Source organism: Oncorhynchus nerka, linkage group LG20, assembly GCF_034236695.1.
Source record: "Oncorhynchus nerka isolate Pitt River linkage group LG20, Oner_Uvic_2.0, whole genome shotgun sequence".
Lineage (NCBI taxonomy): Eukaryota > Metazoa > Chordata > Actinopteri > Salmoniformes > Salmonidae > Oncorhynchus > Oncorhynchus nerka.
In genome coordinates, this window is record NC_088415.1 from 96,472,680 (window position 1) to 96,535,335 (window position 62,656).

The 62,656-nt window shown below is 45.4% G+C and overlaps 2 protein-coding genes across 2 annotated transcripts in view; both read right to left on the bottom strand.

Moving 5' to 3' along the window:
* LOC115121991 (dual specificity calcium/calmodulin-dependent 3',5'-cyclic nucleotide phosphodiesterase 1A-like) overlaps positions 1 to 9,274 on the bottom strand; it is a 115,535-nt gene extending 106,261 nt beyond the window's left edge. The window contains exons 1-2 of the mRNA XM_065006018.1: positions 9,119 to 9,274; positions 1 to 71 (exon numbers count right to left, since the gene is read on the bottom strand). The exon at positions 1 to 71 is cut by the window's left edge and continues 43 nt beyond it. Of these exons, the coding sequence (XP_064862090.1) occupies positions 1 to 71; positions 9,119 to 9,261 (214 nt within the window). The 5' untranslated portion in view covers positions 9,262 to 9,274. The remainder of the gene's footprint in view (positions 72 to 9,118) is intronic.
* Positions 9,275 to 41,062: 31,788 nt separating this feature from the next.
* Positions 41,063 to 59,705, bottom strand: LOC135563082 (vimentin A2-like). Its single transcript, XM_065006019.1, has 7 exons — positions 59,538 to 59,705; positions 53,667 to 53,831; positions 46,313 to 46,438; positions 44,985 to 45,205; positions 43,254 to 43,297; positions 43,039 to 43,124; positions 41,063 to 42,146 (listed from the first exon to the last, which is right to left on the bottom strand). Exons 1-7 carry the CDS (start codon positions 59,688 to 59,690, stop codon positions 42,096 to 42,098), a joined length of 846 nt encoding a protein of 281 aa, XP_064862091.1. The 5' UTR covers positions 59,691 to 59,705; the 3' UTR covers positions 41,063 to 42,095.
* Positions 59,706 to 62,656: the final 2,951 nt, after the last annotated feature.

Genomic DNA, 62,656 nt, shown 5'->3' on the forward strand with positions numbered 1-62,656 from the left:
ACTCCAGGTTCTTCTTGAGGTCCACCAGAGACACCTCTCCTCTCTCCAGCTGTTTCAGCAGACATCTCAACCTACAGGAGGACAGGATCGACATTACCATTACAACATTATCCTCTCCTCTCTCCAGCTGTTTCAGCAGACATCTCAACCTACAGGAGGACAGGATCGACATTACCATTACAACACAGAGACAACATTATCCTCTCCTCCCTCTCCAGCAGCTTCAGCAGACATCTTAAATTACCAGAAGACAGAGAAACAACATAAATATTGGGATAGGGGCTGGGGGATTGGGGGATAGGGGGCTGGGAGGATTGGGGGCTGGGAGGGATAAAGGGGGCTGGGAGGGCTGGGGGGTAAAGGGATGGGAGGTCTGGGGGATAGGGGCTGGGGGATAGGGGCTGGGGGGGATAGGCGGCTGGGGGGCAGGGGGGGGATAGGGGGCTGGGGGATAGGGGCTGGGAGGGCTGGGGGATTGGGGGCGTCACAGAGACTGACATTCTATGAACAAAGACTCAAACAGATCCACTGATAAACACTAGTTGTGTTTGAGCCAATCAGAATCAATCCACAAGTTGTGTTTGAGCCAATCAGAATCAATCCACTGATAAACATTAGTTGTGTTTGAGCCAATCAGAATCAATCCACTGATAAATACTAGTTGCTATGGACATCGTAAAACAGCAAGGGGAAGGGGTTCTGTAAGTCAAAATACAGCCCTGTAGCAGATTAATGTGTGTGTTTCTATGTGTGTGTTTCTATGTGTGTGTTTCTGTGTGTGTGTTTCTATGTGTGTGTTTCTATGTGTGTGTTTCTGTGTGTGTTTCTATGTGTGTGTTTCTGTGTGTGTGTTTCTATGTGTGTGTTATTATGTGTGTGTATCTGTGTGTGTGTTTCTATGTGTGTGTATCTGTGGGTGTTTCTATGTGTGTGTATCTGTGGGTGTATCTGTGGGTGTTTCTGTGTGTGTTTCTATGTGTGTGTTATTATGTGGGTGTATCTGTGGGTGTATCTGTGGGTGTATCTGTGGGTGTATCTGTGGGTGTATCTGTGTGTGTATCTGTGGGTGTTATTATGTGTGTGTATCTGTGTGTGTATCTGTGTGTGTTTCTATGTGTGTGTTATTATGTGTGTGTATCTGTGGGTGTTATTATGTGTATGTGTGTGTGCGTGTTGAGAAGAGTCAGACAGACAAGAGAATGTCCTGCCATCCAGACGAGAGAATGTCCTGCCATCCAGACGAGAGAATGTCCTGCCATCCAGACGAGAGAATGTCCTGCCATCCAGACGAGAGAATGTCCTGCCATCCAGACGAGAGAATGTCCTGCCATCCAGACGAGAGAATGTCCTGACATCCAGACGAGAGAATGTCCTGCCATCCAGACGAGAGAATGTCCTGACATCCAGACAAGAGAATGTCCTGCCATCCAGACAAGAGAATGTCCTGCCATCCAGACAAGAGAATGTCCTGACATCCAGACAAGAGAATGTCCTGACATCCAGACTGAATATACCTCTCATACCTCTAAACAGACAGTTTAAAGCTGCATCACAATAACTTTCAGTTAACATGGTCCTCTAGATTAGAGGTCGACTGATTATGATTTTTCAATGCCGATACCACGACCGATTATTGGAGGACCAAAAAACCCCGATACCGATTATTGGAGGACCCCCCCAAAAAAAACGATACCGATTATTGGAGGACCCCAAAAAAAACCGATACCGATTATTGGAGGGCCCCAAAAAACCCGATACCGATTATTGGAGGCCCCCCAAAAAAAAACGATACCGATTATTGGAGGACCCCAAAAAAAAACGATACCGATTATTGGAGGGCCCCAAAAAAAAAACGATACCGATTATTGGAGGACCCCAAAAAAAAAAACGATACCGATTATTGGAGGGCCCCAAAAAAAAACGATACCGATTAATCGGCCGATTTAAAAAAATAAATTAAAAAATCTATTTGTAATAATGACAATTACAACAATACTGAATGAACACTTATTTTAACTTAATATAATACATCAATAAAATCTATTTAGCCTCAAATAGTGCCTAGTTAAATAAAGATTAAATAAAGGTGTAAAAAAATAATTATAATGTAAATCGGTAAACCGGTGTCCAAAAATACAGATTTGCAAATTGTTATGAAAACTTGAAATCGGCCATTCCAATTAATCGGTCGACCTCTACTCTAGATATGCAGAGATAAATGGATAGACTTATAACATTGAAAGGATTTTTCTGTAGAAGGCTTTACAATACATACTATACACAAGGACAGATGGTAGTTGTAGTTTTGGAGTGTTATAGTGTCTAGAGATATGACAGATGGTAGTTGTAGTTTTGGAGTGTTATAGTGTCTAGAGATATGACAGATGGTAGTTGTAGTTTTGGAGTGTTATAGTGTCTAGAGATATGACAGATGGTAGTTGTAGTTTTGGAGTGTTATAGTGTCTAGAGATATGACAGATGGTAGTTGTAGTTTTGGAGTGTTATAGTGTCTAGAGATATGACAGATGGTAGTTGTAGTTTTGGAGTGTTATAGTGTCTAGAGATATGACAGATGGTAGTTGTAGTTTTGTAGTGTTATAGTGTCTAGAGACATGACAGATGGTAGTTGTAGTGTTATAGTGTCTAGAGACATGACAGATGGTAGTTGTAGTTTTGCAGTGTTATAGTGTCTAGAGATATGACAGATGGTAGTTGTAGTTTTGTAGTGTTATAGTGTCTAGAGACATGACAGATGGTAGTTGTAGTGTTATAGTGTCTAGAGATATGACAGATGGTAGTTGTAGTGTTATAGTATCTAGAGACATGACAGGTGGTAGCTGTAGTGTTATAGTATCTAGAGACATGACAGATGGTAGTTGTAGTGTTATAGTGTCTAGAGACATGACAGATGGTAGTTGTAGTGTTATAGTGTCTAGAGACATGACAGATGGTAGTTGTAGTGTTATAGTGTTATAGTGTCTAGAGACATGACAGATGGTAGTTGTAGTTTTGCAGTGTTATAGTGTCTAGAGACATGACAGATGGTAGTTGTAGTTTTGCAGTGTTATAGTGTCTAGAGACATGACAGATGGTAGTTGTAGTTTTGCAGTGTTATAGTGTCTAGAGACATGACAGATGGTAGTTGTAGTTTTGCAGTGTTATAGTGTCTAGAGACATGACAGATGGTAGTTGTAGTGTTATAGTGTCTAGAGATATGACAGATGGTAGTTGTAGTGTTATAGTGTCTAGAGACATGACAGATGGTAGTTGTAGTTTTGTAGTGTTATAGTGTCTAGAGACATGACAGATGGTAGTTGTAGTGTTATAGTGTCTAGAGACATGACAGATGGTAGTTGTAGTGTTATAGTGTCTAAAGACATGACAGATGGTAGTTGTAGTGTTATAGTGTCTAGAGACATGACAGATGGTAGTTGTAGTGTTATAGTATCTAGAGACATGACAGATGGTAGTTGTAGTGTTATAGTATCTAGAGACATGACAGATGGTAGTTGTAGTGTTATAGTGTCTAGAGACATGACAGATGGTAGTTGTAGTTTTGTAGTGTTATAGTGTCTAGAGACATGACAGATGGTAGTTGTAGTGTTATAGTGTCTAGAGACATGACAGATGGTAGTTGTAGTGTTATAGTGTCTAGAGACATGACAGATGGTAGTTGTAGTGTTATAGTATCTAGAGACATGACAGATGGTAGTTGTAGTTTTGCAGTGTTATAGTGTCTAGAGACATGACAGATGGTAGTTGTAGTTTTGCAGTGTTATAGTGTCTAGAGACATGACAGATGGTAGTTGTAGTTTTGCAGTGTTATAGTGTCTAGAGACATGACAGATGGTAGTTGTAGTGTTATAGTGTCTAGAGATATGACAGATGGTAGTTGTAGTGTTATAGTATCTAGAGACATGACAGATGGTAGTTGTAGTGTTATAGTATCTAGAGACATGACAGATGGTAGTTGTAGTGTTATAGTGTCTAGAGACATGACAGATGGTAGTTGTAGTTTTGTAGTGTTATAGTGTCTAGAGACATGACAGATGGTAGTTGTAGTGTTATAGTGTCTAGAGACATGACAGATGGTAGTTGTAGTGTTATAGTGTCTAAAGACATGACAGATGGTAGTTGTAGTGTTATAGTGTCTAGAGACATGACAGATGGTAGTTGTAGTGTTATAGTATCTAGAGACATGACAGATGGTAGTTGTAGTGTTATAGTATCTAGAGACATGACAGATGGTAGTTGTAGTGTTATAGTGTCTAGAGACATGACAGATGGTAGTTGTAGTTTTGTAGTGTTATAGTGTCTAGAGACATGACAGATGGTAGTTGTAGTGTTATAGTGTCTAGAGACATGACAGATGGTAGTTGTAGTGTTATAGTGTCTAAAGACATGACAGATGGTAGTTGTAGTGTTATAGTGTCTAGAGACATGACAGATGGTAGTTGTAGTGTTATAGTATCTAGAGACATGACAGATGGTAGTTGTAGTGTTATAGTATCTAGAGACATGACAGATGGTAGTTGTAGTGTTATAGTGTCTAGAGACATGACAGATGGTAGTTGTAGTGTTATAGTGTCTAGAGACATGACAGATGGTAGTTGTAGTGTTATAGTATCTAGAGACATGACAGATGGTAGTTGTAGTGTTATAGTATCTAGAGACATGACAGATGGTAGTTGTAGTTTTAAAGTGTTATAGTGTTTAGAGACATGACAGATGGTAGTTGTAGTGTTATAGTGTCTAGAGACATGACAGATGGTAGTTGTAGTGTTATAGTGTCTAAAGACATGACAGATGGTAGTTGTAGTGTTATAGTGTCTAAAGACATGACAGATGGTAGTTGTAGTGTTATAGTGTCTAGAGACATGACAGATGGTAGTTGTAGTGTTATAGTGTCTAGAGACATGACAGATGGTAGTTGTAGTGTTATAGTATCTAGAGACATGACAGATGGTAGTTGTAGTTTTAAAGTGTTATAGTGTCTAAAGACATGACAGATGGTAGTTGTAGTGTTATAGTGTCTAAAGACATGACAGATGGTAGTTGTAGTTTTGTAGTGTTATAGTGTCTAGAGACATGACAGATGGTAGTTGTAGTGTTATAGTGTCTAGAGACATGACATATGGTAGTTGTAGTGTTATAGTGTCTAGAGACATGACAGATGGTAGTTGTAGTTTTAAAGTGTTATAGTGTCTAAAGACATGACAGATGGTAGTTGTAGTGTTATAGTGTCTAAAGACATGACAGATGGTAGTTGTAGTTTTGTAGTGTTATAGTGTTTAGAGACATGACAGATGGTAGTTGTAGTTGACCTTCTAATGGCGTCAGACCGAGGCTCTGCATCTGTCCTCGTGCTCCTAGACCATAGTGCTGCTTTTGATACCGTCAATCACCACATTCATTTGGAGAGATTGGAAACCCAAATTGGTCTACACGGACAAGTTCTGGCCTGGTTTAGATCTTATCTGTCGGAAAGATATCAGTTTGTCTCTGTGAATGGTTTGGAATGGAATGGAATCAACTGTAAATTTCGGTGTTCCTCAAGGTTCTGTTTTAGGACCACTATTGTTTTCACTATATATTTTACCTCTTGGGGATGTTATTCAAAAACATAATGTTAACTTTCACTGCTATGCGGATGACACACAGCTGTACATTTCAATGAAACATGGTGAAGCACCAAATTTGCACTTGCTAGAAGCCTGTGTTTCAGACATAAGGACATGGATGGCTGCAAACGTTCTACTTTTAAACTCGGACAAAACAGAGATGCTTGTTCTAGGTCCCAAGAAAAAAAGAGATCTTCTGTTGAATCTGACAATGAATCTTGATGTTTGTACAGTCGTCTCAAATAAAACTGTGAAGGACCTCGGCGTTACTCTGGACCCTGATCTCTCTTTTGACGAACATATCAAGACTGTTTCAAGGACAGCTTTTTTCCATCTACATAACATTGCAAAAATCAGAAACTTTCTGTCCAAAAATGATGCAGAAAAATTAATCCATGCTTTTGTTACTTCTAGGTTAGACTACTGCAATGCTCTACTTTCCGGCTACCCGGATAAAGCACTAAATAAACTTCAGTTAGTGCTAAATACGGCTGCTAGAATCCTGACTAGAACCCCAAAAATGTGATCATATTACTCCAGTGCTAGTCTCTCTACACTGGCTTCCTGTCAAGGCAAGGGCTGATTTCAAGGTTTTACTGCTAACCTACAAAGCATTACATGGGCTTGCTCCTACCTATCTCTCTGATTTGGTCCTGCCGTACATACCTACACGTACGCTACGGTCACAAGACGCAGGCCTCCTAATTGTCCCTAGAATTTCTAAGCAAACAGCTGGAGGCAGGGCTTTCTCTTATAGAGCTCCATTTTTATGGAATGGTCTGCCTACCCATGTGAGAGACGCAGACTCGGTCTCAACCTTTAGGTCTTTACTGAAGACTCATCTCTTCAGTAGGTCATATGATTGAGTGTAGTCTGGCCCAGGAGTGTGAAGGTGAACGGAAGGGCTCTGGAGCAGTCTTCTCTGTAACCTATATAACACCAGACCTGACAGCAGTCTTCTCTGTAGTCTATAGAGTCTATATAACACCAGACCTGACAGCAGTCTTCTCTGTAGTCTATATAACAACAGACCTGACAGCAGTCTTCTCTGTAGTCTATATAACACCAGACCCGATAGCAGTCTTCTCTGTAGTCTATATAGTCTATATAACACCAGACCTGATAGCAGTCTTCTCTGTAGTCTATATAACACCAGACCTGACAGCAGTCTTCTCTGTAGTCTATATAACACCAGACCTGACAGCAGTTCTCTGTAGTCTATATAACACCAGACCTGATAGCAGTCTTCTCTGTAGTCTATATAACACCAGACCTGACAGCAGTCTTCTCTGTAGTCTATATATTCCCTATAACACCAGACCTGACAGCAGTCTTCTCTGTAGTCTATATAGTCCATATAACACCAGACCCGATAGCAGTCTTCTCTGTAGTCTATATAACACCAGACCTGACAGCAGTCTTCTCTGTAGTCTATATAACAACAGACCTGATAGCAGTCTTCTCTGTAGTCTATATAGCACCAGACCTGACAGCAGTCTTCTCTGTAGTCTATATAACACCATACCTGATAGTAGTCTTCTCTGTAGTCTATGTAACACCAGACCTGATAGCAGTCTTCTCTGTAGTCTATAGAGTCTATATAACACCAGACCTGACAGCAGTCTTCTCTGTAGTCTATATAACACCAGACCTGATAGCAGTCTTCTCTGTAGTCCATAGAGTCTATATAACACCAGACCTGACAGCAGTCTTCTCTGTAGTCTATATAACACCAGACCTGATAGCAGTCTTCTCTGTAGTCTATATAGTCTATATAACACCAGACCTGACAGCAGTCTTCTCTGTAGTCTATATAACACCAGACCTGACAGCAGTCTTCTCTGTAGTCTATATAACACCAGACCTGATAGCAGTCTTCTCTGTAGTCCATAGAGTCTATATAACACCAGACCTGATAGCAGTCTTCTCTGTAGTCCATAGAGTCTATATAACACCAGACCTGACAGCAGTATTCTCTGTAGTCTATATAACACCAGACCTGATAGCAGTCTTCTCTGTAGTCTATATAGTCTATATAACACCAGACCTGACAGCAGTCTTCTCTGTAGTCTATATAACACCAGACCTGATAGCAGTCTTCGCTGTAGTCTATATAACACCAGACCTGACAGCAGTCTTCTCTGTAGTCTATATAACACCAGACCTGACAGCAGTCTTCTCTGTAGTCTATATAACACCAGACCCGATAGCAGTCTTCTCTGTAGTCTATATAACACCAGACCTGATAGCAGTCTTCTCTGTAGTCTATATAACACCAGACCTGACAGCAGTCTTCTCTGTAGTCTATATAGTCTATATAACACCAGACCCGATAGCAGTCTTCTCTGTAGTCTATATAACACCAGACCTGTTAGCAGTCTTCTCTGTAGTCTATATAACACCAGACCTGACAGCAGTCTTCTCTGTAGTCTATATAACACCAGACCTGATAGCAGTCTTCTCTGTAGTCTATATAACTCCAGACCTGACAGCAGTCTTTTCTGTCGTCTATATAACACCAGACCTGATAGCAGTCTTCTCTGTAGTCTATAGAGTCTATATAACAACAGACCTGACAGCAATCTTCTCTGTAGTCTATATAACACCAGACCTGACAGCAGTCTTCTCTGTAGTCTATATAACTCCATACCTGATAGCAGTCTTCTCTGTAGTCTATATAACACCAGACCTGATAGCAGTCTTCTCTGTAGTCTATATAACACCAGACCTGAAAGCTGATAGGCTGACCTGATAGCAGTCTTCTCTGTAGTCTATATAACAACAGACCTGACAGCAGTCTTCTCTGTAGTCTATATAACTCCAGACCTGATAGCAGTCTTCTCTGTAGTCCATAAAACACCAGACCCGATAGCAATCTTCTCTGTAGGCTATATAACACCAGACCCGATAGCAATCTTACCTGTAGTCTATATAACACCAGACCTGACAGCAGTCTTCTCTGTAGTCTATATAACACCAGACCTGATAGCAGTCTTCTCTGTAGTCTATATAACACCAGACCTGATAGCAGTCTTCTCTGTAGTCTATATAACACCAGACCTGATAGCAGTCTTCTCTGTAGTCCATAGAGTCTATATAACACCAGACCTGACAGCAGTCTTCTCTGTAGTCTATATAATACCAGACCTGACAGCAGTCTTCTCTGTAGTCTATATAATACCAGACCTGACAGCAGTCTTCTCTGTAGTCTATATAACACCAGACCTGATAGCAGTCTTCTCTGTAGTCTATATAGTCCATATAACACCAGACCTGACAGCAGTCTTCTCTGTAGTCTATATAACACCAGACCTGACAGCAGTCTTCTATGTAGTCTATATAGTCTATATAACACCAGACCCGATAGCAGTCTTCTCTGTAGTCTATATAACACCAGACCTGATAGCAGTCTTCTCTGTAGTCTATATAACACCAGACCTGATAGCAGTCTTCTCTGTAGTCTATATAACACCAGACCTGATGGCTGATAGGCTGACCTGATAGCAGTCTTCTCTGTGGCTTCTGGCCCGTTAGAAGCAGGAAGTTCATCAGCCAGGACCTCCTCGGGGCTACGAGGGTCAAATAGAACCTTCGTCTCTCCGTCTCTCACGCCAATCCCCGCTGCAGGGGCCGACCACATTGCACTCTGGGACTTGGAACCTGTGGGGTTTAGGTGACACTGTCAGATTCAACAATTTGGTACATGATCGGTAGGTAACCAAGATTTAGGTAAATCTGCGTTGATTTTTTTGTGCCTTTAGTCTTTTTTGTATCGACAAAACGCATAACAGTTGGTGGAGTTGGTGCCTCTAAGGCAGGCGGATAGTAGAGGGCCTTTTTACCAATGAATGTGTTTGACTCATATAATTGTGTTTTGCTTTTTGTGTTTTGTGATTGCATTTCATGTATTGCGTAATTGATGTGTAACACTGAGTTTACAAAACATTATGAACACCTTTCTAATATTGAGTTGCACCCACTTTTGCCTTCAGAACAGTTAGTCAGGAATGGTCTAACCCTAACCCTAACCCTTTTGCCTTCAGAACAGTTAGTCAGGAATGGTCTAACCCTAACCCTAACCCTAACCCTTTTGCCTTCAGTACAGTTAGTCAGGAATGGTCTCAAGGTGTCAAAGAGTTCCACAAGGATGCTGGCCCATGTTGACTCCAATGCTTCATACAGTTGTGTCCAGTTGGCCTGTAGTGGATCTCTACTCCAAATAGCTTGTTCCATCTATCAGGAACTGGGATTCATCAGACCAGAGCAATGTTTTTCCAATTCTCCTATGTCCAGTGTTTTCGCTCCTTAGCCCACTGCAACCACAGTCTCTTGTTTTTTGCTGAAAGAAGTAGAACTCTGTTAGGTTTTCGGCTGCCATACCCAGTTTGTGTCAAGGTACACAACAAGTTGTGCATTCTTTTAAAAAAATGTGCCATTCCTGAACCTGTGACCAGAAACAAGCTACATATTGACAATGCCGGAATAAATGATCTAGTGATTCTGTTGAATCAAGTGTAGCTGTTTGTATCAGTTCATAAACCATGTGCCATGGAATCGGTACATCGGAAATCTCTTCGCATTTATTCTGAAACCTGTAAGGAGCAGCTGGCAACATTTTGGTCCTTTTTGTCCTCGAACTAAACTGGTATATTTTTTCTAACTATATCATTTACTTTCAGCTAATTTGAATCTTTAATAAATGGGCAGACAAACAAGTTCCCCCTCTTCCACTTGCTTCCTCCATTGTTGTGGTAATGCTGCAATCAGTTGGTTGTAACTTTGATTGAGCAGACATTCCCATATATTTTCGATAGCTGCATATGTGACATAACTCCACCGTTTCTATTCATAATATCATTAAGAAATATAATACAATAAAAATTAAAAAGTAGATTTAAAAAAGTAGATTTGAGTTTAACCATAATATTTGTTGTAATATTTGTTCTATCTTTTCTGGAGGATAAAATTGAAATTGTAACCAGCTTTGTATGGCTTGTTTAACTTCTTTGGGACAGGGGGCAGTATTTTCACATCCGGATGAAAAGCGTGTCCAGAGTAAACGGCCTGCTACTCAGACCCAGAAGCTAAGATATGCATATTATTAGTAGATTTGGATAGAAAACACTATGAAGTTTCTAAAACTGTTTGAATCATGTATGTGAGTATAACAGAACTTATTTGGCAGGCAAAACTTTTTTGAGGTCACTCTCTTTTCAATGAGCTTTCATTGGCAATCCAGATTTCTAATCAACTTTCCTGCAGTTTCTATCACTTCCACTGGATGTCAACAGTCTTTAGACTGGTTGAGGTTTTTCCTTTGAGAAATGAAGAAGTAACACTGTTCAGAATGAGGGTAGAGGGAAGTGTACTCTTTGTTAGAGGCGTGTGACCTGAAAGCTCCACTTTGTTTTCCTCCGGTATTGAACGCAGTACATCCCGTCTTCAATTGTATCGATTATTTACGTAAAAAAATACCTAAAGTTGTATTACAAAAGTAGTTTGAAATGTTTGGACAAAGCTTACAGGTAACTTTAGAGATATTTTGTAGTCACGTTGCGCAAGTTGCAACCGGTGTTTTTCTGGATCAAACGCGCCAAATAAATGGACATTTTGGATATATATCGACGGAATTAATGAAACAAAAGGACCATTTGTGATGTTTATGGGACATATTGGAGTGCCAACAGAAGAAGCTCGTCAAAGGTAAGGCATGAATTATATTTTTATTTCTGCGTTTTGTGTCGCGCCTGAAGGGTTGAAATATGATGGTCTGTGTTTGTTTACTGGGGTGCTATCCTCACATAATAGCGTCGTTTGCTTTCGCCGTAAAGCATTTTTTAAATCTGACACGTTGGCTAGATTCACAACAAGTGTAGCTTTACTTTGGTATATTGAATGTGTGATTTCATAATAAGTTACATTTTTATAGTAATTTATTTGAATTTGGTGCTCTGCATTTTCACTGGATGTTGGCCAGGTGGGATGCTACCGTCCCACATATCCCAGAGAGGTTAAGATACTTTAAACCATGTTTCATTTTCAGTCTGTGTAGTCCGTATAAAGGCAAAAAGGCACAAAAAAGTATGAGCCTTTCTTATTAATCAACTGGAGAACCAGTTCAGGTTGAAATATAACTTATGTATGAACTAAGCTTTAGTGAGAGGTTAAATGCTTTAATATTTAATAATTTTAGCCCCCCAAACTCATATTGATTATAATAATAGGCATGTTTAATTTTGTCTGGCTTAGCCTTCCAAATAAAGTGAAATATTTTTTTGCTATGATTTAAGAAACAAGTGGTCTGGAGTAGGTGGTGCCCTTAGTAAGTGGTCTGGAGTAGGTGGTGCCCTTAGTAAGTGGTCTGGAGTAGTTGGTGCCCTTAATAAGTAAGTAAACTGTGATCGGACCAAAGAGTTCATCTATATCATTTTCTCATAAATAGACAAGTATTTACCTCTCTATGATTGTAGAATCCTTTCTATTTCATCTATTTAATCCATCTAATCCTATCTATTTTTGCAAACCTTCTATTGAAATTGATTGTGGTAAGTTAATTTCTATTTTTTGAGATATGAATACCAAGTATGTCGACTTCACCATCAACCAATTTTATTGGTAAATTATTGGCTTGTCTTTTAACAATCCAATACGTAATATGGTACACTTGTCATGATTAGGTTTTAGTCCAGAGAGTCTAGAAAAGAGGTCAAGATCTTTAATGAGACTGTGCAGGGATCCAGATTGTGGACTTAAGATAAAACTTGAGTCATTGGCATACATTGATACTTTTGTTTTTCACCCCTTGACTTCTAACCACGTGTCACGTTCTGACCTTAGTTCCTTTGTGATGTCTTTGTTTTAGTATGGTCAGGGCGTGAGTTGGGTGGGCAGTCTATGTTCTTTTTTCTATGATTTGGTATTTCTGTGTTTGGCCTGGTATGAATCTCAACCAGAGGTTTAAATAAATAACATGAACAAGCACCACGCTGCGCTTTGGTCCTCACCTTCTTCCACCGACGTCCGTTACACCACGATGTTATTGTTGGATCTGATTTTAATAGCTAGCATTTCAATGACCATAACAAATAGAAACAATGGACAGCCTTGTTGTATAGTTAAAACATGCTAATAATGGATCTTTGAGTACATAAAAATAGGTCTAAATACCAGAAACAGTGTGTGAAAACCTTGTGAAGACTTACAGAAAACGTTTGACCTCTGTCATTGCCAACAAAGGGTATATAACAAAGTATTGAGATCAACTGAAAATTGACCAAATACTTATTTTCCACCATAATTTGCAAATAAATTCATTAAAAATCCTACAATGTGATTTTCTCGATTTTTTTTAATTCTCATTGTCTGTCATAGTTGAAGTGTACCTATGATGAAAATTACAGGCCTCTCTCATCTTTTTAAGTGGGAGAACATGCACAATTGGTGGATCACTAAATACTTTTTTGCCCCACTGTATATTCTGGTAATCCGACCAATTGAACATATGCGGTGGTACTTAATGAATATGATGTCAGTTCGGTTGTCATCTGAGACATTCTCATCAATGATAGGATGACATAAACTCTACAGTGGAAAGTCTGCACATTGTAGTTATCGGATTCACATGGAATTGTTGTTCAATATAAATGTTTGAATATAAAATTATTGGTGAAAAGATTAAATGTAATTTTAGCTTCCAAATGAGAGATTTGGGTTTTCATAAGATAGGGCTCTGCTCACTCAGTGGCCCGCCCCTGTGAAGGGACATGGGTTATAAAACTTTTCAGACACACCCTTCTCTCCCTCCACTATATAAAGCCTTGACGAAAATGTAACCTGTTCCGAGGATGTGAGGACAACGGTCCATACGTTAAAAGGACTAACATGTCAATTACAGATCTAAGCCAACCTCAGCGTGTTGCTTGGTTGCGAATGGTATGAACTTTGAACTCTTATTCACTACAGAAGTGATACCTCCTAGCCGTTGAGTTAGCAACAGCAACTGCAAACGTGGACTAGGAAAGAACAGACAAAGTATCCCGTCTACCACACAACAATGTTACTACAACGTATTCAATTTACCAGCAGAGAGATTCTTCAAAGGACAAAGGACTCTGTTGGGCAACACGGCCTTCCATCTACCACCAACCTACCGAAGCTCAGAGTAAATATTTATTACATTTTCCTTTTCCAAATGGGCGGTAATTTAGAATGCATAAGATACTGTATTTACGATAGCACAGCTTCGCCCTTTGTTCCTCAGTCTTTCCGCTCTTTCACTCGGTTCGTGAAGATTTACAACTTTCAGATAAGACTGAAATAAGGTGACGATTAATATTGACTGCTATTGATGTAAAATATTACGAGGTATTTAAGAGTTTGTGGAAGATAACAGCTCTATAAATATTATTTTGTGGTGCCCCGACTTTCTAGTTAATTACATTTACATGATTAGCTCAATCAGGTAATATTAATTACAGAGAAAGGATTTTACAGAATAGCATGTCTTATCACTTAATCCGGCATAGCCAAAGACACGACAACAGGTTTAAAGGGTTAGGGATATCTTCACCACTACAGGTTTAAAGGGTTAGGGATATCTTCACCACTACAGGTTTAAAGGGTTAGGGATATCTTCACCACTACAGGTTTAAAGGGTTAGGGATATCTTCACCACTACAGGTTTAAAGGGTTAGGGATATCTTCACCACTACAGGTTTAAAGGGTTAGGGATATCTTCACCATTACAGGTTTAAAGGGTTAGGGATATCTTCACCACTACAGGTTTAAAGGGTTAGGGATATCTTCACCATTACAGGTTTAAAGGGTTAGGGATATCTTCACCACTACAGGTTTAAAGGGTTAGGGATATCTTCACCACTACAGGTTTAAAGGGTTAGGGATATCTTCACCACTACAGGTTTAAAGGGTTAGGGATATTTTCACCACTACAGGTTTAAAGGGTTAGGGATATCTTCACCACTACAGGTCTAAAGGGTTAGGGATATCTTCACCATTACAGGTTTAAAGGGTTAGGGATATCTTCACCACTACAGGTTTAAAGGGTTTGGGATATCTTCACCACTACAGGTTTAAAGGGTTAGGGATATCTTCACCACTACAGGTTTAAAGGGTTAGGGATATCTTCACCACTACAGGTTTAAAGGGTTAGGGATATCTTCACCACTACAGGTTTAAAGGGTTAGGGATATCTTCACCACTACAGGTTTAAAGGGTTAGGGATATCTTCACCACTACAGGTTTAAAGGGTTAGGGATATCTTCACCATTACAGGTTTAAGAATGGTTTTCTTCAGCTAGTTTCACTCCGTGTGGCTAACCTTCAAATTATACATTGACACTGATACCATCTCCTAGACACACATACTTCAAACCATGCCACCTCAAACCAAACCACCTCAAACCAAACCACCTCAAACCAACTCAACTCAAACTAACCCACCTCGAACCAACTCACCTTGAACCAGCTCACTTGAACCAACTCACCTCAAACCACCCCACCTCAAACCAACCCACCTCAACTGATACCCTGTTCTGTCCTTTCCCCTCCCAGACACAGAACCCTGTTCTGTCCTTTCCCCTCCCAGACACAGAACCCTGTAGTGTCCTTTCCCCTCCCAGACACAGAACCCTGTTCTGTCCTTTCCCCTCCCAGACACAGAACCCTGTAGTGTCCTTTCCCCTCCCAGACACAGAACCCTGTAGTGTCCTTTCCCCTCCCAGACACAGAACCCTGTTCTGTCCTTTCCCCTCCCAGACACAGAACCCTGTTCTGTCCTTTCCCCTCCCAGACACAGAACCCTGTTCTGTCCTTTCCCCTCCCAGACACAGAACCCTGTAGTGTCCTTTCCCCTCCCAGACACAGAACCCTGTTCTGTCCTTTCCCCCTCCCAGACACAGAACCCTGTAGTGTCCTTTCCCCTCCCAGACACAGAACCCTGTAGTGTCCTTTCCCCTCCCAGACACAGAACCCTGTTCTGTCCTTTCCCCTCCCAGACACAGAACCCTGTTCTGTCCTTTCCCCTCCCAGACACAGAACCCTGTTCTGTCCTTTCCCCCTCCCAGACACAGAACCCTGTTCTGTCCTTTCCCCCTCCCAGACACAGAACCCTGTTCTGTCCTTTCCCCCTCCCAGACACAGAACCCTGTAGTGTCCTTTCCCCTCCCAGACACAGAACCCTGTTCTGTCCTTTCCCCCTCCCAGACACAGAACCCTGTTCTGTCCTTTCCCCCTCCCAGACACAGAACCCTGTTCTGTCCTTTCCCCCTCCCAGACACAGAACCCTGTAGTGTCCTTTCCCCTCCCAGACACAGAACCCTGTAGTGTCCTTTCCCCTCCCAGACACAGAACCCTGTTCTGTCCTTTCCCCCTCCCAGACACAGAACCCTGTTCTGTCCTTTCCCCCTCCCAGACACAGAACCCTGTTCTGTCCTTTCCCCCTCCCAGACACAGAACCCTGTTCTGTCCTTTCCCCCTCCCAGACACAGAACCCTGTAGTGTCCTTTCCCCTCCCAGACACAGAACCCTGTTCTGTCCTTTCCCCCTCCCAGACACAGAACCCTGTTCTGTCCTTTCCCCCTCCCAGACACAGAACCCTGTTCTGTCCTTTCCCCCTCCCAGACACAGAACCCTGTTCTGTCCTTTCCCCCTCCCAGACACAGAACCCTGTTCTGTCCTTTCCCCCTCCCAGACACAGAACCCTGTAGTGTCCTTTCCCCTCCCAGACACAGAACCCTGTAGTGTCCTTTCCCCTCCCAGACACAGAACCCTGTTCTGTCCTTTCCCCTCCCAGACACAGAACCCTGGAGTGTCCTTTCCCCTCCCAGACACAGAACCCTGTTCTGTCCTTTCCCCTCCCAGACACAGAACCCTGTTCTGTCCTTTCCCCTCCCAGACACAGAACCCTGTTCTGTCCTTTCCCCTCCCAGACACAGAACCCTGTTCTGTCCTTTCCCCTCCCAGACACAGAACCCTGTTCTGTCCTTTCCCCTCCCAGACACAGAACCCTGTAGTGTCCTTTCCCCTCCCAGACACAGAACCCTGTTCTGTCCTTTCCCCTCCCAGACACAGAACCCTGTAGTGTCCTTTAAATGACTACATCTGGCCTTCACACATAATAATAATATTCTGGACTGGAAATTATTTATTAAGACACAAATGTTTGTTGTCATAAGACACTGATCAACTGATGTTTTCATTAAAACATGTCTTTCCTGCTGTCTCTCATGTGGTTTAGGCCGGGCTAGAGCAGAAGCCTGAACACCCAGCGTACGTCCAGGAGAAGGACTGGCCTGCTACAGTTGTAATACGGTTGTATCCTACATTGTGTGACTTTTAACTGTGTTGTTGTATACAACATTAGAGTCACTGTGTCATGGCTCTCCTCCTAATGGACATGTGATGGAGACTCACAGGAGGTTCTGTGAATGTCCTCCCTCAGGTCAACGCTGTGAGTGGAGGTGAGACCCGGGGGGTGGGGGGTGGGGAGGGGGGGGACTACAGGTGAGAGGTTCCCAGGAAGTTGAGAGGAAACTCACTTGGTTGTCTCATCGTCACGTAGTCATCGTTACAACACAACAGAGGGTATTTTAGGAGCCAACCAGGGACAACCCTTCCCCTCTCAGGGAGGGAGGTAGAGAGAGACAGAGGTATGTAGAAAGAGAAAGCAGGAGACTGAGGAGAACCAACCAACTGTATGGAAATGTGATCTCTGAAACACTGTGTTTATTTCAGACCAGATACTGCCACATCAAACAGAGGCTTTGGTAGTTGTGTTTATTTCAGACTAGATACTGCCACATCAAACAGAGGCTTTGGTAGTTGGACAGACATGCACCATTGATATCCATCTTCAAAGGACTCTATCTGCCCATTCATGTTGTGGATGAATTCAATGAACATTATTCCACAGACAAGCAACAGTATACAGGGTCTCTATGTCTGTGGTATACAGAGAACAGTGCAGGGATGCATCTGGTTTTCAGGGGAAATGGAAAAGGAGCATGTGACTGGAATTACGCTTCTGGACATGAACAAGGCAACACTCCATCCTCCACGTCTACTGGTTAAACAGTGCAGGAGAAAACCTCCCACATCAGTTTTCTCTCTTCTCATCAGGGCCAGATTGAAAGGAAAACCATTAGGTCATCACTTATTAGCAGACCAATGGACATGAGAGATCTGTTAGACTGAGAGTCCAACAGGAGATATCTGAGAGTCCAACAAGAGAGATCTGAGAGTCCAACATGAGATATCTGAGAGTCCAACATGAGAGATCTGAGAGTCCAACAGGAGATATCTGAGAGTCCAACAAGAGAGATCTGAGAGTCCAACATGAGAGATCTGAGAGTCCAACATGAGAGATCTGAGAGTCCAACAGGAGATATCTGAGAGTCCACATGAGATCTGAGAGTCCAACAAGAGAAATCTGAGAGTCCAACATGAGATATCTGAGAGTCCAACAAGAGAAATCTGTCAGACTGAGATCATGTTATATTATATCTGTATCTATCAAGCGCAAATAGTCGGCAGCTAGTTTAACTTTTCATCGTCTTTTTGAAGTGTGTCCTTGGTTTTAAATGCTCTCAGTGTCGTGTATTCATGGAAGCCAAAGGAAACCAGGCTTCCCCCCCAAAAATACAAAAATGACAAAAAACAAGTAAAATGATATATCTGTCTTCTCTCTGTTTCATAATTTTCCTTCAATTCCCAAGAGGCTGAACCTGTCTCTCCAGAGAAAGCATCATAAACCACGCCCCTCTGTCTGACTCTGTCATAAACCACGCCCCTCTGTCTCTGTATGTCATAAACCACGCCCCTCTGTCTCTGTATGTCATAAACCACACCCCTCCGTCTGACTCTCATAAACCACGCCCCTCTGTCTCTATATGTCATAAACCACGCCCCTCTGTCTGACTCTGTCATAAACCACTCCCCTCTGTCTCTGTATGTCATAAACCACGCCCCTCTGTCTCTGTATGTCATAAACCACACCCCTCTGTCTGACTCTGTCATAAACCACACCCCTCTGTCTCTGTATGTCATAAACCACGCCCCTCTGTCTGACTTTGTCATGAACCACGCCCCTCTGTCTCTGTCTCTGTCATAAACCACGCCCCTCTGTCTGACTTTGTCATAAACCACACCCCTCTGTCTCTGTATGTCATAAACCACGCCCCTCTGTCTGACTTTGTCATGAACCACGCCCCTCTGTCTCTGTCATAAACCACACCCCTCTGTCTGACTTTGTCATAAACCACGCCCCTCTGTCTCTGTCATAAACCACGCCCCTCTGTCTGACTTTGTCATGAACCACGCCCCTCTGTCTCTGTCATAAACCACGCCTCTCTGTCTGACTTTGTCATAAACCACGCCCCTCTGTCTCTGTATGTCATAAACCACGCCCCTCTGTCTGACTTTGTCATGAACCACGCCCCTCTGTCTCTGTCATAAACCACGCCCCTCTGTCTGACTTTGTCATAAACCACGCCCCTCTGTCTCTATATGTCATAAACCACGCCCCACTGTCTCTATATGTCATAAACCACGCCCCTCTGTCTCTATATGTCATAAACCACTCCCCTCTGTCTCTATATGTCATAAACCACTCCCCTCTGTCTCTACATGTCATAAACCACTCCCCTCTGTCTCTATATGTCATAAACCACTCCCCTCTGTCTCTATATGTCATAAACCACTCCCCTCTGTCTCTATATGTCATAAACCACTCCCCTCTGTCTCTATATGTCATAAACCACTCCCCTCTGTCTCTATATGTCATAAACCACTCCCCTCTGTCTCTACATGTCATAAACCACTCCCCTCTGTCTCTATATGTCATAAACCACTCCCCTCTGTCTCTATATGTCATAAACCACTCCCCTCTGTCTCTATATGTCATAAACCACTCCCCTCTGTCTCTATATGTCATAAACCACTCCCCTCTGTCTCTGTATATCATAAATTACCTGTCTAAAATGTTCGGTGCAGGTGTTGGTAGCAGGTAACCTGTTTGCCTTAAAGGGTAGCTTAGTGGTTAGAGCGGTGGTACTAGCAACCAGAAGGTTGCAAGTTCAAACCCCTGAGCTGACAAGGTGCAAATCTGTCGTTCTGCCCCTGAACAAGGCAGTTAACCCACTGTTCCTAGGCCGTCATTGAAAATAAGAATTTGTTCTTAACTGACTTGCCTGGTTAAATAAAGGTCAAAAATATAAACACCTGCACAGAATGTTGAGCAACAGGTCATTCATATGTTCTCCATACTGGCCAATGATTATACTGGTGATTCAGATCCAACCGTTAATTCATACATGTCATAAACCACTCCCCTCTGTCTCTATATGTCATAAACCACGCCCCTCTGTCTCTGTATGTCATAAACCACTCCCCTCTGTCTCTATATGTCATAAACCACTCCCCTCTGTCTCTATATGTCATAAACCACTCCCCTCTGTCTCTGTATGTCATAAACCACTCCCCTCTGTCTCTACATGTCATAAACCACTCCCCTCTGTCTCTACATGTCATAAACCACTCCCCTCTGTCTCTGTATGTCATAAACCACTCCCCTCTGTCTCTATATGTCATAAACCACTCCCCTCTGTCTCTGTATGTCATAAACCACTCCCCTCTGTCTCTACATGTCATAAACCACTCCCCTCTGTCTCTACATGTCATAAACCACTCCCCTCTGTCTCTGTATGTCATAAACCACTCCCCTCTGTCTCTACATGTCATAAACCACTCCCCTCTGTCTCTACATGTCATAAACCACTCCCTGGTCTGGGAGGATGGAAGTTCAATATGTAGCTGGAGGTAGTATGCTAATGTTAACTAGCTGGCTAATTGTTTTCCATGAAAGAAAGTTAGGTTAGTGAGCAAGCATTTTAGCCAGGTAGCTTAGGACAACAAAACTGAAAGGTTGTACTGTATGACATAGACCGTTTAGACAACATGAAAGATGAGGATGGCATCGGTGTGTCTACAAGTAGGATGTGTCAACATGTTTTTTATACTTATGTACACACACAGAAATCAGTACCATGGACAGCCACATCATATGTAGCTTACTTTGATTGGACTCAATCGTTTTTGGTATCTTTCAGTTGTCACTGTATCAGACTAAGCAGATGTATTAGATGATGTTGAAGTGTAAATGGTGCTGGAATATAGTGGAGGCAGCTCCTGTTTTCTTTGTGACTTGCAGTAACTCTCCGTGGTTCTAAATCAATAATTGTTTTGTCCCCAAATGCCGGAAACATTACCTTGCTTCACCGTACTGTAGGTCATGTAACTGGTTGTTATAAGAAAAAGGATTTGTTGGCTTCACCAGACAGATTTCGCTCTCCGGTTTGGTGATGAAACAAATGTGTGGTTGAATTGATTCTGCCACTGTGTCTTCTTATTGTTTCGGCCTTAGGGCCTATATATCACGGTTACAAGGCATATGAATTAACAGGCTATAGAAGCAAACAACGAAATGATCACAACACACAGGTTGTAATATGTAGAAAAAATGATGGCTTGTTTTCCCCAGTGATTTACCCCACGCACCGTTACTGAATGTAATTTAAAATCAAAGAAAGTTGAACTGAAAACTCACCGTTGAGCCCGTTACCAGGAAGCTCGAGAGCGCTCTGTGAAGTCCCCACTCTTCCGCCACCAGCATCTGGCGCGTTGAGATCCTCTGACAGCGACTGTCTCGTGCTCTGCCGTCCGATCTGGTTCGAGGAGGAGACGTTGAGGCGCACGCTCCTCTTCCTCCCGTGGTCAGACTTCGGGGCGGAGAGGTTCCGGTCAGTCTCGTGCTCGGGTTCTGAACCAACTTTGACCAATGCGTGTCTGGTCCGTCTGGTCAAGGCAGACGTCACAGAGCCCATGGCTTCAATACTTATTTTTAGTGATCAGAGCAGCAGGTCTTTAGAAAGTTAAAGTGCAGTGAAGGACGCATAATATGGATATTAAAAAACATTCCCCGTGAAGTCTTCCAGTAGGTTTGCAGAGAAACAGCCTGGTTCCAGCTACTAAAACTCACTGGGGGGAGTAGGCTGAGGGAACTTCTTCATCGTTCAAATTATTAGTTGGTTCATCGGTTTTCCTCCTCTCCTTCCCCGCAGACTGTAGCAGCCCAGTTCATGCTGGGTGAAATTAGATGAAATATTTCCAGCCCAGGACAGCGGAGCAGAACAGTGTTTGGGCATCCTCCCGCAAGCCTTTCCTCCTCTCATCCTCCTCTTCTCTCAGAGGCATCCTGTCTGTCGCCAGGGGATGGCGTCACATGGTGAAGAAAGTTGCTATGTCAAACACAAGGGAGTCTCGAGGGCAAAGACCTGCAAAAACAAGCTCAGTAATGAGTCTGGTGCTTGTCGGATGTATTAATACCGCAGGATATCAAGCGCTCCGGAACACCCGGGCTCCTGAGTGTCGCAGTGGTCTAAGGCACAGCATCTCAGTGCAAGAGGCGTCACTGCAGTCCCTGGTTCTAATCCATCTGCATCACACCCGGCCGTCATTGGGAGTCCCGTAGGGCGGCACACAATTGGCCCAGCGTTATCCGGGATTGTAAATAAGAATGAGTTCTTAAAGGACTAGCCTAGTTAGATAAAGGTAAAATGATTGATGTATTTTCAGCTCCGCTGCAGTGTATTTTATTTATTTTTTTTATTTCACCTTTATTTAACCAGGTAGGCAAGTTGAGAACAAGTTCTCATTTACAATTGCGACCTGGCCAAGATAAAGCAAAAGATAAAAGTTTAGAGGGGATTTATAATGGTTAGTAGGCATCGTTCTACAGCACCCATCCAATTGAAGGTGGCATGGGAAGGACTGCTCATTGTAATAGCTGGAATAGAAAGCTATCAAACACTAAACATTTTCAGCAGTTTTTTTAAATGTATATATTTATCATAGTTAATGTAGAATGGACGTGAACATTCTTAAGATGTTATAAAGGTCAGCCATGTTGGTCAGGGAGATGGTCAACCGTGGTTTGCCAGTGTTGTCATAAGATATGCAAATTGGAGCATGGGAGGGGCGGAGTATGAGTTCAAATCAAATCAAAGTTTATTCGTCACCTGCGCCGAATACAACAGGTGTAGTAGACCTTACAGTGAAATGCTGAATACAACAGGTGTAGTAGACCTTACAGTGAAATGCTGAATACAACAGGTGTAGTAGACCTTACAGTGAAATGCTGAATACAACAGGTGTAGTAGACCTCACAGTGAAATGCTGAATACAACAGGTGTAGTAGACCTTACAGTGAAATGCTGAATACAACAGGTGTAGTAGACCTTACAGTGAAATGCTGAATACAACAGGTGTAGTAGACCTCACAGTGAAATGCTGAATACAACAGGTGTAGTAGACCTCACAGTGAAATGCTGAATACAACAGGTGTAGTAGACCTTACAGTGAAATGCTGAATACAACAGGTGTAGTAGACCTTAGTGAAATGCTGAATACAACAGGTGTAGTAGACCTTAGTGAAATGCTGAATACAACAGGTGTAGTAGACCTCACAGTGAAATGCTGAATACAACAGGTGTAGTAGACCTCACAGTGAAATGCTGAATACAACAGGTGTAGTAGACCTCACAGTGAAATGCTGAATACAACAGGTGTAGTAGACCTCACAGTGAAATGCTGAATACAACAGGTGTAGTAGACCTTACAGTGAAATGCTGAATACAACAGGTGTAGTAGACCTTACAGTGAAATGCTGAATAGAACAGGTGTAGTAGACCTTACAGTGAAATGCTGAATACAACAGGTGTAGTAGACCTTACAGTGAAATGCTGAATACAACAGGTGTAGTAGACCTTACAGTGAAATGCTGAATACAACAGGTGTAGTTAGACCTTACAGTGAAATGCTGAATACAACAGGTGTAGGTAGACCGCACAGTGAAATGCTGAATACAACAGGTGTAGACGTTACAGTGGAATGCCGAATACAACAGGTGTAGTAGACCGCACAGTGAAATGCTGAATACAACAGGTGTAGACGTTACAGTGAAATGCTGAATACAACAGGTGTAGACGTTACAGTGAAATGCTGAATACAACAGGTGTAGTAGACCTCACAGTGAAATGCTGAATACAACAGGTGTAGGTAGACCTAACAGTGAAATGCTGAATACAACAGGTGTAGGTAGACCTCACAGTGAAATGCTGAATACAACAGGTGTAGTAGACCTCACAGGGAACTGCTGAATACAACAGGTGTAGTAGACCTCACAGTGAAATGCTGAATACAACAGGTGTAGTAGACCTCACAGTGAAATGCTGAATACAACAGGTGTAGGTAGACCTCACAGTGAAATGCTGAATACAACAGGTGTAGTAGACGTTACAGTGAAATGCTGAATACAACAGGTGTAGTAGACCTTACAGTGAAATGCTGAATACAACAGGTGTAGTAGACCTTACAGTGAAATGCTGAATACAACAGGTGTAGTAGACCTACCAGTGAAATGATGAATACAACAGGTGTAGTAGACCTACCAGTGAAATGCTGAATACAACAGGTGTAGTAGACCTTACAGTGAAATGCTGAATACAACAGGTGTAGGTAGACCTTACAGTGAAATGCTGAATACAACAGTGGTAGGTAGACCTTACAGTGAAATGCTGAATACAACAGGTGTAGTAGACGTTACAGTGAAATGCTGAATACAACAGGTGTAGGTAGACCTAACAGTGAAATGCTGAATACAACAGGTGTAGGTAGACCTCACAGTGAAATGCTGAATACAACAGGTGTAGGTAGACCTCACAGTGAAATGCTGAATACAACAGGTGTAGTAGACGTTACAGTGAAATGCTGAATACAACAGGTGTAGGTAGACCTTACAGTGAAATGCTGAATACAACAGGTGTAGTAGACGTTACAGTGAAATGCTGAATACAACAGGTGTAGGTAGACCTCACAGTGAAATGCTGACTACAACAGGTGTAGTAGACCTTACAGTGAAATGCTGAATACAACAGGTGTAGGTAGACCTTACAGTGAAATGCTGAATACAACAGGTGTAGTAGACCTTAGAGTGAAATGCTGAATACAACAGGTGTAGTAGACCTCACAGTGAAATGCTGAATAGAACAGGTGTAGTAGACCTTACAGTGAAATGCTGAATACAACAGGTGTAGTAGACCTCACAGTGAAATGCTGAATACAACAGGTGTAGTAGACCTTACAGTGAAATGCTGAATACAACAGGTGTAGTAGACCTTACAGTGAAATGCTGAATACAACAGGTGTAGTAGACCTTACAGTGAAATGCTGAATACAACAGGTGTAGTAGACCTTACAGTGAAATGCTGAATACAACAGGTGTAGTAGACCTTACAGTGAAATGCTGACTACAACAGGTGTAGTAGACCTTACAGTGAAATGCTGAATACAACAGGTGTAGGTAGACCTTACAGTGAAATGCTGAATACAACAGGTGTAGGTAGACCTTACAGTGAAATGCTGAATACAACAGGTGTAGGTAGACCTTACAGTGAAATGCTGAATACAACAGGTGTAGGTAGACCTTACAGTGAAATGCTGAATACATCAGGTGTAGTAGACCTTACAGTGAAATGCTGAATACAACAGGTGTAGGTAGACCTTACAGTGAAATGCTGAATACAACAGGTGTAGGTAGACCTTACAGTGAAATGCTGAATACAACAGGTGTAGGTAGACGTTACAGTGAAATGCTTACTTACAGGCTCTAACCAATAGTGCAAAAAATGTATTAGGTGAACAATAGGTAGGTAAAGAAATAAAACAACAGTCAAAAGACAGTCTACATACAGTAGCGAGACTATAAAAGCAGTGGGGCTACATACAGACACCGGTTAGTCAGGCTTATTGAGGTAGTATGTACATGTAGGTATGGTTAAAGTGACTATGCATATACAGTGGGGCAAAAAAGTATTTAGTCAGCCACCAATTGTGCAAGTTCTCCCACTTAAAAAGATGAGAGAGGCCTATAATTTTCATCATAGGTACACTTCAACTATGACAGACAATATGAGAAAAAAAATCCAGAAAATCACATTGTAGAATTTTTTATGAATTTATTTGCAAATTATGGTGGAAAATAAGTGGCATGTTTACCTGCATACAGTGGCAGCATCATGTTGTGGAGGTGCTTTGCTGCAGGAGGGACTGGTGCACTTCACAAAATAGATGGCACCATGAGGACGGAAAATGATGTGGATATATTGAAGCAGCATCTCAAGACATCATTCAGGAAGTTAAAGCTTGGTCACAAATGGGTCTTCCAAATGGACAATGACCCCAAGCATACTTCCAAAGTTGTAGCAAAATGGCTTAAGGACAACAAAGTCAAGGTATTGGAGTGGCCATCACAAAGCCCTGACCTCAATCCTATAGAAAATGTGTGGGCAGAACTGAAAAAGCGTGTGCGAGCAAGGAGGCCTACAAACCTGACTCAGTTACACCATCTCTGTCAGGAGGAATGGCCCAAAATTCACCCAACTTATTGTGGGAAGCTTGTGGAAGGCTACCCGAAACGTTTGACCCAAGTTAAACAATTTAAAGGCAATGCTACCAAATACTAGTTGAGTGTATGTAAACTTCTGACCTACTGGGAATGTGATGAAAGAAATAAAAGTTGAAATAAATCATTCTCTCTACTATTATTCTGACATTTCACATTCTTAAAATAACGTGGTGATCCTAACTAACCTAAGACAGAGACGTTTTACTACGATTAAATGTCAGGAATTGTGAAAAACTGAGTTGAAATGTAATTGGCTAAGGTGTATTTAAACTTCCGACTTCAACTGTACGTATAGAAGAAATGATCACAACAAGAGAGACAACACTACATAAAGAGAGAACTAAGACAACAACACAGCATGGTAGCATCGCATGACAACACAACATGGTAGCAACACAACATGACAACAATATGGCAGCAACACAACATGGTAGCAGCACAAAACATGGTACAAACATTATTGGGCCCAGACAACAGCACAAAGGGCAAGAAGGTAGAGACAACAATACATCACGCAAAGCAGCCACAACCGTCAGTATCGGTGTCCATGATGGAGTCTTTGAATGAAGAGATTGAGATAAAACTGTCCAGTTTGAGTGTTTGTTGCAGCTCGTTCCAGTCGCTAGCTGCAGCGAACTGAAAAGAGGAGCGACCCAGGGATGTGTGAGCTTTGGGGACCTTTAACAGAATGTGACTGGCAGAACGGGTGTTGTATGTGGAGGATGAGGGCTGCAGTAGATATCTCAGATAGGGGGGGAGTGAACGGGTGTTGTATGTGGAGGATGAGGGCTGCAGTAGATATCTCAGTTAGGGGGGAGTGAGGCCTAAGAGGGTTTTATAATTAACTATCAACCAGTGGGTCTTGCGACGGGTATACAGAGATGACCAGTTTACAGAGGAGTATAGAGTGCAGTGATGTGTCCTATAAGGAGCATTGGTGGCAAATCTGATGGCCGAATGGTAAAGAACATCTAGCCGCTCGACAGCACCCTGACCTGCCGATCTATAAATTACGTCTCCGTAATCTAGAATGGGTAGGATGGTCATCTGAATCAGGGTTAGTTTGGCAGTTTGGCAGCATATTCAATCAATCCCTATACCAGTCTGCTGTTCCCACATGCTTCAAGAGGGCCACCATTGTTCCTGTTCCCAAGAAAGCTAAGGTAACTGAGCTAAACGACTACCGCCCCGTAGCACTCACTTCCGTCATCATGAAGTGCTTTGAGAGACTAGTCAAGGACCATATCACCTCCACCCTACCTGACACCCTAGACCCACTCCAATTTGCTTACCGCCCAAATAGGTCCACAGACGATGCAATCTCAACCACACTGCACACTGCCCTAACCCACCTGGACAAGAGGAATACCTATGTGAGAATGCTGTTCATCGACTACAGCTCGGCATTCAATACCATAGTACCCTCCAAGCTCGTCATCAAGCTCGAGACCCTGGGTCTCGACCCCGCCCTGTGCAACTGGGTACTGGACTTCCTGACGGGCCGCCCACAGGTGGTGAGGGTAGGCAACAACATCTCCTCCCCGCTGATCCTCAACACGGGGCCCCACAAGGGTGCGTTCTGAGCCCTCTCCTGTACTCCCTGTTCACCCATGACTGCGTGGCCATGCACGCCTCCAACTCAATCATCAAGTTTGCGGACGACACAACAGTGGTAGGCTTGATTACCAACAACGACGAGACGGCCTACAGGGAGGAGGTGAGGGCCCTCGGAGTGTGGTGTCAGGAAAATAACCTCACACTCAACGTCAACAAAACTAAGGAGATGATTGTGGACTTCAGGAAACAGCAGAGGGAACACCCCCCCTATCCACATCGATGGATCAGTAGTGGAGAGGGTAGCAAGTTTTAAGTTCCTCGGCATACACATCACAGACAAACTGAATTGGTCCACTCACACTGACAGCGTCGTGAAGAAGGCGCAGCAGCGCCTCTTCAACCTCAGGAGGCTGAAGAAATTCGGCTTGTCACCAAAAGCACTCACAAACTTCTACAGATGCACAATCGAGAGCATCCTGGCGGGCTGTATCACCGCCTGGTACGGCAACTGCTCCGCCCTCAACCGTAAGGCTCTCCAGAGGGTAGTGAGGTCTGCACAACGCATCACCGGGGGCAAACTACCTGCCCTCCAGGACACCTACACCACCCGATGTTACAGGAAGGCCATAAAGATCATCAAGGACAAACCACTGCCTGTTCACCCCGCTATCATCCAGAAGGCGAGGTCAGTACAGGTGCATCAAAGCTGGGACCGAGAGACTGAAAAACAGCTTCTATCTCAAGGCCATCAGACTGTTAAACAGCAATCACTAACATTGAGTGGCTGCTGCCAACACACTGTCATTGACACTGACCCAACTCCAGCCACTTTAATAATGGGAATTGATGGGAAATGATGTAAATATATCACTAGCCACTTTAAACAATGCTACCTTATATAATGTTACTTACCCTACATTATTCATCTCATATGCATACGTATATACTGTACTCTACATCATCGACTGCATCCTTATGTAATACATGTATCACTAGCCACTTTAACTATGCCACTTTGTTTACTTTGTCATCTCATATGTATATACTGTACTCGATACCATCTACTGTATGCTGCTCTGTACCATCACTCATTCATATATCCTTATGTACATATTCCTTATCCCCTTACACTGTGTATAAGACAGTAGTTTTGGAATTGTTAGTTAGATTACTTGTTGGTTATCACTGCATTGTCGGAACTAGAAGCACAAGCATTTCGCTACACTCGCATTAACATCTGCTAACCATGTGTATGTGACAAATAAAATTTGATTTGATTTGATTTGAGCTGGGGTGAAAGAGGAGCGATTACGATAGAGGAAACCAAGTCTAGATGTAACTTTAGCCTGCAGCTTTGATATGTGCTGAGAGAAGGACAGTGTTCCGTCTAGCCTCTTCCTATGACGTGATTCATTGTGATTCATTGGTGACGTGATTCGTGACGATGACAGCTTGTCTAGCTTTGCTAGCTAAGATGCTGAAAGTATGATGGTCAGTCTAATCAAAGCTACGGTAGATATAACTTGATTTGACAGAGGAGCCAGCCTTTGCTACCACTGGTGTGTTCTCCATTGTAGTTGGTCAGTAAATGTGAGCAGCTGAGACATGTGACACAGACATTTTTACTAGATTCTGACAGTTAAACATGTTTTACTGTGACTTACTGTTCTGTCGTGTCATGAAATGTGTCATGAAAACTCAGGAGGTCCTAAAATATGCCCCTGACCTCTGCGGTGAAAGACGCAAAGTATATGAACAAATTGCTATTTTTTGAAGATGTCTCTAAGCTACAACTGCCACAAAGTGTCTTCAACTAGTACCATGGAAATGCTGTTAGCTAGCTGCCCCATCACACCACTCGGATTAATCATTAATACTGTCCCATCACACCACTCTGATTAATCATTAATACTGCCCCATCACACCACTCTGATTAATCATTAATACTGCCCCATCACACCACTCTGATTAATCATGAATACTGCCCCATCACACCACTCTGATTAATCATTAATACTGCCCCATCACACCACTCTGATTAATCATTAATACTGCCCCATCACACCACTCTGATTAATCATTAATACTGCCCCATCACACCACTCTGATTAATCATTAATACTGCCCCATCACACTACTCTGATTAATCATTAATACTGCCCCATCACACCACTCTGATTAATCATTAATACTGCCCCATCACACCACTCTGATTAATCCTTAAAACAAAACAAGAAGCTCCCACGCTGAGGTCTGTTCAACGCTGGTGTCACGGTCGTCCTCCTCTTCATCTGAAGGAGAGGCGAGAAGGATCGGAGGACCAAAATGCGGCGTGATATGTGTTCATCATGAATTTTAATAAATAAAACACTGAACACTGAAACACTATACAAAAACAGTAAACAAAATAACAACCGTGAAGCTAATGCGAGCTGCGCTGAAACAAGCCATCAACATAGACAATCACCACAAACAAACAGTGCAACCCAGGCTACCTAAGTATGATTCTCAATCAGAGACAACTAATGACACCTGCCTCTGATTGAGAACCATACTAGGCTGAAACATAGAAATACCCAAATCATAGAAAAACAAACATAGACTGCCCACCCCAACTCACGCCCTAATGACAAAACAAAGGAAATAAAGGTCAGAACGTGACAGTACCCCCCCCCCCCCCAAAGGTGCGGACTCCGGCCGCAAAACCTTAACCTATAGGGGAGGGTCTGGGTGGGCGTCTGTCCGCGGTGGCGGCTCTGGCGCGGGACTCGGACCCCACTTCACCATAGTCTTAGTCTGCCTTATTGTTGTCGTGGAAAATCGGTTCAAATATGACGCTATCAAGAACTTTGTGAAATCAATAGGCTTTTAATAAAAGAAGTATCGCAAGCCGGAGTGGTCCGCGGAACACACACTTTTTCAGAGCTCTGATTTTATACACATTGTGCTGCCATCCTGTTAGAAGGTAACAGATTATTTTATTACAATGGTTAAATTGGATTTTCATTGTGTTCAATGGTGTTATTTGCCCCCTAGTGGCGTTTTCTGGTACTTAGAAAGACCACGCAAACAGGAAGTACAGAATTTGTTTTGCACGCATAGAAACAGCTACAAACAACGCTACGGTGCAGGTCTTTCAATGTAGTTATTTCTTGTCACGCTTCAGCCTTGGAAAAATATTTGTTTGTAAGTTCGATTCAAGCATTTAGCTAATGATGATAATCTTGTTATTGATAGAGTTTCTTACATATCAATGTTGGTTGCATTTACTCACAAATTGCAATGCCTTTAATGTATGTCGTTAGCTGTATTACTTTGCTCATGCGTCATGCAAACGAATTGTAAAATATACAATACTGTAGTTTTGTTACTGTTTCTAGTGTAATATGCTTTGTTATTCTACATAGATGGTTATACATTATTAGAGTAATGAAAGGAGCCAATTACCATATGGTTAACAATTAGCTATATGGTTTGGCATCATGCCAGATGCATGGTACCTTAGCGCGTGCTTTGTATTTATGCAACTTCAAATGTTTAATGTACAGCTACAGTATGTCGGTGTGAATTGAACACTAAAGTATATTCTTTTCTGTATTTTGCAGTTTCACAACATAAACGTTTTCAATATTTTCATTCAAGAAAAGTCACGCCTTGGGAGTTTTATTGAAGACTTAGTTGTTAGCTATCTGTCTAGTTTTGCATGGGAACGCAACTCAAGGGCAGAATACACATACATCATCAGTCCATCCCATATGCAAATGCAGTTACATCCCAATCCGTGCATCCTGCTTGTTCAGCCCAATAACGCCCATATCTGCTTTCCGTCAGATTATAATGATGACAAGACCCTTGCTTTTTCCCTGCACTCAGCGTAATGCGTTCTCCTGTTTGTGTGTTATCTAGGGTCAACAGACTATGTGTCTCCTCTGTTTTTAGCATGTCCAGCTATACTAAAAATACCATACATTCCTCTATGCTATAGGCTTGCTTTGCCCCTGCACTCAGCGTAATGCGTTCTCCTGTTTGTGTGTTATCTAGGGTCAACAGACTATGTGTCTATGGCCTCCTCTGTTCCCCTCTCCTATACAATAGACAATTTATTTTACCAGAATGGCAAATGCACTCTATAAGTGTATCTCTCTCTTGTGTTACAGTATTTATGTTTCTCCATATATGTACATCATTTCTCCCTTATTGTCCGCCTCCGTGGCTTTCTAACCATGGCCACCCTTCTCAATGACCCCACTGGACAGAGGGGCGGAAGCTCGGGACAGAGGGGCGGAAGCTCTGGACAGAGGGGCTCCAGCGCAGGACAGGCGGGAGACTCCGGCAGCAGCGCCGGACAGGCGGGAGACTCCGGCAGCAGCGCTGGACAGACAGGACCACCTGCAGGGAGGAGACAGAGAGACAGCCTGGTGCATGAGGCTGCCACAGGAACCACCAGGCTGGGGAGACTTTCAGGAGGCTTGGCATTAGGAGGCACCTGAAGGACCGGGCTGTGGGGGAGCACTGGAGCTCTGGTGCTCAGCCTTGGCACCACTTCCCCAGGCTGGACAACTACTCTAGCCCGGACCCTCCAGAGTGCAGGCACAGGTTGAATCGGGCTGTGGGTAAGCACGGGAGATCTAGTGCTCACTACGCGCACTTCTCCCTTAGGCTCCACTCCCACATTTGCCCGGCACCCTCCCAGCGCCCCGGAGACACAGTATGCAGAGCCAGCGCAGGATACCCTGGACCAAAACTAGCGCACCGGGCTATGGGCACGCACTGGCGACACCGTGCGCTTAACCGCATAACACGGTGCCTGACCAGTAATGCGCTGCTTATCATAAGCACGAGGAGTGAGCTCAGGTCTGCTACCTGGCTTAGCCCCACACCTCGTCTGCCCCCCCTCATTCTCCTGTAACCTTCCTCGCACTGCTCCATCGAATCTCAGGAGGGCTCCGGCACTCTCCCTGGGACTCCGGCACTCTCCCTCGCCCACCTGTCTATCTCCTCCCAACTTGTGTAGTCCTGTGATGCTGGCCGCTGTTGTTGCTGCTGCTGCTGCTGTCGTCGTTGTCTTTTACCACGCCGCTTGGTCCTTGGTTGGTGGGTGATTCTTCCGGTCTCTATGTCTGCACCAGATAGGACTGTTTGGGTTTTTTCACATTTCTTGTTTTTGTAGTCAGTTGTTCATGTGTACCTTTACGTATTAAAAAGAACCATGGACACTTACCACGCCGCATATTGGTCCTCTGATTCTTTTCGCCTCTCCTCTTCGGAAGAAGAGGAGGAAATCCCTTACAGCTGGTCCGACCAATCTGATTCCACACTCCAAGACTGCTTCCATCACGTGGACTGGGATATGTTTCGTATTGCGTCAGACAACAACATTGACGAATACGCTGATTCGGTGTGCGAGTTCATTAGAACGTGCGTTGAAGATGTCGTTGCCATAGCAACGATTAAAACATTCCCAAACCAGAAACCGTGGATTGATGGCAGCATTCGCGTGAAACTGAAAGCGCAATGCATGAATCACTGCTTTTAATCAGGGCAAGGTGAGTATAGAGACAAAGTAGAATCTCAATTCAACGGCTCAGACACAAGAGGTATGTGGCAGGGTCTACAGTCAATCACGGACTACAAGAAGAAAACCAACCCCGTCACGGACCAGGATGTCTTGCTCCCAGGCAGACGAAATAACTTTTTTGCCCGCTTTGAGGACAATACAGTGCCACTGACACGGCCTGCAACTAAAACATGCGAACTCTCCTTCACTGCAGCCGAGGTGAGTAAGACATTTAAACGTGTTAACCCTCGCAAGGCTGCAGGCCCAGACGGCATCCCCAGCTGCGCCCTCAGAGCATGTGCAGACCAGCTGGCCGGTGTGTTTACGGACATATTCAATCAATCCCTATCCCAGTCTGTTGTTCCCACATGCTTCAAGAGGGCCACCATTGTTCCTGTTCCCAAGAAAGCTAAGGTAACTGAGCTAAACGACTACCGCCCTGTAACACTCACTTCCGTCATCATGAAGTGCTTTGAGAGACTAGTCAAGGACCATATCACCTCCACCCTACCTGACACCCTAGACCCACTCCAATTTGCTTACCGCCCAAATAGGTCCACAGATGATGCAATCTCAACCACACTGCACACTGCCCTAACCCACCTGGACAAGAGGAATACCTATGTGAGAATGCTGTTCATTGACTACAGCTCGGCATTTAACACCATAGTACCCTCCAAGCTCGTCATCAAGCTCGAAACCCTGGGTCTCGACCCCGCCCTGTGCAACTGGGTACTGGACTTCCTGACGGGCCGCCCCCAGGTGGTGAGGGTAGGCAACAACATCTCCACCCCGCTGATCCTCAACACTGGGGCCCCACAAGGGTGCGTTCTCAGCCCTCTCCTGTACTCCCTGTTCACCCACGACTGTGTGGCCACGCACGCCTCCAACTCAATCATCAAGTTTGCGGACGACACAACAGTGTTAGGCTTGATTACCGACAACGACGAGACGGCCTACAGGGAGGAGGTGAGGGCCCTCGGAGTGTGGTGTCAGGAAAATAACCTCACACTCAACGTCAACAAAACTAAGGAGATGATTGTGGACTTCAGGAAACAGCAGAGGGAACACCCCCCTATCCACATCGATGGAACAGTAGTGGAGAGGGTAGCAAGTTTTAAGTTCCTCGGCGTACACATCACAGACAAACTGAATTGGTCCACCCACACAGACAGCATTGTGAAGAATGCGCAGCAGCGCCTCTTCAACCTCAGGAGGCTGAAGAAATTCGGCTTGTCACCAAAAGCACTCACAAACTTCTACAGATGCACAATCGAGAACATCCTGTCGGGCTGTATCACCGCCTGGTACGGCAACTGCTCCGTCCACAACCGTAAGGCTCTCCAGAGGGTAGTGAGGTCTGCACAACGCATCACCGGGGGCAAACTACCTGCCCTCCAGGACACCTACACCACCCGATGTCACAGGAAGGCCATAAAGATCATCAAGGACAACAACCACCCAACAACCACCCCACTGCATGTTCACCCCACTATCATCCAGAAGGCGAGGTCAGTACAGGTGCATCAAAGCTGGGACCGAGAGACTGAAAAACAGCTTCTATCTCAAGGCCATCAGACTGTTAAACAGCCACCACTAGCATTGAGTGGCTGCTGCCAACACACTGTCATTGACACTGACTCAACTCCAGCCAATTTAATAATGGGAATTGATGGGAAATGATGTAAATATATCACTAGCCACTTTAAACAATGCTACTTAATATAATGTTTACATACCCTACATTATTCATCTCATATGCATACGTATATACTGTACTCTATATCATCTACTGCATCCTTATGTAATACATGTATCACTAGCCACTTTAACTATGCCACTTTGTTTACATACTCATCTCATATGTATATACTGTACTCAATACTATCTACTGTATCTTGCCTATGCCGCTCTGTACCATCACTCATTCATATATCTTTATGTACATATTCTTTATCCCTTTACACTTGTGTGTATAAGGTAGTGGTTTTGGAATTGTTAGTTAGATTACTCATTGGTTATTACTGCATTGTCGAAACTAGAAGCACAAGCATTTCGCTACACTCGCATTAACATCTGCTAACCATGTGTATGTGACAAATACATTAGATTTGATTTGATTTGTAGACATGTGGTCATTACCTTGATGGGGTCTTAACTATGACCAGTAGGCTACATAATATAGTGGTCACAATTAGGACCAGCTGATCAGACAGAGCTCACAATTAGGACCAGCTGATCAGACAGAGGTCACAATTAGGACCAGCTGGACAGACAGAGCTCACAATTAGGACCAGCTGATCAGACAGAGCTCACAATTAGGACCAGCTGATCAGACAGAGGTCACAATTAGGACCAGCTGGACAGACAGAGCTCACAATTAGGACCAGCTGATCAGACAGAGCTCACAATTAGGACTAGCTGATCAGACAGAGCTCACAATTAGGACCAGCTGATCAGACAGAGCTCACAATTAGGACCAGCTGATCAGACAGAGCTCACAATTAGGACCAGCTGGTCAGACAGAGCTCACAATTAGGACCAGCTGGTCAAACAGAGCTCACAATTAGGACCAGCTGGTTAGACAGAGCTCACAATTAGGACCAGCTGATCAGACAGAGCTCACAATTAGGACCAGCTGGTCAAACAGAGCTCACAATTAGGACCAGCTGGTCATACAGAGCTCACAATTAGGACCAGCTGGTTAGACAGAGCTCACAATTAGGACCAGCTGATCAGACAGAGCTCACAATTAGGACCAGCTGGTCGTATGGTGGTCAGAAAAATGCGTAATATTCTGGCCACTGAAAAGACGTCAAAATATGTTTGTTTTTTCAACCAGTTTGCGACCAGAATAAGACCATAAAAAACATGTCTTTTCAACCAGGTTTTGCTCATTGGGAAGTGCTGATATTGTATCATATAATAGCACAGACCGCTTTCAAAGAAAACTCAATCTGAGACATTCATGGTGTGTTTACATATATTTTAGGGGATATTTATATAGACAGTTGGTATAAACCCTGTATAAACTGTATTTATAATTATATGACAATATTTTAGGTTGACTACAATTCTATTAAAACATTTCTGATACCCTACTTTTATTAAGTCAAATAAGAAAATGCATCACCTATGCCTCTATTGCCATTAATTCCAATTAGTGGATTTGTTTTGGATTTCTCCCTGACCAAGATGGCTGCCATTTTCACCCCATTCTGGAACTTTTAGGGCTTTATGACCCCCCCCCTTCCCCTTCTAGTCATTTAGTAGATATTTATGAGTTATGCCTTGTTTAAGTACATCAATATCACATCTTTAGAACAAGAGGTGTGTAAATAATCCAGCTGAGTGGGGCATCTGTGTCTCTCTGGGCAGCACCCTGTGTGTCGTTCACAGCATCACCACCTGGTTGCAGTAATCAGCTACGGTCGGCTATCAGGCAGACAGTCACCACTGTTGGCAATAAGAAATACAGCAAAGCTCTACTGAGGTTTACTCTGTCTGGTTTAAAGGGGACACGCTTATAGTCATTCTTCTTGGAGGGTTTCTACAGCTGTGATGTTGCCTGGAGAACACTAGAAGTGAGTGAGAGGAGACCTGAGAGCTGTGTTCAACATGTGATTGTGCCCACCTCCCGTAGCAGTAAGGTGTAACCCTTCACCACTGACCCAGGACCAGTTTAACTCTTCACCACCCAGGACCAGTTTATCCTGATCCAGGTATTTATCATACCAGTTTAACCCTTCACCACTGACCCAGGACCAGTTTCACTCTTCACCACTGACCCAGGACCAGTTTAACTCTTCACCACCCAGGACCAGTTTATCCTGATCCAGGTATTTATCATACCAGTTTAACCCTTCACCACTGACCCAGGACCAGTTTCACTCTTCACCACTACAATTTAACTGTATGACTACGTAATACCACCATATTCCCTATAAAGTGTACCCTACACTCTTAGAGAAAAGGTGCTATCTAGAACCTTAAAGGGTTCTGTCTCCAATTGGGACAGCTGGAGAACCATTTGGAACCCCTATTTCTAAGAGTGAATGGAACCTGGTAAAAAAAAGTAGTGTACTAATATAGGGAATAGGGTGCCATTCTGACCCTACTCGTAGTTAGGATGAGGATAATCTATAAGGGCTGATTCTGGACCTGTTAATATCTAAGTGTTAAGTGTTGTTATGGAGACAGCAGGGGTAACCATCATGAGCTGGTTGTCCCATTGTTGTTGTGTTTTTATCACATACAACACACTTCCTAACTCTATTTCCTGTTTATCACATACATCACACTTCCTAACTCTATTTCCTGTTTATCACATACATCACACTTCCTAACTCTATTTCCTGTTTATCACATACAACACACTTCCTAACTCTATTTCCTGTTTATCACATACAACACACTTCCTAACTCTATTTCCTGTTTATCACATACAACACACTTCCTAACTCTATTTCCTGTTTATCACATACAACACACTTCCTAACTCTATTTCCTGTTTATCACATACAACACACTTCCTAACTCTATTTCCTGTTTATCACATACATCACACTTCCTAACTCTATTTCCTGTTTTAGTTCCTCTATTATAATCACAATGTTAAAATAAGAAAATTAATTTAGAGGACCCAGTAGTTTGAGCCCAATAATAGTTACAACGTTGGTGTTATAATTCTGCTTTCATAGCCTCCACTCTCTCATCACGAAAAGTGCCAGGAAGTGTAGAATTTCCATTCCCATTAGGGGGAACAGGTTGTTTAGGAGAAATCAGCATGAAGTAGGTCAGCTCTACAGGAGAGGTACTGTAACAAGTTGTTTAGGAGAAATCAGCATGAAGTAGGTCAGCTCTACAGGAGAGGTACTGTAACAGGTTGTTTAGGAGAAATCAGCATGAATTAGGTCAGCTCTACAGGAGAGGTACTGTAACAGGTTGTTTAGGAGAAATCAGCATGAATTAGGTCAGCTCTACAGGAGAGGTACTGTAACAGGTTGTTTAGGAGAAATCAGCATGAATTAGGTCAGCTCTACAGGAGAGGTACTGTAACAGGTTGTTTAGGAGAAATCAGCATGAATTAGGTCAGCTCTACAGGAGAGGTACTGTAACAGGTTGTTTAGGAGAAATCAGCATGAATTAGGTCAGCTCTACAGGAGAGGTACTGTAACAAGTTGTTTAGGAGGAATCAGCATGAATTAGGTCAGCTCTACAGGAGAGGTACTGTAACAAGTTGTTTAGGAGAAATCAGCATGAAGTAGGTCAGCTCTACAGGAGAGGTACTGTAACAGGTTGTTTAGGAGGAATCAGCATGAATTAGGTCAGCTCTACAGGAGAGGTACTGTAACAAGTTGTTTAGGAGAAATCAGCATGAATTAGGTCAGCTCTACAGGAGAGGTACTGTAACAAGTTGTTTAGGAGAAATCAGCATGAATTAGGTCAGCTCTACAGGAGAGGTACTGTAACAAGTTGTTTAGGAGAAATCAGCATGAATTAGGTCAGCTCTACAGGAGAGGTACTGTAACAAGTTGTTTAGGAGAAATCAGCATGAATTAGGTCAGCTCTACAGGAGAGGTACTGTAACAAGTTGTTTAGGAGGAATCAGCATGAAGTAGGTCAGCTCTACAGGAGAGGTACTGTAACAAGTTGTTTAGGAGAAATCAGCATGAATTAGGTCAGCTCTACAGGAGAGGTACTGTAACAGGTTGTTTAGGAGAAATCAGCATGAATTAGGTCAGCTCTACAGGAGAGGTACTGTAACAAGTTGTTTAGGAGGAATCAGCATGAATTAGGTCAGCTCTACAGGAGAGGTACTGTAACAAGTTGTTTAGGAGAAATCAGCATGAATTAGGTCAGATCTACAGGAGAGGTACTGTAACAAGTTGTTTAGGAGGAATCAGCATGAATTAGGTCAGCTCTACAGGAGAGGTACTGTAACAAGTTGTTTAGGAGGAATCAGCATGAATTAGGTAAGCTCTACAGGAGAGGTACTGTAACAGGTTGTTTAGGAGAAATCAGCATGAAGTAGGTCAGCTCTACAGGAGAGGTACTGTAACAAGTTGTTTAGGAGGAATCAGCATGAAGTAGGTCAGCTCTACAGGAGAGGTACTGTAACAAGTTGTTTAGGAGGAATCAGCATGAATTAGGTCAGCTCTACAGGAGAGGTACTGTAACAAATTGTTTAGGAGAAATCAGCATGAAGTAGGTCAGCTCTACAGGAGAGGTACTGTAACAAGTTGTTTAGGAGAAATCAGCATGAAGTAGGTCAGCTCTACAGGAGAGGTACTGTAACAAGTTGTTTAGGAGGAATCAGCATGAATTAGGTCAGCTCTACAGGAGAGGTACTGTAACAAGTTGTTTAGGAGAAATCAGCATGAAGTAGGTCAGCTCTACAGGAGAGGTACTGTAACAAGTTGTTTAGGAGGAATCAGCATGAAGTAGGTCAGCTCTACAGGAGAGGTACTGTAACAGGTTGTTTAGGAGGAATCAGCATGAAGTAGGTCAGCTCTACAGGAGAGGTACTGTAACAAGTTGTTTAGGAGAAATCAGCATGAATTAGGTCAGCTCTACAGGAGAGGTACTGTAACAGGTTGTTTAGGAGAAATCAGCATGAAGTAGGTCAGCTCTACAGGAGAGGTACTGTAACAAGTTGTTTAGGAGGAATCAGCATGAAGTAGGTCAGCTCTATAGGAGAGGTACTGTAACAGGTTGTTTAGGAGAAATCAGCATGAAGTAGGTCAGCTCTACAGGAGAGGTACTGTAACAGGTTGTTTAGGAGAAATCAGCATGAATTAGGTCAGCTCTACAGGAGAGGTACTGTAACAAGTTGTTTAGGAGGAATCAGCATGAAGTAGGTCAGCTCTACAGGAGAGGTACTGTAACAGGTTGTTTAGGAGAAATCAGCATGAAGTAGGTCAGCTCTACAGGAGAGGTACTGTAACAGGTTGTTTAGGAGAAATCAGCATGAATTAGGTCAGCTCTACAGGAGAGGTACTGTAACAAGTTGTTTAGGAGGAATCAGCATGAATTAGGTCAGCTCTACAGGAGAGGTACTGTAACAAGTTGTTTAGGAGAAATCAGCATGAATTAGGTCAGCTCTACAGGAGAGGTACTGTAACAGGTTGTTTAGGAGAAATCAGCATGAAGTAGGTCAGCTCTACAGGAGAGGTACTGTAACAAGTTGTTTAGGAGAAATCAGCATGAATTAGGTCAGCTCTACAGGAGAGGTACTGTAACAGGTTGTTTAGGAGAAATCAGCATGAAGTAGGTCAGCTCTACAGGAGAGGTACTGTAACAAGTTGTTTAGGAGAAATCAGCATGAAGTAGGTCAGCTCTACAGGAGAGGTACTGTAACAAGTTGTTTAGGAGAAATCAGCATGAAGTAGGTCAGCTCTACAGGAGAGGTACTGTAACAAGTTGTTTAGGAGAAATCAGCATGAATTAGGTCAGCTCTACAGGAGAGGTACTGTAACAAGTTGTTTAGGAGAAATCAGCATGAAGTAGGTCAGCTCTACAGGAGAGGTACTGTAATGAGTTGTTTAGGAGGAATCAGCATGAATTAGGTCAGCTCTACAGGAGAGGTACTGTAACAAGTTGTTTAGGAGAAATCAGCATGAAGTAGGTCAGCTCTACAGGAGAGGTACTGTAATGAGTTGTTTAGGAGGAATCAGCATGAAGTAGGTCAGCTCTACAGGAGAGGTACTGTACGTTTCAGAGAACTGGCCTTATGGCACAAAGGAAATTAAGAGGATTTAGTACACCAAGTAACTTCCCTGAGACCGAGGATGTCTGTCTACCAGTTTTATTGTTCTTTAGATGAACAGTGTTTAATGTGTTGCTCTTCCGCTAGACTGACAGATGTAGGACCGGCCGTGAAGGACAGGCCGTGAAGGACCGGCCGTGAAGGACAGGCCGTGAAGGACAGGCCGTGAAGGACCGGCCGTGAAGGACAGGCCGTGAAGGACAGGCCGTGAAGGACAGGCCAGCTGGTTCATTCAGACAAATAATTATATTGTATCTGGTAACATTGACTGGTTTTTACAGAGTTAACAAAATATTCCTGTGACGACAAATGTAATGTTTCTGTCGACTCTAGAGTCTCTCCATTCCCTCTCTCTCTTCTCTCCCTGTCCACCACCTAGAAGTAGTGCAAACATGTCCTAGAATAACAGTCTCAGCCCTAACGTCTAGCTCACAACAGGTGGAATATTCTAGCAGGCTCACACAGTAACAAGACACTTGAAGCAGGTTTGGATGGGTGTTTACTGTGGGTAGGTAGTCCTGTCAGGGTGTTTACTGTGGGTAGGTAGTCCTGTCAGGGTGTTTACTGTGGGTAGGTGGTCCTGTCTGGTTGTTTACTGTGGGTAGGTGGTCCTGTCAGGGTGTTTACTGTGGGTAGGTGGTCCTGTCAGGGTGTTTACTGTGGGTAGGTGGTCCTGTCAGGGTGTTTACTGTGGGTAGGTGGTCCTGTCAGGGTGTTTACTGTGGGTAGGTAGTCCTGTCAGGGTGTTTACCGTGGGTAGGTAGTCCTGTCTGGTTGTTTACTGTGGGTAGGTAGTCCTGTCTGGTTGTTTACTGTGGGTAGGTAGTCCTGTCTGGTTGTTTACCGTGGGTAGGTAGTCCTGTCTGGTTGTTTACTGTGGGTAGGTAGTCCTGTCTGGTTGTTTACTGTGGGTAGGTAGTCCTGTCTGAGGGAATGGTCCAGAAACATAATCCAGATATATAACAGACAGATATATTGTTTATGGCTGCGGGTTATAGAAATAGAATCTAGATACAAATATCATCTATGTTTTCCTGTGTTGTAGATGGCTGGTCTCTAGTTGAAGACATCGATGGGGTCGTCATGGTTCATGGACTCATTGATCACCTGTTGGGGAGGGACAGAGAGGAAACAGTTAACACCTGGTCATAACTGGACCCTGTGTGGCTCAGTCAGAGCACCAAGGGTCTTGGGTTCGATTCCCTTATATGTGTGACTCTTAGTGGCTTGGATAAAAGCTCCTGCTAAATGGTGTACTAAGTAGACTACATGGGCTTGTTCAAGGTGTCCAACCGTTCTGCGTGAAACGAGCTTTGATGATTAAATCCAAAAAGTCAAGATTTAATTGTAATTTTTCATATTTTTTATTTTTTAAAGCTCTGTTGACAGAAGTGCCACATTCTAGCAGCGACTTTGATCATTTTACATAAAACTGTAAAGTTGTTTCTGCGGGTCGTAAAAAAGCCAGATTACTGGACATGAACACGACACCAGCTGAACTACACGTAAAAGGTTCTGCTCACTGCACCGTTGACCGAGTCACAGAGAAACGCTTGTTTTCCTGATAACTCTTTGAAAAAGAACAGGAATTTATATAAAATACTAAAATATGAAAATACTACATGTCATGTCTCAAAATCTATATATTGTTCATGTCTGTCAGTTAGCCTTAATTCTCTCACAGCAGCCTAGCTGACACAATGCTATTATCTGGCCTCCATTGATTTAGTGGCCCGAGTCTTGGCCATCCTACAAGGGTAGAAACTCCAAGAACATCTGAATGGATTATGAGATGTGGTTTGGACCATCCCTGGTCTGTGTGTCTGAACTGATAATATGTATACAGTAGAAGCTCAGAGTTACAGACCAAATCAACCCAGTGAACAGGGAATCTTGTGTGTCTCAGGTGGTTGTGGGTTCGAGTGTCACGGGGCACCAGTACCAAAAGCTTTCAGAAGATGGATGCTTTACGTCACTCTGGATAACAAGCTGACTGTACCTGTCCATCTCTGGTCTCGATCGTCTTTATCAGAACCTTTTTGGACATTGTGGTTTCAACCATGGGTCTGGAATCCATCATGGTTTCTATAGCGACAGATGACAATGAAGAGAGGAGTTTTTCTAATTGATACAGCATATTGTTTATAATTGATACAGCATATTATGAAGTGATTTCTATCATTGGTGAGCGAGTATCTACAGAACAGGACTTACCTCTCAGGTTTAAGGAGGAGAAGTTTGGCAATGGAGAGGTGATTCTGAAATGAGAGGGACCTTTGAGTCAATCAGTATTCTTTGTTTTCCTCACCTATGAGCAATGTCTCAATGTCCTTCATCGTCATCACCATCACTATCATCATCATCGTCACCATCATCACCACCACCACATTCATCACCACCATCATCACCACCACCATCATCACCACCACCACCACCATCATCACCACCACCACCACATTCATCACCACCACCACCACCACCACCACCACCACCACCACCACATTCATCACCACCATCATCACCACCACCACCACCATCATCACCACCACCACCACATTCATCACCACCACCACCACATTCATCACCACCACCACCACATTCATCACCACCATCATCACCACCACCACCACCACCACCACCACCACCATCATCACCACCACCACCATCATCATCACCACCACCACCACATTCATCACCACCACCACCACCACCACCACCACCATTCATCACCACCATCATCACCACCACCACCACCACCCACCACCACCATCATCACCACCACCACCACCACCATCATCACCACCACCACATTCATCACCACCATCATCACCACCACCACCACATTCATCACCACCCATCATCACCACCACATCACCACCACCACCACCACCATCACCATCATCACCACCACCACCACCATCATCACCACCACCACCATCATCATCACCACCACCACCACCACCATCATCACCACCACCACATTCATCACCACCATCATCACCACCACCACATTCATCACCACCATCACCATCACCACCATCATCACCACCATCATATTCATCACCATCACCATCATCATTGCCATCACCATTTTCCCCACCATCACCACCACATTCATCATCACCACCATCACATTCATCATCACCACCATCACATTCATCATCATCACCATCACATTCATCATCATCACCATCACTGTCTTCACCACCACCATAATCACTACCACCACCACCATCACCACCATAATCACTACCACCACCACCATCATCATCACCATAATCACCATCATCATCACCATAATCACCATCATCATCACCACCACTACTGTCTTCATCATCACCATCTCACCATCATCACCACCACTACTGTCTTCATCATCACCATCATCACCATCATCACCACCACTACTGTCTTCATCATCACCATCTCACCATCATCATCATCACATTCATCACCACCATCATCACATTCATCATCATCATCACCACCATCATCATCAGTAGTAGAGTAGTACATTCACCATCACCATAGTAGTCACCAGTAGTTTCCTCATCACCATTCATCATCACCACCACTATCTCATCACCAGGGCCATTTACCTCACCTCACCACATCACCATCCACCACCAGTTCATCACCTCACCATCAGCTCATCTCTATGCCCATCACCATTCATACCTGCTCTCCATCTCCCTCCAGTAGTTTCCTGTCAGGTCATCACACATCAGCTATCTCACCACCACCACCCAGGGCCATCATCACCTGCTCTCATTCATCACCATCTCATCACCACCATCAGTTTCACACCAGCTATCATCTATGCCCATCACCATCATTTACTGTCTTCATCATCACCATCTCACCATTCACCACCACCATCATCTGCTCTCCTCTCCCTCCAGTAGTTTCCTGTAGGTAGCTATCTCTATGCCCAGGGCCATTTACCTGCTCTCCTCTCCCTCCAGTAGTTTCCTGTAGGTAGCTATCTCTATGTCCAGGGCCATTTTGACATTGAGGAGATCCTGGTATTCTCTGAGGTGTCTGGCCATCTCATCCTTCATGTTCCTAATGTCCTCCTCCAGACCACTGACGTTGTCCTGGTAACCAGACGACTCCATACTGAAGTTCTCCTCCATCTCCCTCATCTGCCGCTCCATAGACTCATTCTGGGAGGAGGAGAGGGGAGAGAGAGGGAGGAGAGAGAGCAGAGGGGAGAGAGAGCAGAGGGGATAGACAGAGGGAGTGAGAGAGCAGAGGGGAGAGAGAGGGAGGAGAGAGAGCAGAGGGGAGAGAGAGCAGAGGGGAGAGAGAGCAGAAGGGATAGACAGAGGGAGGAGAGAGAGCAGAGGGGAGAGAGAGGGAGGAGAGAGAGCAGAGGGGAGAGAGAGCAGAGGGGAGAGAGAGCAGAGGGGAGAGAGAGGGAGGAGAGAGAGCAGAGGGGAGAGAGAGCAGAGGGGAGAGAGAGCAGAAGGGATAGACAGAGGGAGGAGAGAGAGCAGAGGGGAGAGAGAGGGAGGAGAGAGAGCAGAGGGGAGAGAGAGGGAGGAGAAAGAGCAGAGGGAGAGAGAGAGCAGAGGGGATAGACAGAGGGAGAGAGAGAGAGCAGAGGGGAGAGAAAGGGAGGAGAGAGAGAGCAGAGGGAGAGAGAGGGAGAGAGAGAGCAGAGGGGAGCAGAGGGGAGAGAGCAGAGGGGATAGAGAGAGAGAGCAGAGGGGAGAGAAAGGGAGGAGAGAGAGCAGAGGGGAGAGAGAGGGAGGGAGAGAGCAGAGGGAGAGAGAGAGCAGAGGGGAGAGAGAGGGAGGAGAGAGAGCAGAGGGGAGAGAGAGGGAGGAGAGAGAGCAGCAGGGGAGAGAGCAGAGGGAGGAGAGAGCAGAGGGGAGAGAGAGGGAGAGGGAGAGCAGAGGGGAGAGAGAGGGAGGAGAGAGAGCAGAGGGGAGAGAGAGCAGAGGGAGAGAGAGCAGAGGGGATAGACAGAGGGGAGAGAGCAGAGGGAGAGCAGAGGGATAGACAGAGGAGAGAGAGCAGAGGGGAGAGAGAGGGAGGAGAGAGAGCAGAGGGGAGAGAGAGGGAGAGAGAGAGCAGAGGGGAGAGAGAGGGAGAGAGAGAGCAGAGGGGAGAGAGAGGGAGAGAGAGAGCAGAGGGGAGAGAGAGGGAGGGGGGAGGGGGAGGAGATAAAGAGCAGGTAGAGGGAGAGCAAGCGAGTGCCATCCCTCGAACAGAAAATGCTGACTCACTAGGCAGATTCCTCTTAGTGTGACAGGTGCTGTACTCACGCTTCCCTTCAGGGCATCGATCTCACAGGTGAGTGCCTGCACCTGGCGTCTGTAGTCATTAGCCTCCTGCTTAGCAATCCGTAGAGACTCGTTGTTACGGGCTGCAGAATCAGTCAGGTCAGCAAACTGCAGACAGGAGAGATAGACCTGAGACTGTCAATATGCATGTCTATTAACACTGTACAGGGGAGAGAGACCTGAGACTGTCAATATGCATGTCTGTTAACACTGTACAGGAGAGAGAGACCTGAGACTGTCAATAGGCATGTCTGTTAACACTGTACAGGAGATATATACCTGAGACTGTCAATAGGCATGTCTATTAACACTGTACAGGAGAGATAGACCTGAGACTGTCAATATGCATGTCTGTTAACACTGTACAGGAGAGAAAGACCTGAGACTGTCAATAGGCATGTCTGTTAACACTGTACAGGAGAGAAAGACCTGAGACTGTCAATAGGCATGTCTGTTAACACTGTACAGGAGAGATAGACCTGAGACTGTCAATAGGCATGTCTGTTAACACTGTACAGGAGATATATACCTGAGACTGTCAATAGGCATGTCTATTAACACTGTACAGGAGAGATAGACCTGAGACTGTCAATATGCATGTCTGTTAACACTGTACAGGAGAGAAAGACCTGAGACTGTCAATAGGCATGTCTGTTAACACTGTACAGGAGAGAAAGACCTGAGACTGTCAATAGGCATGTCTGTTAACACTGTACAGGAGAGATAGACCTGAGACTGTCAATAGGCATGTCTATTAACACTGTACAGGAGAGATAGAACTGAGACTGTCAATATGCATTTCTATTAACACTGTCAGACAGTAGAGAGGTCTGCACAATGCATCACTGGAGACAAACTACCTGCCCTCCACGACACCTACATCACCCGATGTCACAGGAAGGCCAAAAAGGACAGGGGTGCATCTGGTCAGTCAGAGGAGGGAGGGAGGGAACAGGGGTGGATCTGGTCAGTCAGAGGGGAGGGAACAGGGGTGCATCTGGTCAGTCAGAGGAGGGAGGGAGGGAACAGGGGTGCATCTGGTCAGTCAGAGGGGGGGGAACAGGGGTGCATCTGGTCAGTCAGAGGAGAGGGAACAGGGGTGCATCTGGTCAGTCAGAGGAGAGGGAACAGGGGTGCATCTGGTCAGTCAGAGGGGAGGGAACAGGGGTGCATCTGGTCAGTCAGAGGAGGGAGGGAGGGAACAGGGGTGCATCTGGTCAGTCAGAGGAGGGAGGGAGGGAACAGGGGTGCATCTGGTCAGTCAGAGGAGGGTCATCTGGTCAGTCAGAGGGGGAACAGGGGTGCATCTGGTCAGTCAGGGGAGGGAGGGGACAGGGGTGCATCTGGTCAGTCAGAGGAGGGAGGGAGGGAACAGGGGTGCATCTGGTCATCAGAGGAGGGAGGGGAGGGAACAGGGGTGCATCTGGTCAGTCAGAGGAGGGAGGGAGGGAACAGGGGTGCATCTGGTCAGTCAGGAGGAGGGAGGGAACAGGGGTGGATCTGGTCAGTCAGAGGGGGAGGGAGGGAACAGGGGTGGATCTGGTCAGTCAGAGGGGGAGGGAACAGGGGTGCATCTGGTCAGTCAGAGGAGGGAGGGAGGGAACAGGGGTGCATCTGGTCAGTCAGAGGGGGAGGGAGGGAGGGAACAGGGGTGGATCTGGTCAGTCAGAGGGGAGGGAACAGGGGTGCATCTGGTCAGTCAGAGGAGGGAGGGAGGGAACAGGGGTGCATCTGGTCAGTCAGAGGAGGGAGGGAGGGAACAGGGGTGCATCTGGTCAGTCAGAGGGGAGGGAACAGGGGTGCATCTGGTCAGTCAGAGGAGGGAGGGAACAGGGGTGCATCTGGTCAGTCAGAGGGGAGGGAACAGGGGTGCATCTGGTCAGTCAGAGGGGGGGAACAGGGGTGCATCTGGTCAGTCAGAGGAGGGAACAGGGGTGCATCTGGTCAGTCAGAGGGGAGGGAACAGGGGTGCATCTGGTCAGTCAGAACAGGGGGCATCTGGTCAGGAGGGAACAGGGGTGCATCTGGTCAGTCAGAGGGGAGGGAGGGGAGGGAACACAGGGGTGCATCTGGTCAGTCAGATCTGGTCAGTCAGAGGAGGGAGGGAACAGGGGTGCATCTGGTCAGTCAGGGAACAGGGGTGGATCTGGTCAGTCAGAGGGGAGGGAACAGGGGTGCATCTGGTCAGTCAGAGGAGGGAGGGAGGGAACAGGGGTGCATCTGGTCAGTCAGAGGGGGAGGGAGGGAACAGGGGTGCATCTGGTCAGTCAGAGGGGGAGGGAACAGGGGTGCATCTGGTCAGTCAGAGGAGGGAGGGAGGGAACAGGGGTGCATCTGGTCAGTCAGAGGAGGGAGGGGAGGGAACAGGGGTGCATCTGGTCAGTCAGAGGGGGAGGGAACAGGGGTGCATCTGGTCAGTCAGAGGAGGGAGGGAACAGGGGTGCATCTGGTCAGTCAGAGGAGGGAACAGGGTGCATCTGGTCAGTCAGAGGGGAGGGAAGTCAGAGGAGGGAACAGGGGTGCATCTGGTCAGTCAGAGGGGGAGGGAACAGGGGTGCATCTGGTCAGTCAGAGGAGGGAGGGAGGGAACAGGGGTGCATCTGGTCAGTCAGAGGAGGGAACAGGGGGCATCTGGTCAGTCAGAGGGGGGGAACAGGGGTGCATCTGGTCAGTCAGAGGGGAGGGAACAGGGGTGCATCTGGTCAGGGGTCATCTGGTCAGTCAGAGGGGAGGGAACAGGGGTGCATCTGGTCAGTCAGAGGAGGGAGGGAGGGAACAGGGGTACATCTGGTCAGTTAGAGGAGGGAGGGAGGGAACAGGGGTGCATCTGGTCAGTCAGAGGAGGAGGGAACAGGGGTGCATCTGGTCAGTCAGAGGGGAGGGAGGGAACAGGGGTGCATCTGGTCAGTTCAGAGGAGGGAGGGAGGGAACAGGGGTGCATCTGGTCAGTCAGAGGGGGAGGGAACAGGGTGCATCTGGTCAGTCAGAGGAGGGAACAGGCAGAGGAGAGGGAACAGGGGTGCATCTGGTCAGTAGAGAGGAGGGAGGGAACAGGGGTGCATCTGGTCAGTCAGAGGAGGGAGGGAGGGAACAGGGGTGCATCTGGTCAGTCAGAGGGGGAGGAGGGAAATCTGGTCAGTGAGAGGAGGGAGGGAACAGGGGTGCATCTGGTCAGTCAGAGGAGGGAGGGAACAGGGGTGCATCTGGTCAGTCAGAGGGGGAGGGAACAGGGGTGCATCTGGTCAGTCAGAGGAGGGAAACAGGGGTGCATCTGGTCAGTCAGAGGAGGGAGGGGAGGGAACAGGGGTGCATCTGGTCAGTCAGAGGAGGGAGGGAACAGGGGGGGGGAACAGGGTGCATCTGGTCAGTCAGAGGAGGGAACAGGGGTGCATCTGGTCAGTCAGAGGAGGGAACAGGGGTGCATCTGGTCAGTCAGAGGAGGGAACAGGGGTGCATCTGGTCAGTCAGAGGAGGGAACAGGGGTGCATCTGGTCAGTCAGAGGAGGGAACAGGGGTGCATCTGGTCAGTCAGAGGAGGGAGGGAACAGGTGTGCATCTGGTCAGTCAGAGGGGAGAGGGAGGGAGGGAGGGAACAGGGGTGCATCTGGTCAGTCAGAGGAGGGAGGGAACAGTGGTGAGTCCACCTCACCCGACTCCCAGTCCCGCCGCTCTCCCTTCCCTCTGCTGAGAAAAGGGGAGCGTCTTCCAGCTGATGGCATAACTCAAGTCACACTGCATCATGTTGTTAATCCGATGTCCAGTTAAAGTGGAATATTCCTTGATGTAAAGACAGACAAGCAGCCAGTAGTAGGCAGAACGCACATGGTCTGGCTTATAGACGTGTTGAATACAAAGTGTTGACAGTGCTGAGTAAGAACTTAAACATGAAGTCATATAAACAGCAGCTCTGTGCTGTATTCGTTAAGTCTCTCTCTAGTCATAGTTTTAAACATTTTCAAATGTCTCAGTATCAACTTTTCTGTGTGTTCAAGGCTCCTTTCTCAGTCTGTGGAAATTGCAGACACGTGATCTGATCTAATTGGCCAGCGCTAGGCCTATAGGTGCACTTGATTTGCTCTCTGGGCCTGCCGGGTAGATCGGAGATCTACATCCAGACACATGAAATTATTCAAAATGGGAACACTTTGTTTTCCCGGCACTAGGGCTGCTGAATCAAGTGCACCCACAGTCAACATCACTAGGGATGCTGAATCCAGTGCACCCACAGTCAACATCACTAGGGCTGCTGAATCAAGTGCACCTACCACCAACAGCACTAGGGCTGCTGAATCAAGTGCACCCACAGTCAACATCACTAGGGATGCTGAATCCAGTGCACCCACAGTCAACATCACTAGGGCTGCTGAATCAAGTGCACCTACCACCAACAGCACTAGGGCTGCTGAATCAAGTGCACCTACCGCCAACAGCACTAGGGCTGCTGAATCAAGTGCACCTACCGCCAACAGCACTAGGGCTGCTGAATCAAGTGCACCTACCACCAACAGCACTAGGGCTGCTGAATCAAGTGCACCTACCGCCAACAGCACTAGGGCTGCTGAATCAAGTGCACCTACCACCAACAGCACTAGGGCTGCTGAATCAAGTGCACCTACCACCAACAGCACTAGGGCTGCTGAATCAAGTGCACCTACCACCAACAGCACTAGGGCTGCTGAATCAAGTGCACCTACCACCAACAGCACTAGGGCTGCTGAATCAAGTGCACCTACCGCCAACAGCACTAGGGCTGCTGAATCAAGTGCACCCACAGTCAACATCACTAGGACTGCTGAATCAAGTGCACCCACAGCCAACATCACTAGGGATGCTGAATCCAGTGCACCCACAGTCAACATCACTAGGGCTGCTGAATCAAGTGCACCTACCACCAACAGCACTAGGGCTGCTGAATCAAGTGCACCTACCGCCAACAGCACTAGGGCTGCTGAATCAAGTGCACCTACCGCCAACAGCACTAGGGCTGCTGAATCAAGTGCACCTACCACCAACAGCACTAGGGCTGCTGAATCAAGTGCACCTACCGCCAACAGCACTAGGGCTGCTGAATCAAGTGCACCTACCACCAACAGCACTAGGGCTGCTGAATCAAGTGCACCTACCACCAACAGCACTAGGGCTGCTGAATCAAGTGCACCTACCACCAACAGCACTAGGGCTGCTGAATCAAGTGCACCTACCACCAACAGCACTAGGGCTGCTGAATCAAGTGCACCTACCGCCAACAGCACTAGGGCTGCTGAATCAAGTGCACCCACAGTCAACATCACTAGGACTGCTGAATCAAGTGCACCCACAGCCAACATCACTAGGGATGCTGAATCCAGTGCACCCACAGTCAACATCACTAGGGCTGCTGAATCAAGTGCACCTACCACCAACAGCACTAGGGCTGCTGAATCAAGTGCACCTACCACCAACAGCACTAGGGCTGCTGAATCAAGTGCACCTACCACCAACAGCACTAGGGCTGCTGAATCAAGTGCACCTACCACCAACAGCACTAGGGCTGCTGAATCAAGTGCACCTACCACCAACAGCACTAGGGCTGCTGAATCAAGTGCACCTACCACCAACATCACTAGGACTGCTGAATCAAGTGCACCCACAGCCAACATCACTAGGGATGCTGAATCCAGTGCACCCACAGTCAACATCACTAGGGCTGCTGAATCAAGTGCACCTACCGCCAACAGCACTAGGGCTGCTGAATCAAGTGCACCTACCACCAACAGCACTAGGGCTGCTGAATCAAGTGCACCTACCGCCAACAGCACTAGGGCTGCTGAATCAAGTGCACCTACCGCCAACAGCACTAGGGCTGCTGAATCAAGTGCACCTACCACCAACAGCACTAGGGCTGCTGAATCAAGTGCACCTACCACCAACAGCACTAGGGCTGCTGAATCAAGTGCACCTACCGCCAACAGCACTAGGGCTGCTGAATCAAGTGCACCTACCGCCAACAGCACTAGGGCTGCTGAATCAAGTGCACCTACCACCAACAGCACTAGGGCTGCTGAATCAAGTGCACCTACCACCAACAGCACTAGGGCTGCTGAATCAAGTGCACCTACCACCAACAGCACTAGGGCTGCTGAATCAAGTGCACCTACCACCAACAGCACTAGGGCTGCTGAATCAAGTGCACCTACCACCAACAGCACTAGGGCTGCTGAATCAAGTGCACCTACCACCAACAGCACTAGGGCTGCTGAATCAAGTGCACCTACCACCAACAGCACTAGGGCTGCTGAATCAAGGGTGCACCTACCACCAACAGCACTAGGGCTGCTGAATCAAGTGCACCTACCACCAACAGCACTAGGGCTGCTGAATCAAGTGCACCTACCACCAACAGCACTAGGGCTGCTGAATCATGCAGTGCACCTACCACCAACAGCACTAGGGCTGCTGAATCAAGTGCACCTACCACCAACAGCACTAGGGCTGCTGAATCAAGTGCACCTACCGCCAACAGCACTAGGGCTGCTGAATCAAGTGCACCTACCACCAACAGCACTAGGGCTGCTGAATCAAGTGCACCTACCACCAACAGCACTAGGGCTGCTGAATCAAGTGCACCTACCACCAACAGCACTAGGGCTGCTGAATCAAGTGCACCTACCACCAACAGCACTAGGGCTGCTGAATCAAGTGCACCTACACATGAAATGGATTAAAATGGGTTAGGGGACTACTGCTGTAGGATATAGGGGGTAGGGTAAAGGGGGTAGGGGGTAGGGTAAAGGGTATAGGGGTAGGGTAAAGAGTATAGGGGTAGGGTAAAGGGTATAGGGGGTAGGGTAAAGGGTATAGGGGGTAGGGTAAAGGGTATAAGGTGCAGCCTACCTTAGACTTAGTACCAGTCTACAGACTCCTCTAGGGTATAGGGGGTAGGGTAAAGGGTATAGGGTGCAGCCTACCTTAGACTTAGTACCAGTCTACAGACTCCTCTAGGGTATAGGGGTAGGGGGGGGGTAGGGTAGGGGTATGGTATAGGGGGTAGGGTGTAGGGTATAGGGAACAGCCTACCTTAGACTTGTACCAGTCGTAGGGTGTAGGGTATAGGGGGTAGGGGGTAGGCTGTAGGGGGTAGGGTGTAGGGTATAGGGGGTAGGGTGTAGGGAACAGCCTACCTTAGACTTGTACCAGTCTACAGACTCCTCTAGGGTATAGGGGGTAGGGTATAGGGGGGGTAGGGTATAGGGAACAGCCTACCTTAGACTTGTACCAGTCTACAGAATCCTCTAGGGTATAGGGGGTAGGGTGTAGGGTATAGGGGGTAGGGTGTAGGGTATAGGGAACAGCCTACCTTAGACTTGTACCAGTCGTCGGACTCCTGCATGTTCTTGGAGGCCAGGTTCTCGTACTGAGAGCGGACGTCCCTGAGAGCGCCCGTCAGGTCTGGCTTCACCACATCAATGTCCATCTGCACCTGCTGCGACACCTGCACCTGAGACTGCAGCTCCAACAGCTCCTACAGACAGGAGTCAGAGGTCAGAGAGGGGTCAGCACCTGAGACTGCAGCTCCTACAAACCGGGGTTTGAGGTTAGAGAGGGGTCAGCACCTGAGACTGCAGCCCCTACAAACAGGGGTCAGAGAGATCCTATGAATTAGGTTTGAAGAGTTAGCGAGGTAACTTTTGTCAACTCTGAGTTCATCTCGGGATAGCAAGTCGTACGAATGTGGCCCAGCTTTAAGCCAGGTACATTTCTACGGCAACGAATCCTTCAGAACTAACCTGCTCCGGGGCAGGCTAGCACACAGCTAACCTCTCTGACCCTGAATGAAATGACTGAGCCACGAGTTGAAGACCAATGAAATCAGATTCCCTCCCTCTTGCATCATCCCCTTGATTTGAAGAAGACAACTAATTAAATATTTGACGTATCAAATGTGTGTAAAAAATGTTAATATTAAAATACCTACCACATTATTTAGTAATGACAGAATGCATTTGAAACTTCTGGAATTGTGAAACGTTTGTATGACATAATAACATGTATTTTATCGATAGGAACAGGTGCTTGAGCATTGATGAGCACACTAAAGATGGCATTATTAGGAAAGTTGAGAAATAAATCAAGTAGGCCTGGCCTATAGAAAGCTGATGGGATCCTCCTCTTTTTAATAGAGGCCATCACTCTGTTTTCTCACCCAATTGCATAGCCTATAGAAATATTGTGCAACATGAGCTCATGAAGTGTTTTATTAGATTTTCCATTACATTTACATTGATGTCAGAGTGATTAGAGGGACAATAGAGTGGTGAGTACCAGGCAGGCAGCAAGTTTGGTAGGCTACTGTTACTGTAATTTAATTATACCAATATGTATTCATTCATTTAATTCCCTTAATCTATTTTATGAGAATTTGTAAGATTCTTGTTTGCATAAAATAGACGGAGACCAGTCTTATCAATAATAGGTAACAGAATTTATTCTCGGAGCGAGCTGCCACGTTACCACGAGCAACAGTTTATATACAATAACATGACGTCATTTCATTGCTTAACCTCTTCAGTCGACCCTCTACTTTTTTGAACATTTTGTTAAAAATCGCGCAACATTTCAGCGCCCTGCTACTCATGCCAGGAATATAGTACGTTCATATGGTTAGAATGTGTGGATAGGAAACCCTCGGACGTTTTTAAAACTGGTTAAATCACGACTGTGGCTATTACATAACGTGCGTTACATCGGAAAGCGCAGGAAAACCTGATCACAGAAAATGGAAATAAATATCCTTGCGCCACTTCCAGCAATTGTTAACAGTGAGCCGAATTAGATAAGACCGAGCATTCAACTCCCACAGCATCCCCATGTTGTCTAGAGTCTTGTGAATTGAATCCTCTTTGATTCTTGGTTGAACCGAAAGAGGGGCACGACTTACCTCCGGTCTCCGCCCAGATCATTCCGGAAGAGCTCTCTCCTGAAATTTTTCCAAGACGACAGCTAATGATTTCTACATCGCCTATGGATGATTTTTATCGCTTATTAACGTTTACTAATACCTAAAGTAGCATTACAAACGTATTTGAAGTGTTTTGTGAAAGTTTATCGTCTACTTTTTGAATTTTAAAAATGACGTTACGTTGTGAAATCGCTGTTTTTTTCGTTTATCACACAGTCTACATATAACGATATCTTGGCTTTATATGGCCCGATTTAATCGAAATAAAGACCCAATAGTGTTTATGGGACATCTAGGAGTGCCAACAAAGAAGATGGTGAAAGGTAATGACTGTTTTCTATTTTATTGTGCGGTTTGTGTAACGCCGAAATGCTAATTATTTTGTTTACGTCCCCTGCTGTGCTTTTCTGTTGTAGTGTATTGGTGCATGCTATCAGATAATAGCTTCTCATGCTGTCGCTGAAAAGCATTTTAAAAATCTGACTTGTTGCCTGGATTCACAACGAGTGTAGCTTTAATTTGATACCCTGCATGTGTATTTTAATGAACTTTTGAGTTTTAACTAATACTATTAGCATTTAGCGTAGCGCATTTGCATTTCCAGAGCTCTAGTTGGGACGCAAGCGTCCCAACTAGAGGCAAGAGGTTAACAGAATCCCCTCCTCTCGACCGGGACAAAGTGAGGTTAATAGTTCATTCTAACTTACTAACACACTCCCAGGTCACACAACATAACTGAATTAACTTTTGACCCCTCAACATTATAGATCACCACTTCGCTGACAGTTCTAATTAACAGAAAACCTAGGAATGCACTCACAGCCTTATCTAAAACACCCCAGAGCTCAGTTTTGTCGGTTCAACCATAGGTTAACTACCTTATCTGCTTACTTAATCCACAACCCATTCGTTTCTGCCTAGTTGGAATGGTGTTCATTAACTTTAATTACTCCTTGTCTGTGTCACACAATCCCTTCTTATGAACTAATTTTGTTAATCAGATATAATAAAACAGAGTATAAGTTTACTTAGTTACAGTTCCATTTAAAACGATTTGTTCAGTCATTTAATCATAATTTTCCTATCAGCTACTAATGATCATCGGCAGCATCAGAGATTGGAGAAGCCTAATTACGTTTGTGAGTGCTTTTGGTGATAAGCCGAATTTTATCAGCCTCCTGAGGTTGAAGAGGCGCTGCTGCACCTTCTTCACGATGCTGTCTGTGTGGGTGGACCAATTCAGTTTGTCTGTGATGTGTACGCCGAGGAACTTAAAACTTACTACCCTCTCCACTACTGTTCCATCGATGTGGATAGGGGGGTGTTCCCTCTGCTGTTTCCTGAAGTCCACAATCATCTCCTTAGTTTTGTTGACGTTGAGTGTGAGGTTATTTCCTGACACCACACTCCGAGGGCCCTCACCTCCTCCCTGTAGACCGTCTCGTCGTTGTTGGTAATCAAGCCTACCACTGTTGTGTCGTCCACAAACTTGATGATTGAGTTGGAGGCGTGCGTGGCCACGCAGTCGTGGGTGAACAGGGAGTACAGGAGAGGGCTCAGAACGCACCCTTGTGGGGCCCCAATGTTGAGGATCAGCGGGGTGGAGATGTTGTTGCCTACCCTCACCACCTGGGGGCGGCCCGTCAGGAAGTCAAGTACCCAGTTGCACAGGGCGGGGTCAAGACCCAGGGTCTCGAGCTTGATGACGAGCTTGGAGGGCACTATGGTGTTAAATGCCGAGCTGTAGTCGATGAACAGCATTCTCACATAGGTATTCCTCTTGTCCAGATGGATTAGGGCAGTGTGCAGTGTGGTTGAGATTGCATCGTCTCTGGATCCATTTAGGCGGTAAGCAAATTGGAGTGGGTCTAGGGTGTCAGGTAGGGTGGAGGTGATATGGTCCTTGACTAGTCTCTCAAAGCACTTCATGATGACGGTAGTGAGTGCTACGGGGCGGTAGTCGTTTAGCTCAGTTACCTTAGCTTTCTTGGGAACAGGAACAATGGTGGCCCTCTTGAAGCATGTGGGAACAACAGACTGGGATAGGGATTGATTGAATATGTCCGTAAACACACCAGCCAGCTGGTCTGCGCATGCTCTGAGGGCGCGGCTGGGGATGCCATCTGGGCCTGCAGCCTTGCGAGGGTTAACGTGTTAACACACGTTTAAATGTTTTCCTCACTGCAGTGAAGGAGAGTCCGCATGTTTTAGTTGCGGGCAGTGTCAGTGGCACTGTATTGTCCTCAAAGCAGGCAAAAAAGTTATTTAGTCTGCCTGGGAGCAAGACTTCCTGGTCCGTGACGGTGCTGGTTCTCTTTTTGTAATCCGTGATTGACTGTAGACCCTGCCACATACCTCTTGTGTCTGAGCCGTTGAATTGAGATTCTACTTTGTCTCTATACTGACGCTTAGCTTGTTTGATTGCCTTGCGGAGGGAATAGTTACACTGTTTGTATTCAGTCATGTTTCCAGTCACCTTGCCCTGATTAAAAGCAGTGGTTCGCGCTTTCAGTTTCACGCGAATGCTGCCATCAATCCACAGTTTCTGGTTTGGGAATGTTTTAATCGTTGCTTTGGGAACGACATCTTCAACGCACGTTCTAATGAACTCGCACACCGAATCAGCGTATTCGTCAATGTTGTCGTCTGACGCAATACGGAACATATCCCAGTCCACGTGATGGAAGCAGTCTTGGAGTGTGGAATCAGATTGGTCGGACCAGCGTTGAACAGACCTCAGCGCGGGAGCTTCTTGTTTTAGTTTCTGTCTGTAGGCAGGGATCAACAAAATGGAGTCGTGGTCAGCTTTTCCAAAAGGGGGGCGGGGCAGGGCCTTATATGCGTCACGGAAGTTGGAATAACAATGATCCAAGGTTTTTCCCACCCTGGTTGCGCAATCGATATGCTGATAAAATTTAGGGAGTCTTGTTTTCAGATTAGCCTTGTTAAAATCCCCAGCTACAATGAATGCAGCCTCCGGATATATGGATTCCAGTTTGCAAAGAGTCAAATAAAGTTCGTTCAGAGCCATCGATGTGTCTGCTTGGGGGGGGAATATATATGGCTGTGATTATAATCGAAGAGAATTCCCTTGGTAGATAATGCGGTCTACATTTGATTGTGAGGAATTCTAAATCAGGTGAACAGAAGGACTTGAGTTCCTGTATGTTGTTTTGGCCACACCACGTCACGTTAACCATAAAGCATACGCCCCCGCCCCTCTTCTTACCAGAAAGATGTTTGTTTCTGTCGGCGCGATGCGTGGAGAAACCAGCTGGCTGCACCGTCTCCGATAGAGTCTCTCCAGTGAGCCATGTTTCCGTGAAGCAAAGAATGTTACAGTCTCTGGTGTCCCTCTGGAATGCTACCCGTGCTCGGATTTCATCAACCTTGTTGTCTAGAGACTGGACATTGGCGAGGAGAATGCTAGGGAGTGGTGCATGATGTGCCCGTCTCCGGAGTCTGACCAGAAGACCGCTTCGTTTTCCCATTTTTCGAAGTCGTTTTTTGGGGTCGCCGGCTGGGATCCATTCCGTTGTCCTGGGTGAAAGGCAGAACACAGGGTCCGCTTCGCGAAAGTCATATTCTTGGTCGTACTGATGGTGAGTTGACGCTGCTCTTATGTTCAGTAGTTCTTCTCGACTGTATGTAATGAAACCTAAGATGACCTGGGGTACCAATGTAAGAAATAACACGTAAAAAAACAAAAAACTGCATAGTTTCCTAGGAACACGAAGCGAGGCGGCCATCTCTGTCGGTGCCGGAAGTACGGTCATCCTAACAGCCCTAGCACTGACTCAACAGTCACGTGGAAATTGACTGTGGTCATTACTCGTGACCGCTGGTGTGGCGGTAATACGGTCATCCTAACAGCCCTAGCACTGACTCGCACATGGATTGATGTTTCAGAATTGACTCAATGAAGTGTTCAGCATTCAACTAGCCAGGTGCGACATTACAAGCCCGCTAGAGTAAGCTGGGGCAGATGAGCAATTTACACCGTCGTAGTACGGATAAAGTCTGAGCTGGAATGTGAAGCTAACTGAAGCTGGTTAGCATTAGAAAACCCTGAGTAGATCTAGCATGCTTCGTAGGATATCCCTCTGGGGTTAGAGGTCAGGGGTAAAAGAAGGGGGAGGGTGTGTGAGAGATAGAGTGTGGGTGTGTCAGTGTTGTTGTGTGTGTGTTTACATCCGTGTGTGTGTGTGTGCGTGCGTGTGCATGCGTGTGTTTTTGTGCATGTTTCCTTGCGTGTGTATGTGTTCTGACCTCATCGTGTAGTTTCTTCAGGAAGTTGATCTCCTCCTGAAGCGACTCCACCTTCCTCTCCAGGTCCAGACGAGACAGAGCTGCGTTGTCCACATCCTGAATACAACATGATGAACAGGGATAACCACACACACACACACACATTTTCCTCATAGGTCAAGACAGAAATGTCCTCATGAAACTAATTATTTCTCTCTCGCCTCTCTTTCTGTAACTGACCGAGAGACGACCAGAGCCAGACGGGTCACATTGTGTCTCGCTCTGATAACCCCGGCCGGTCCCCCATCCCTCCCTCCCTCCTCCAGACAGAACTCTAGTGCCCTGTTATCCTCCCCTCTGCTCCATCTGTCTCCTACAGCAGCCAACAGACCTCTCCCACTGCTGCCAAAATAGAGGCCTGGTCAGCCAGCCGTACTGACAGAGTCTCCTACAGAAGCCAACAGACCTCTCCCACTGCTGCCAAAATAGAGGCCTGGTCAGCCAGCCGTACTGACAGAGTCTCCTACAGAAGCCAACAGCCAGTCACCTAGAGCCAGCCATCTCTACAGCAGGCTGAGGGCTTGAGCCAGGTCTGCCGTGGTAGACCCCATGATAAATATATGGGTGGTATGGATCAGAAGCTCTACAGCAGGTCTGGATGGACCTGGCCTGTGGGGTCCACCCGGAGATTGGGCCCCCGAGATAGCATATGAAAAAAATGTTTAGAATGACAGTAAATGAGCTTTAAAACAGCTTGAACATGTTTCTCTCAGCCTTATGGTAAAATGTGTAGACTGGCAGGAAGTTAGCTCAGGGAATCTGGAATGTCGGGATAATCCTTGTCCGGGAGGAACATCTATTTTTATGGATTTTGATGCATTACTTGAACTTAAAATGTCAGGCAAATTTTATAAGCAAAAAGATTTGTTTGGGGAATTTTCTAAATACTTTCAATATTACTCATTTCCATGTCGGCACTATGTCTGGAAATGCCCTAGTCCCGAAGCAAAGGATCCCACTTTCAAACGCTCCCAAATAGTTTGTAAAAAATAAAATAAAAAACGGCCCATAATGGATATTAATGATCGTATGTAGTTTCTTGCAATAGCCCTCTGACTTTAAATAACATTTTGTTCAAATGTTGATTCCTGAAAGATGTGTCCAGAGATTTGATCAACCATCAGATGTATCTAAATATAGGGCCACCTATACCGTAAGGACCCCTTATTCATGTCCTCATTACATGTAGAGCAACAAGACCATTCAGGGTCTGGAAAGTTCTCTACTGTTGATAGATTTAAACAAATAATACTGTAATCACCATGGTTACAACCATGAACAGTCACCTGCCTGATAGATTCAAATAGAACATTTCATTTGGAGTCATGAAACACCATTGTTACTGTCTATACCAGTTGAATGAGGAAGAGAAGTTACATTGTTGTCAACTCCGTAAAACATCAACTCTGTCAGAGTGCTGAAAGACCTGATAGAATGGTTGTTTTTGTTGCCGATTTTTAGATTCATTATTTTCCAGATTTTACGAATGTTTGTTTTTTTACCAAAAATGTCTGTTTTGAGTTTCTGTCAACTCCGTCACTGATGGTTAACCCTCTTAAGATGGTTTTTTTCTGGCAGCAATAAGAATAAATAAATAAGAATAAAGCTTTCTTGGGATTCACTTTACGCTATGTGATAAATTTGACGTTTATTTTGACGGCTATAACGTGGAGTGGGTGTTTTGTTACAAGTACTGTAACAAGTACCATTGTCAATCCACAGGGTAACCAGCAGAGAGCAGCACAGAGCACTGTATAACGTCATATTTCTGAAAACAATATTGTAATCACTGTTCTGCAACATGCTTAAACAACTGAAGTATTTGCTGGACAAAAGAGATGTTGTTGCTTTAGAAATGTTGTTTTCTTTTCCAAATATAGAAAAACATGTCAGAATGCAAACGTTAGTGAAATTAGCCCTGGAGCATCCAATACTGCTATAAATCCTGTACTCCCTGTTCACTGTTCCTCAGGGGTGCGTGCTCAGTCCCCTCCTGTACTCCCTGTTCACTCATGACTGCACCTCCCTCTGCATCTGGATCCTGGACTCAACACGGGGGCCCCTCAGGGGTGCGTGCTCAGTCCCCTCCTGTACTCCCTGTTCACTCATGACTGCATGGCCAGGTACGACTCCAACACCATCATTAAGTTTGCAGATGACACAACAGTGGTAGGCCTGATCACCAACAACAACAAGATAGCCTATAGGGAGGAGGTCAGAGACCTGGCCGTGTAGTGCCAGGACAACAACCTCTCCCTCAACGTAACCAAGACTAAGGAGATGATTGTGGACTACAGGAAAAGGAGGACCGAGCACGTCCCCATTCTCATCGACGGGGCTGCAGAGGAGCAGGTTGAGAGCTTCAAGTTCCTTGGTGTCCACATCACCAACAAACTAACATGGTCCAAACACACCAAGACAGTCATGAAGCGGGCACGACAAAACCTTTTCCCCCTCAGGAGACTGAAAAGATTTGTCATGGGTCCTCAGATCCTCAAAAGGTTCTACAGCTGCACCATCGAGAGCATTCTGACTGGTTGCATCACTGCCTAGTATGGCAACTGCTATGCCTCCGACTACAGAGGGGAGTGCGAACGGCACAGTACATCACTGGGGCCAAGCTTCCTGTCATCCAGGACCTCTACACCAGGAGGTGTCAGAGGAAGGCCCTATAGAGGGTAGTACGAACGGCACAGTACATCACTGGGGCCAAGCTTCCTGTCATCCAGGACCTCTACACCAGGAGGTGTCAGAGGAAGGCCCTACAGAGGGTAGTATGAACGGCACAGTACATCACTGGGGCCAAGGCCCTAAAAATGGTCAAAGACTCCAGCCACCCAAGTCATAGACTGTTCTCTCTGCTACCACACGGCAAGTGGTACCGGAGCACCAAGTCTAGGTCTAAAAGGCTTCTTAACAGCTTCTACCCCCAAGCCATAAGACTGCTGAACAGTTAACCAAATGTCTACCCAGACTATTCACATTGCCCCCCCCCCCACACCACTGCCAATCTCTGTTGTCATCTATGCAAAGTCACTTTAATTAACTCTACCTACATGTACATGCTACCTCAGCTAAAC

Coding starts and splice junctions, on each gene's coding strand:
- LOC135563082 (XM_065006019.1), bottom strand. CDS start 59,690: ATGAGGAAAATGTGTGTGTGTGTGTGTGGTTATCCCTGTTCATCATGT. Junction 53,832..59,537: donor TGAAGAAACTACACGATGAG/GTCAGAACACAT, acceptor TCCTGTCTGTAG/GAGCTGTTGGAGCTGCAGTC. Junction 45,206..46,312: donor TCGATGCCCTGAAGGGAAGC/GTGAGTACAGCA, acceptor TCCTCCTCCCAG/AATGAGTCTATGGAGCGGCA.